Source organism: Lissotriton vulgaris, chromosome 3_1 (genome assembly GCF_964263255.1).
Source record: "Lissotriton vulgaris chromosome 3_1, aLisVul1.2, whole genome shotgun sequence".
Classification (NCBI taxonomy): domain Eukaryota; kingdom Metazoa; phylum Chordata; class Amphibia; order Caudata; family Salamandridae; genus Lissotriton; species Lissotriton vulgaris.
In genome coordinates this window covers 221,826,440-221,898,528 of record NC_141689.1, presented here as the reverse complement: position 1 = coordinate 221,898,528, position 72,089 = coordinate 221,826,440, and positions in this window count along the sequence as shown.

Genomic DNA, 72,089 nt, shown 5'->3' with positions numbered 1-72,089 from the left:
GTGAGGGGGTGACACCATGAGTTACCCGCACCGGGTGACACCAACCCTAGTGACGCCACTGCCATCAAATGCAAAACTTTCGGCAGCTGCAGATGGTGGTGATACCTCACTAACCTCTCCAGTGGCCTGATACAGATGGGTAAATGCTACAAAGAGATATGGCACTCTGCACTCCTGTGTAAGCTATAATCCAAATGTATGCTTATAATCCAAATGTGTACTCTTAATCCAACTGATTATATGGTGCTTTCGCTCAAACTGACTGGCCCTGGTCAGTACAAAACATGCAAAACAAACAGGGACTGTTTGGGAGCGAAGCACTTTTCACTAGCTCCCGTGGGATGCTTTTTTAGAAACACAATTCTTTCCTATATGTTTCTGTTTTTTACAAATTGTACATATATCAAAACAAATCTCAAAACAAATTTTCCATATATCACGTAATTCTTGTCAAGAAACCAAAACGACTCTGATGCTCGTCGATGTCATATATTTTAATGACTGTTTTCTTGCTTTAGATTTCTTCTTTTAGTACATTACATCATGTACAGTGGTTCCTCTTAACATCATTACAGCAGTTCATCCCAATGCATTTCGGTATTATATACCTTCGTCAGGGGAATACTGAAAATTGACATAAAGCAATAATCAAAACTCTACTGAGGGATTTTAAGGACCCCACCTCGTGTACATGCAAACATTCGTTTAGTTTAAATGTCAAGGGTGCCATCTCTGTGCACATGCTGCTGTCTATGTTTCTCCGTGCTCTTAAAACTATGTAACCTGCAACAGTACCATTGTACCCTGTGCTACATCACGACCACATACTGGTCAATAACATGTTAATCGTACCTGCTGCGACGCTCTAGTATCTAACCGATGTGTGTACTAGTTGTTGAGAACTAACGAAAAAACTGTAAAAAACTGTAAAAAAGAAAAAGAAGAAAAAAATAGTGTCATTGGGATGAACTGCTGTAATGATGTTAAGAGGAACCACTGTACATGATGTAATGTACTAAAAGAAGAAATCTAAAGGAAGAAAACAGTCATTAAAATATATGACATCGACGAGCATCAGAGTCGTTTTGGTTTCTTGACAAGAATTACGTGATATATGGACAATTTGTTTTGAGATTTGTTTTGATATATGTACAATTTGTAAAAAACAGAAACATATAGGAAAGAATTGTGTTTCTAAAAAAGCATCCCACGGGAGCTAGTGAAAAGTGCTTCGCTCCCAAACAGTCCCTGATACAGATGGGGCCATTCATATTTATTTTGTGTAATTATTTACAAATATTCTATGCATTGATTTGCAAGAACAATCAGAACAAATGCATGCACCAAGACGTTAGTTTGAGATCACTTGTGCTACAGCTGATGCTAGAGTTAACCCTTAACTCATTGTAAGCATTTTCATGTTTTTAGGAATTATGGTTGCAAGACAGAGATTACAACTGCTTATAGATTCCAACAAGTGGATCCCATCAACCATGTATTCCTCTGCTTTTCCTTTGCCCTCAGGGCATTCCTGTTAGTAAGCAGCAATTTCTCACCAGAACGTGGCCCTAGACGTTGCACATAGCCTGCTGTGCATTGGTCATAGGCAATACACATAGACAGTGGCCAGCAGTGTGCATTCTCTGAGAAGGGAAAATACCCTTCCCAGAATTCCATCTCTGGAGGGTCACTTTGCTCCAACTAGTGGGTCCAGGCTTTAAAACTGCAGAGGAGACTTTGAACTTGTTTGACATTGGGTTGCTGTTTAACTCAGTCGTGGACAAGGTGACCATGTTTTGGTGAGTCTTGGGGAAAATGTTAATATATTTCTGACATTTTCACAATTTGTTGTTGTCATATTTTGTAATATTTGCACAGTTTCTTGAAATTTTGCATTGAACAATTTTTGCCTGCAGGAGACTGCTTTGCGCAGAAAATGTCAGAGCCATATTCTACGTAAACTATTCTTTTGCACTTATTTTGCCAAACTTTTTTTACAGGTGGTATGCCCTCACATGAAATGCTCACAGAAGATAATGGCAAACCACATTTATGTTATTAGAAATGACATTATTGGTGCAGTATTTCCTCATATTCTTGCCTTCTGTTGCTGAACCTATTTTGTTGGCCATAGAAATCATTTTCAAACATGGTAAAATTGGCATACACCTACTGAGTACTGCCCTGGTGTCTCAAGAACCTGGAGAAACACTGAACCTGCTTGCCCTGAACCCAGGACCACAGACATCACCACAAAAGTCAGTTGGCTGACCTCCTGTTTGAGCTAAAGGGAAACAACAAGCTTCCAGAGGCATCTCTCCCGCTAACTGCACAACTGCCCAGTTCCAACTTGACCTGCTTTGAACCCTACCGATGGACTCTGCTGGAGTAAGTCCTAATTCCCAAGTGGTGCCCCCTTGGCTGGTGTTAGAGTATACTTCTCCTGTCCTCACACTGCAAGAAGTGGAACTTAGAAACTCTTTGCCAACTTTCTGCCTGGAGAACCAATGGAAACCAGGATCACCATCACAGCCCAAGCAACTGACATCGATTTACACAGGTTGGCCTCAACTTGCTGGTTTGCCCTGCTGAAAGTACCCCAACTTCCAGAAAATTTCTTAACATATAAGGCTTCATCAGGACTGATGTTGAGCAGCATCTAATCGACGTGGCCTTCCTGGATTTTTTCTTTCTAAACGGATAGTAAGCTGTATCTTTATGGAACTATTTGGTGCTTTAATACATGCTCCCAGAAAAAAAATATATTAAATAAAAAAAAGAAGAAGACACGGGTTTAGGAAATTGCATTTTGCTATTTTTAAGAATGAGGGGCTCTTTGTGGCATTAATGCAGCATCATTTGTAACAAGGGCCTTCTAATTTTTTTATACATTGGGTTCTTTGAACGTGAATTTTAGACCGTACAACAAGAATTATTATGTTAAAAAATAGGATAAGGTTTAAAAGTTAGTAAATTAAGGGCTGGATTATCTTGATGAAGGTCACTTGATACATGTACTTGAGCTGACTAGCAGGTGTACGTGGGTCATTGCACTGTGCTAGTCTCTTAAACTGGGTTTCATTTGACACAGTTTGTGCCAACAGCATACATTATTGTATGTCAATGACCACCTTGTGTTTAGGTCCTATCCCTGTTAGTTAATTTCTGCTGTGCATTATGGTGGTTCTTTTTTTAACCCCTTGGGTGCTCCCATCGGCCATTGACCGAAGGGAGCACTACCTCCCAAGTACTGCCGTCGGCCAATGGCCGACGGAGCCCGCCCACTCTTTAGAACGCCCGCACCGCGTGGAAAAACCGCCTCGGTTAAGGCGTTAAAAGTGACAGCATGCTGTGTGCTCGATAGGTACAACAGGGGACTGACTGCCTCACTGTACGTTTTGTCCCTTTTAAAAGTATGGCCCATCAAAAACCGGCAGCATCATGCCACATTGTCATGGGCAGGGACCATTGCAAGTCCAATGTATGAACTTTCCACAATGCAAGGGTTTCAGCCGGTCTGCCTTAACTATGCTCCACTTACAAATGCTGATGAGCTTCAAACTTGATAATAAAAGGCATTGTACTGGATCTGGACTTTTGAAGGGTCACTAGTAAGCCAGACCAAATGAGGGTAGCTTGATAGATAATGCAATTGTGCTTAGGGAGCTGCATTGTGATTCTATATATTGTATGAACATGGTCCGTACAGGAACAACGCTGTGTGGCATTCTGAGCTACTGTGAGTGAACTGCCAGGTATAGGACAATGGTTCAGATCATTGTTCATGCATACAATATCATAGAATATCTTGCATGCCATTGACTGTTAAGCGCTTAGGGCCTCATTTATGAGGAACTGGCATAGATCAGCACCGATGGCTACTTGCAGCGCTGCCTTGCGCCAATTTAAAAGGGCAGGAATGCCCCACATTTATTAAATACAAATGCACCATATTTATTAAATACGCTGCATTCCTGTCCTTTCCCCCTGCATTGGCACACACTTTGCTGCCTAGTGCCAAAGTAGGGTGCCCTTGCACCATGGAGCAGAGCATTTGAATATACTGTCTTAACAAAAGCGTTTTTTAATTGTGTTTAATCAAAATGAGAAAACATGGATGACAAACTAGGCATACATGTTTTTATAGCATTTGAATATTAAGTTTGATCACAATCAATTTTATGTAGTATTTTTTATCATAACTTGTTATTGCATTTGTTTTCGAAGAAGAAACACTCCTGCACCTCAACTAGTCTCTCCTTGTATTCGTATAATTCGTGTTTAAGTTGCAAGTATTTAAAAATCGGCCTTGATCTGTAACTTATCCAACCCTAATGCCACTTTCAATGTGTGGTATGTCTGAGTCATCTCACACACCCCTGACCCTAGACATTCTTATCTCAGGAAGTAGCTGTCCCGAGATGGGGTTTCTTCTGTGATCCTGTCCTTCCATCCCACTGACACCAAGTTTTGAGACTGGCCGGTCGTTTGGGGGATTTTTCCTATAAATCAATAAATCAGTGCCGTAGAGTCACTCTGTCCAATAGTGCACCTATGCTCTTCCTGAGGGGCGAAGGTCCAGTCATTTATCACTGTCAGATGTGAGGCCCAGTAATATCTCCCGATATAGGAGAATGTGCTCCCCATTAAAAACCCCTTTACGATATTCTTTAATGATACTGGTGGGACCCACCAACTCATTATACTGCGTGCACAGCAGTGTTGGTCTGTACACATTTGGGGAATATTTACAATGATATGTTGCTCCAAAATTGGTAACACTGTGCTCTGACATTTTTTAAACGCAGGGATGTGCCGTATTAAATTAAATACGGCACACCCCTGTGTTTCCTATGAGCTGGTGCTAAAAAAGCTGTCTATTGCCAGCGCAGGCACCCTCATACCATTTTGCAAGGGGGACTGTGTTGCAGGGGTGATTTTGTATGTGCACAATGGGACCCCATCCTACACATAAACAATCTTTAAAGGCGATTTGCTGTTTGAATGTGTGCTGCAGATTGTGTCCTTATGTGTCTGGTACAAAGAAAGGGACATATAGTGGGGCATAAACAAACCTGGGTTGGGCTATCATCTTAGGTTGGGCTATCGTCTTGAAAAGTGCATTTCTGCTTCTTACAATCAAGTGGAATTAAATGTTGAGGCGCCAGTCTAGGACACAGTAACACCACACACTGTGAGCAAGTCAACAAAGATCCCTTGATGACACTTTGAGTGATGTCATTTGGTCCCTGTTTATGATGTCACCTCCTGTGATATCATGGGGTTAAATGCCATGTGATGTCACTACATCTAATATCATGTTCTTACGTTCTCTGTGCTAAAATCTCCATTTAAATATAGCTACACAAAATGCATAGCTCGACATACATCACTAGCTTTGTTGCTGGTACATTTGGCCCTTTAAAGATTACACTGTTGAGTTTATGATGAAAGTCATTTTTTTCCAAATCAATCACAAGCTGAAAATGTGAAATGATAACCTGGTGAGTGAAGGTAAAATGTCCGCAGTAGATAGACTGCCATAAAGAAAATGAAATTCAGGAAGGCCAGCCAGGGCTTAGACCATGACATCATCTAATTGTCTTGTCCAAGTCAATGATAGTCGAAGTGGAACCTGGGAATACTTACCCTAATAGAGTTATTGTATTATTAAGTAGTCAACGCGCACCTGAATTAATCTTTCTCCCATCTAGAGGCCAGGACCTCTCCTTTCAAGAATGATTTAATATGAATAAGCGCTAGTGCACAAGGATAAGAGGACGTAAAGGCAACAGGGGGATGTTAAGTGTTTCAATGTCCCTCATATTTCAGTTTGTAATATATTTGCCTAGTTATCATCATTTACAACAATTTCTTTCCTGTATATTTCCATCATTCTTTCATTTTATTCTGATTATTTTATTTTGGTATTGGTACTTTTATTTATGTTCCATTTTTGTTGATGTCACTTAAAGCATGGCAGACTCATGAGGAGTCAGGTTCCCTGTTTTCGCCATCCATCACACTTTCCACCTTTTTGACATTTCTTTCTGCCTTTTTTCGCTTGTCATTTTCTGAATGGTAATCTAAGCACTTTTGTACTGCCTTTCCACCTGCGTTTAGGAAGGTTTTGCATATGACCGGCCTGTGGTAAACTGAAAAACATGTGACATTCTCTATTTCTGGACTTAGTAAAATAGCGATTCTCCAATTAAAATGCCAAGAGAATCTGAATTTCATTAAAGACATGCAGGCTAACATTATGTATTATTCCTTTCATGCCACCCCACGCAGCACTTGAAAGAACATTGCATCATAAAACAAAAGCAATCTAGAATAGAACATCTGCACAGTATGAGTAGTCCATGCACTGAACAATCTTCCTCTTTAAAATGAAAAACTAGTTCCCTCCTTTTTTGTTAAACGAGTTTTGAGTAAACAGCAATGGTGTAACTTCTGACAGCAACTGTGTAACATATTACAGGAACTGTGCCATTGAGTATTGTTAGATCCGATACCATTGGAGTGAGTCCCCCTTCCATTTTTCACTGATTGCCTCCTCTGTTTTTGATCTGTTCGGCAGGTTAGATGCTTTGGGCACTGTCCCACAGCTATTCAGTGCCACAGTGCAAGTGCTCCCTATGTTAAATAGATGTATTGATTAGTGACTCCATGATTGGGTTATTTGATTTAATTGTCAGACCCTAGTACAGTGCACCATGTGTGCCCAGGGCTTGTAATTGAAATGCTGTTGGTGGGCTTGCATCACTGGTTGTGCCAGCTACAGAAGCAGCTTGTAAAGTGTGTCTCAGGCCTGCCATTGCAGAGGCAGTGTGCAGTCTATTACTGCCATGTTGACGTGGTAAGTGCACCCACTTGCCAGTCCCTGAACCTTCCCTTTTCTTCATATCAGACACCACTAAGGTAGGCCAAAGGGCTGGGTGCATTGTACGTATAAGGTAGGTGTGTGTGGCATGTCCTAATAGTGAATTACATCAATTTTCGTTTTTCACTATTGCAAGGCTATCGATCCCCCATAGGCCAGAATAGGCAGATTGATTATAACATCTTATAATCCTAACTGACCCAGTGAACATGGTAGAAAGTCAAATTTACTATGCCTGAACTCAGAATGATAAAATGCATCTTTTAGTGAAGTTGGTTTTAACGTTCTGTGTTTGAAAATACCACTTTTAGAAAGTAAGTATTTTCTTGCCTAATCATCCAGCCTGCCTCTGCTAGCTTGTGTATTGTGTGTCTAGTTTTGTGAGTGACATGGGCTGGGGGATTCCAGGAGACAGGGTGAGTCAGCACAAGGCTGAATAGACCTATCTGCATGCAGATGGGTGGAGGAGTAGCACCTGGGTCTGAATAGGGCGGTGCCTGCCTTCCACAATGATGGTTCCACCTCCTGTGGTGTGTCTGATGACCCTGGCCTACCCTGCCAAATGAAAGCAGGAGTCATGTAAACAAAGTGCTCCAGGACTGCACAGAACTGGTTTGGACTGGGTACAGGACCCTATGCCTTCAGAGGACAAAGGATTTGCTAGTGTAAATATGGGGAGCCAGACCCCACGACTTTAGATCACTTCTGGAACAACAAGACAAACCTCTGCCAAGGAGAAGAACCAAGGAAGCAGTAGGAGTTGGACTGCCACCCTGCCAGTGTGCTGTGATGTTGGGCTGGCCTACAGTGGTGTGTTCAGTGCCAAGGAGAGGAGAAGGAGCTTTCAAAGAGCTTTCATCATCTTGCAGAATATTACTCCAAGGGCTTGATTTGAGCTTGCCTCTTGACCGAAGTCTCAGAGATACCAGACTTCACAACTTCTGTTTGCCTGCATCTGGAACTTGTTGTTCTAGCTGCTACAGAAGGAATTCTGCAACACCAACGCCGGCGAGCGACGCCATCATCTGCATCGAAGCCGCGAGCGCTGCTCCGACTTGCCACGTGGACCAGACGCCGGCGCCATCGTGACGTCACCTCCTCTCTGGTCAGAACCGACTCCTCCCCTGCCTGCGCAAGCATCCAGGACAACGACGCCTCATCTTCCCCCGAAAGCAAGGAACCAACGCCGCGCCTCCCTGACGCCATAAGCTGCCTTTGTTTTCACGTTTCCCAGGTACTGTTTTCTGTGGGTCGGTTTTGACTCCGGACCCAATGCCGCGCACCTCGTGGTCGGTGCCGTACTTTGGAATTACTTTGACCTTGACGTCGCGATAACTCTGGGGTTATCTGTTGCTAAAGACTGTTTTTAAGTGAATAACCTATTTCTTAACTATTCCTACCATCTTGAAGAATTATATTGATTACAGTACTGTGGATGTTTGTCGTTTGTGGTCTTGTGTTAAGTCTATATAAAGAATACTTATTTTTTATAAAACCTGTGTTGTGTCCATCTGTAGTGTTGTCACTGTATTACTGTATGTGTTCACAAAAGCCTTACACACTACCTCTGAGATAAGCCTCTCTGCTTGTGCCAAGCTACCAAGGAGGTGACCAGGGGTTATCCAGTAGTGTAATCCCCTTTCCCTAACTTAGCAGCAAAAGTACCTATTTGGGCAAAGGTGTATACCATTACCAACTAGAGACCCCCAGTTCTAACAAGCATTAGCAGAAAAGATTAATAATCGTTAAAGTCTCAATCTAAATGAAGCTTCCCATGAAAACTTTAAAATGCAAAGATAATCACTTACTCACGCAAATAAATATATCAATTCCTAAATCTTTATATACCAATTTATTTTTTTTCTGTTTTTTATACATATATATATATCCAAGAAAATAAATCCCACCAGATTGCGATGGGAGGGCGGGATAATGTTAGCCCCTGTGTCTTTAATGAAATTCAAACTCTCTTGGCATTCTATTTGGAGCATCGCTATTTCATTACAAGACTGAAGGCTACCAATATGAATGTTGGTAGCCCTCTAATACCACATCAGACGTCTGTTCAACTGTCATTAGACTAATCTGTTCCATTAATATCTTCTGAACTTTCACCTCTCCAGAACGTTTGAGTTGCCAAAGAGAATGAACATGAACCTTTTGCACATTAACACCAGTCTACTGTATTGAACATTTCACCCATCTTGCAATAGAAACTGTAGTAACTGCTTAAAAAGGTTTCAGAAATTAAATAACAAATTGGTCAATGCCATCAGATCAAAGCTCACTCATTTGAGAATTGTATTCTCTCATGCAAACCGCTACATACAATTTCTTGCATGAATCAACTGTTGGATAGTTTTCCCGAAAGGGTCGTAGCACCTGTTACTTACCTCCAATGCCGAAATATCTAAAGCTCTACCACAAGAGGTTAGACATAGAAAAGCGGCTAGTTTCTTTTTTTTAAATGGTTTTTATTGACAACATGAGAAAGATACAGATCAGCAAATACATATCAGCAGACTGAACAAAATGAAAATGAAATATAATTTTCTGAGACTCATTAGCGAGGAGAAGAGAAAAAATAAATAACTCATTATAATTTCAGCACCAAGTAAATGTCATCAAGACGTTAAATAAATGTATCCCAGATTTTTTCCAGTTTCCGTAATAATTGGATCCCTCTCATTTTAGCTAATGCAGATTCCTTATCGTATGTTTCTCTAACAAGAGCCCACCATTCCAGAACCGATGGTGGACTCTGTGAAATCCAGACCCGCGCTATTGTCAAACTGGCACAAGCTAATAAAATAGTTATTAAATCTTTCTGACAGGTAGTCATAATCTGCCCCCCAGCATTACCTCTAATGCAGTAAATGATATAGATCTCCCTAGTTTCTGAATCAAGACCTGAACGACTCCTCTCCAAAATTCCGTTAGTTCCGGACAAGAAAAAAACATATGCTGCAGATCAGCTGCCACTAGACTGCATTTTGGACACATTTTCCGATCGCTAGTCGAATTATTTGAGGACCATTTTGATATCCTTTCAGGTGGGTAATATAGCAAACATATTGTTCTATATTGCTGTAGTCTCAAGTTTGAAGAACGTACCGATCTATTAATGCTACTAAAAGCAGAAATAGTATTAGCGGTAACATTAGTGCCCATTCTTAAACTCCATCTCTCCACTAATATCGCACAATCATCGAATTTGAATGAATTAAAACTTCTGTATCCAATACTAATCAATGATTTATTCTTGACCGCATAGAAGCAATTCCAAATATCAGAATCCGAGATATCTGTAATATTCATACTACGTACCAAATAATCGAAGATCTGATAATGCTAAACCGCATACCTTCTGTAAGATTATATCAAATCTTCAATGTTTCAAAAGTCATAAATGCACTGTAGTCATATAGGTCCCCAAGGACTTTCAAGACCACCTTGGTTAAATGGGAGCTTTAGCAAAGCGATTGCTCGGCGTGCTTTTTTGTAGTTCCAAATAAAATTGCTGAGAATCCCATCTAAACGTTTAAAAAAAGAATTATCAACACGTAATGGGATGTACTTGAACAAATAAAGAAATTTAGGCAAGATCTTCATTTTTATTAAATTTATCTTACCACTAATACCTAGCGGCACCTTATGCCATTTCCTTTATGAAATAGCAGTTTCTTTTAGCAAAACCTCATAGTTTAATGCCATTATTTCATTTATTTTTGCGGAGACTCTGCCCCTAGATATGTAGCAACATAACAGACTCCCTGTATTGGAACCGGGGATTTAAAATTCAATAATACTTGGGTTTTGTTAGTATTTAGTCTATATCAAGAGATAGCCCCGAATCTCCTTGCCTCCTGAATTATCCCCTTCATAGCCTCAGCCACATATGCTGAATATATAGAATAGAATAGAATAGAATAGAATAGAATAGAATAGAATAGAAAGACAATTTATATAGCGCAGTAGTTACCCTGAGGCGTCCTAGCGCTAACAGACCATGTGAGCAGGTAAAGTGGGCCAGACCTAGGTGGGAATTGAGAAGAGCAGTGTCTTTAGTGATTTTTGAAAGGCCAGCAGGTTGGATTCTGCACGCAGGCTGAGGGGAAGGGAGTTCCACAGCCTGGATGCATTGTACGAGAAGGTACGGCCTCCGCATCTGGCTTTCCTGATCCTAGGGACCATCAGTAGAGATGAGGTCGATGATCTGAGCTGCCGGACAGGAGAATATGGGGATGCCAGGGACCGATTAATGGGAGGGCCAGTTTCCCAGATCGCCCGGTGAATGGTGCACAAAGATTTGAATTCGATTCTTCATCTGACTGGCAGCCAATGTAGGCTCCTTAGTCCATCTCTAACTGATGTTCGGCGAGGGATTTGGAGCAGAGTCCGGGCTGCACAGTTTTGTACGATCTGCAGTGTATTCAGGGTCGACTTGGGGGAGCCCAAATATAAAGCGTTTCCGTAGTCCAGTCTGGACAGGATAAGTCACTGGATCATGATCTTCCTGGCCTCAAATGGTAGCACGGGGAGAATCTTCCGTAGAACCCGTAGCAGGCCAAAGCAGGTTGCTGACAATTTTGAGGCTGGGGCGTAAAAATTGAGAGCTTTGTCGAGCAAGACACCCAGGCTCTTGATTTTGTCTTTGTGCATCGGGGGAGGACCTAAAGAGGAGGGCCAAAGGTATTTAAGGGCTAGGGGGGAGGGGTTGCCCAAGAGCATTAGCTCGGTCTTGTCACTGTTTAGTTTCAAATATGACATAGTCATCCAGTTGGATACCTCCTCCAGGCATGATATCAGATTGACGGGGTTGGACTCCAACTGATTGAGGGACACCACCAGCTGGGTGTCGTCTGCATAAGTGACGATTCGTACTCCAAATGGGCGGACGACACCCGCTAGTGGTTCCATATAAACATTAAACAGTGTCGGGCTTAATGCGGGGCCCTGAGGGACGCCACAGACCAGAGGTTTACTTGGTTAGGTGTAGTCGCCCTCGAATACTAGGAGCGGTCAAAGAGGAAAGATTCTAACCAGGATTTGGCCTTGCCCGACACTCCGATGTTTGTTAGTCGTGATAGTAGTGTGCTGTGGTTGATAGTGTCGAAGGCGGCACTTAGGTCCAGGAGGATTATGGCCGCTGAGCCCCCCCTGTCCATGATCATCCATGCCTCCTCCGTCACTGCCAACAAGGGGGTTTCGGTCCCATGTTTGGGCCAAAAACCTGTTTGAGAGTCATCGAGCAGGTGGTTAGCTTCAATGTACTCCATGAGGACTGAACTGACATGTTTTTCTAACACCTTACTTGCCCAGGGGAGAAGTAAAATTGGATGATAGTTCTTGGGGTTAGTTTGGTCGAGGCTAGGTTTTTTTTAGGAGCGCTTTGACCATCGCCTGTTTCCAGGGAGGAGGCACTGAGCCTGTGGCTATGGAGGTGTTAAGTACGTTCAGTAAAGTAGGAAAGATATTTTCCTTCACCATGTCTATGGTTCGTGGCGGGGCCGGGTCCTTAGGAGAGCCTGATTTTACCAGGGGGGCAATGAGGTTGAGAGTAGCCATATTAATCTGGGGGAAGGACTCTAGGGAGTGGATGGGGTGAGTCTCGGGATTGGATGGAATCCCTCCCTGTGAAGGAGCAGGGTGGTCTGGAAGGAGGAATATATTAGTTGAATTTTTTCAGAGAAATAGTTAGCCAGGTCGTTACATCGGGATTGTGCAGTCTGAGGGTTAGGGACCGGTTCTCGCCTTTTCAGGAGGATCTTAGTGATCATGGAGATTTCTTTAGGTTTAGAGGCGGCCAGATTGATTTCCTCTGCAAAAAAAGGTTGCTTGGGTCGTTTTGATCTATCTTTTGTAGGACTTGATCGATTCCCTGTAGGTGGTTTTGCTAACAGGAGAAAAGACGAGTCTCCACTTTCTTTCAAGACGACTACATTTACTCTTAAGTTCCCGCAGTTTGGGCGAGTACCAGGGAGCAGTTTTAGTGCTCCGCTTTGCCCCTGTCCTCCGAAGAGGGAGTACCCAGTCGAGGGCGCTGGTGATCCAGCTGTTAAGGTCCTCATTTGCTAAAATGGGGTCTGTGTTACCAGAAGGTCTGGTTTTGTCCAGAGTGGATTGCCATTTGTGTACAGGGAGTTTGGGCCAGTTCCTCTGTAAGGGTAAGATGGTATGGTACTGTGGTTGAGAATTGGGTATGGTCCATGTAAAGGGGATTGAGTAGTTGTCAGACCACGGGACGGGCACGGGCCTACACACTTCAAGACTCGAAGAATTACTAAATATCGGGTCGAGAAGGTGGCCCTTGACGTGAGTAGAGCTATCCACTCTATGGGTGAGTTGTAACACCGCTAGTCTAGAGATGAGGTGGAGGGCGGTTAGGCTGGAGACCTCATCCAGGTGGATATTGAGGTCCCCCAGCAGAGAGAAGTTGGCAGGCATGGTTGCAAGGTCAGCAACTAAAGAGGGAAGGACGTTTATAAAGGGCGTTACCGTTCCTGGTGGGCGATATACTAAGATCCCAGACAAAAGTAATAGTAGGGGAAAATTCTATTACAAATGCATACTTTCACAGCTGGCGATGGAGGGGTGGGAGGTCCGGCACTGGTAGGAGTCTTTAAAGATAATGGCAAGTCCCCCTCCCTTCACTGTCTTGCGATTTTCGTGGACAATTTGGTACCCTGGAGGTAGGGATTGGACCACGTCTACTTCTGATTCATCAGTGAGCCAGGTTTCGGTCAGGAAGATGGCATCAAGGTTAAGTTCCTGAATCAAGATATGAATCTCTAGGGGGTGCTTCACTAGGGATCTGCAATTTAATAGGAGCATGTTATACCTGCCCCTAACCGAGTTATCGGTATGGAAAGGCTTGACTTGGAAGTCACATGTGGGACAGACAAAAAGGGGAATGTTCGGGTGGCAAATGTGGTGACATGAAATAGGGGGAGTTTTCCTGAGTACTTTAAGTTCCCTAGCGCTGAAGGTTCTCTTTTCTGGGGCCCGAGTTGTAGGGGTTGTGGCCCCTGGCCCCGTCCGGCTGCGGACGGGCGCAGGCGGGCTTGCCTTAGGTGCGCCTTCAGCGCGCCAGCGGCGCGCCTGCTGCGCGCGTCCGCTGCACAGTCTCGGTGTGGGCTGCGTTTGTAATCCTAGGAGGAGGAGTCAGGGGGCGTGTCTCGCACTCTCCCCGTTCCGCCCTCCACTCAAGCAGCCCTGGGCTGTGGTGGACCTGGGTCAGAGCGGGAGGCGTGCGGCGGGGGGGCTGAGATCTGGAGAGTGATTGGGCTAGAGGATACCAGGTACAAATAAAATTTGAGCTTTACAAGCTTCTATTGTGCAGATAAAAACGTGCTACTGTATTTAAAATAGTAGGAGCAACAGAACAACAAAGTTTCAAGTGAACAATCAAGGAGACACACACACATCAGGGTACGGCCACACAACACGGCGCTCAAGTAATCTGAGGCATGGCGCGAGGCTATGAGCCTAATGTAGGTCAGCTGGATCAGGGGGCATGTCTCCCTCTCTCCCCGTTCCGCCCTCCACTCAAGCAGCCCTGGGCTGTGGTGGACCGGGGTCAGAGCGAGAGGCGTGCAACGGGGGGGCTGAGATCTGGAGGGTTGCGATATCATCTGCATATAATGTGATTTTAAGAGAGTTTGAGCCCAAGACAAAAGGAACTAATCAGGGTTGGTTTTGCAAAACCAAAAGAAATGGCTCCATTGATAATGCAAATAGCAAGTGTGACAGAGGGCACCCTTGCCGAGTGCCGCGAGATATAGAAAATTTTCAGGATTGCATCGCTGCATAGTTAATTTTAGAAGTTGGATAGTCATAAAAGGCTTGTACCCATTGCAAACACTGACCTTTAAAGCCAAATGCTATCATTGTTGCCCAGAGAAAGTACCACCCCACTCCGTCGAAAGCTTTTTCAGCGCCTAATAATATCATACCGAGTGGGGTTGACTTAGTCCCGGCCACGTCAAATGCTGTTACAGCCATATTTACATGGGCCGTAGTATTTCTTTTTATAATAAACCCATGTTGTTGGAGGATACCAGACTAGGCATCAATGGCGCCAGACGGGTCGCCAAAGGTTTAGCAAATATTTTTGCATCATTGTCTATAAGATCCACACTCATCAGCTGGCTTATTTTCTTTAAAAAAAGAAGACAATCTGTGTGGTATTCCATAAATTAGGAGATTTTCTTCCTGCCCCAATAGCACGAATTACCTGCCTGAAGAGTGGGAGGAACTCATCCATACATATCTTACATAGCTCCAGGGGTATTGTATCCATCCCAGCTGCTTTGCCCGATGGCAGAGCAGTAATTGCAAGTTTAATTTCTGCCATCGTTACATACCCTGTTAGCGACCCAGATCTTTCATTCTTCATAGATTTTATTGTGCTAGTATCTAGATATCTATGTATATCGGCCATGTCAGGGCAGTTTTCCGAGGTATAGAGCGATCTGAAATAACTAACAAATTGCTCCATGATCTGCCCAGGATGATTATAGACCAAATTATTAGGTCCCTTAACTGCCTTTATAAGAGTCTTGGCCTTGTCCTTTGCAACTTTATATGTCAGGATCTTGCCTATTTTTCCTCCACCCTCGTACTGAGATAGATGATATTTATTTAGTTTTGCAATACTTTTTTCCTTAAGTGTGTTATTTATAGCAGACTTAAGGGTCACCAAGTTGTAACCCAATTCCTCTGCTTTTGTGGAGCCCTGAAGTAACGCCTCAGCTAATTGATTCTCTATTCACCCGATCAAAAATTGAAGGATCATCTATATTTGAGCCGTATATTTACAGCCTGCCAAAACTATTTGTGCAATAGCCCATCTTCCCCCTTTATCTGAAGCTGTTTTACAAATTTCAGCTCGAAATTGCTTATGTTTAAGAATGGCTACTCCTCGTATTGATGCCCTTAATTCCGTACAGACGACTACATCGTAGCCTAGTTGTTTTAGTAAATTTCGGTCTTTGTATGAAATATGTGTCTCTGATATCATAGCTATTTGTGGATTGTACATTCTTAACTCTTCCAAAACTAATCGCCTCTTGTTTCTACTATTCAGGCCCGCCACATTCCAGGCTAAACATCTCAGCCGATACATCTTTGTAATTTAATACCTCCTTCCTTATTCATTATATCCAAAGTAGTCTTACTATTAACGTTCTTTGTACACATTATTCTCATGTTGGGTTTTTTTGCATTTTTTAGCCCCCCATGTATCCACCCAACCCCTAACCCTCCCCCCCACCCTTCCCCTTATTACATAGAGGGGGATACCCCTCTTTGACCAGCTGCCGCTGTCAGGGCAGCCTTACAGAACAGCAGCTGTGGTGATCTACCCCGCGTCTCTTTGTTCTACCTTACCATTTTTATAGATTATAATTAATATGCCTTGTATATAAAAAATAAGAATAAATGACGATGAGAAAGAAAGAACAAAAATTAAATAATACAAAGAAGATCATTAGTATCCTAGCTTAATTTAGTTAAGCTAACATTGAACAACCATGTCCTGTTGCAAAATGCGTAATTAATACTAATCATATTCTGTATCTTCTCTGCACCTTCGGCATGCTATTTGGCCAGTGATTGTTCAGAAAAAAAAAATATTAGTATCAATGCTTGATTTAGTGAAGCTAACATTGAACAACCATGTCCCTTAGCAATATGCATAATTATTATTAGTCATATTCTATATCTTCTCTGCAGCTTCGGCGTGCCATTTGGCCAGTGATTGTTCAGCTTCTTTAACATCTGTGAAAAAGTATCTGTGACCATTCTTAAATACTTTTAGGTGCGCTGGTTCTTGTAAGAAAACCTGACCACCAAAAGCTTTAATTGGGTCTATGAACTGGCGTAGCTTCAAGCACCTTTCCATTGTAGCTTTACTTAAGATTGACCTTACAAAGAAAGTAACAGATTCTATTGATACAGGAGAGTTAGGTCTGGCCTTCAGCGAGACAGCATGTTGCAATAAGAAGTTTCCCAAATAAATCAGAAAGGGCTGAGGGTATTGACACCCCTTTATTCCTCTGGACTAGCGGCAATCTATGAGCCCTCTGCAGCTGTGAGTCCCAGTCCCAGTCAGAGAGTTTGGGAAATGCTTTCTGGAATAACTGGACTGTGTAAGCCCTTGGATCTGCCCCTTCAGCCCCTTCTGGGACCCGAAAGAGTCTAAGATCTTGTCGCCGTTGGTGATTCTCCATATCCTCCATTTTTGCCTGCTTACTTTTGATCTGAGCCTCATGTTTATTCGCAAGAGCCTCTGTGCGAGCCGACAATTCTTCCATACCCAGAAAGCTTTGTCGCAGCTCTGAAATCTCCTGAGTCAGTCCACAAAGTTTACCTGTCTTCTCCTACAAGGAGTGTTGTATTCTGCTATTATCTTCTTGCAGCTGTGGGTGGTGCTGTTGTGCTATGGCTGAGATACCCGCCACCCCCTCTCAACACAATCCCCAAGGATGGGAAACCGGAAACAGTTCTGAAGTCTTTGGAAGACGGGAGGGAGTGACCCTCCCGGCCGTATTTATTAAAATATGAAACAAAATTAAAACATTAAATAAACAGTTTCATATTAATGTACAATTTCATTACCACATTGCGATGTTTGGCTAACCTTAACATATTCTCTAATACAAAGGTTCTCCTAGCCGAACTAACATCCTACAAAACATTTACTTGACATTTTGAAATTGTACATCCTAACGTTTAAGGGCCAACGGCAAGGTCGTAACCGGTGTCAAGATCCCTAACCCAGAAATATCGCCCTCACTTGTGAGGGGCGGCCCCGAGGCGTACCTCAAGTGCAATTACCAATTTCCCTTGACTTGACGGGGGCCCCAATAAAACTCGACGCCACTTAGAGGTCGTACGAGGACTCGTGTGAGGTATCTAGAAGGTAGCGTAGACCCCCCCCCCAAACCCCACACAACTTACCACATCTGCCGTCGCAGACGTCCTGGCCCCGGGAAATTACCCAGGAGGGGGCTGTAACCCCTCCTACCCAGGAAGGGGCCTTAACCGCCTTTCCTTTTCTTTCGGCGACCCATCCTTAGAAGGGACCGCCTCCCCGTTGAGGGGCCAATGGCCACCTCCCCCGAGCGCTCCCATCCGTGTTGGGTGACGCCCACTCATAGGGATCTTCCAATTAGTGCTCACCGATCATGACCTTACCGCCCGACCAAAATAAATACGACAATGCTAGCTAAATGACTAAACTAAAAAGACAGTGGCAACTACAACTTTATTAAAAGCATGCTTACCAATGAACACTAAAGCAGAATTTCTTTATTCGCAAAACATAAACAAATCGACCATTCTTTATTACATACTCAAAATCATCACGATAATACCACAACCTGTAAACGAAAATCAGAGTTATCCATCAACTTTATTCAAAACCACTTGCTGTCCTCAGGGGCTGGTGGGTGGGTCAAAATTAGCTCTTCGTTCCGTCTCGAGCTCACGTGCAGCGAGGAGGTGCAGCTTCAGAGCACAGGAACAAGAGGATGCCTTCCGGTCTTGCTTCTCCTTTTATCCGTCTTCAGGGCGGGCGTAAACCCGCCCCTGCCTGCCCCAAGGGCGTGGCCAGCCGCGTCAGTGTCTGGGCCAACCCACTCTAGGGCGGGAAAAAGCGCGCCCCGGCTACGCCGCTTCGGGCATACCAGCCGAGACTCGCTTCCCGCCCAAGATGGCTTCCCGGGGGGATCGTGGCACTCCACCATACGTTCGGGGGGACCGAGTGGTCGCCCCTTTCCATATGGCTGAGATACCCGCCACCCCCTCTCAACACAATCCCCAAGGATGGGAAACCGGAAACAGTTCTGAAGTCTTTGGAAGACGGGAGGGAGTGACCCTCCCGGCCGTATTTATTAAAATATGAAACAAAATTAAAACATTAAATAAACAGTTTCATATTAATGTACAATTTCATTACCACATTGCGATGTTTGGCTAACCTTAACATATTCTCTAATACAAAGGTTCTCCTAGCCGAACTAACATCCTACAAAACATTTACTTGACATTTTGAAATTGTACATCCTAACGTTTAAGGGCCAACGGCAAGGTCGTAACCGGTGTCAAGATCCCTAACCCAGAAATATCGCCCTCACTTGTGAGGGGCGGCCCCGAGGCGTACCTCAAGTGCAATTACCAATTTCCCTTGACTTGACGGGGGCCCCAATAAAACTCGACGCCACTTAGAGGTCGTACGAGGACTCGTGTGAGGTATCTAGAAGGTAGCGTAGACCCCCCCCAAACCCCACACAACTTACCACATCTGCCGTCGCAGACGTCCTGGCCCCGGGAAATTACCCAGGAGGGGGCTGTAACCCCTCCTACCCAGGAAGGGGCCTTAACCGCCTTTCCTTTTCTTTCGGCGACCCATCCTTAGAAGGGACCGCCTCCCCGTTGAGGGGCCAATGGCCACCTCCCCCGAGCACTCCCATCCGTGTTGGGTGACGCCCACTCATAGGGATCTTCCAATTAGTGCTCACCGATCATGATCTTACCGCCACAGGCCGGAGAGTTGACCGGCTATCCGGACCCCCCACAAAACTCCTACCTAAAGGTCATGTTATAACGTTTTTAGCCATGCTAGGAAGTCTCCTATGAGTAACTCATTCCCCACCCGAGACAAATGCACACCATCCCCCAAATACATACTGTCATCAGCAATACACCCATGCGAAATAGAATGCAATGTCTTCGAACGGAACAACCTATTCACTTTGTTATTAAGCTTTCTAACAGAATGATTCAAAGCGGGAACAGAAATAGCCCCCCGCCACACTTTTCGTGGGATCATATGTGACCACGCAATCGTGCACCCTGGAACTCTCCTTGCTAACCAACTTACGGTGGAAAGCATCGCCTCAAGGAGAAGTCGTCTACCAGTGGTGACAAAATCATTGCCCCCAAGATGTACTATGACTACAGACGGCGGTGACCTCATCCGCCCTAACAAACCCTCGAAAAATGATTGAAACTGGTCAATACAGAGACCGCCTCTTCCGTAGAAGGACACCCTGTACCCGTATTCCCCAGCTACGTGAATCATGTCACCTGCCTTGAATACGTCCGCGGCACGCCTCACGTATGAGTGGCCCACGACCCACACCTCCTTTTTCACAGCCGGTGATGTCTGACCGCTGGCCCGGTGTTGGGTCGACTGCATAGTCCGCCCCGCCTCGTAGGCTTGCGAAACTGAAAACCAAACAAAAACAAGAAGCGTGAGTACAACGTTACGGCTTCACAACATGTGCAACCGCACATACCTTTTATAACAATTGGAGGACCAACGCCCCACCCGTTTAACTTGTTCCACATTCAGACCCCTGGCTGTAGCTTCTGTAGCAGCCCCTATCCGGAAGGAATGGGTCCCAAACTCGCCCGGGTTCAAGCCCGCAGCGGCAATCGACATCGCAAGCACCTGCTGAAACTGAAACCTTGTCAGTGGGGTGGCGTCAGCGTGTCTCAACAAGGTCCCCCCCCATGATGCCACCCTTCGTGCTAGGTAATCCTCTAAACACTTTACCGGACACATGGAGGACCCGGGAATCCTGCGTATGATTATGCAGTCACCCATCCCACTTTGATCGGTCTTGGACCTGACAAATGAGACAGTCATTGTCTCCCCTCTGATCTGAACGTGCTCTTGGCACAAACCCCCTGTCACATCCTGCTTGTTCCTCGCCACTAGTTCGCTTACACGCATTGCCCCATGAAATGCCAGCGTAAAAGCGGCTCGGAATAACACTGCCTCAAACTGAGATGAACATGTAGCAGGGAGTGTGGATAACAACTGGGCTAACCTATCCAAACCTATCGGGCGCCTATCATCTACTCTGCGACCCTCAAGGCGTTGCCACCCACGTAGCGCCTTTTGCACAACGAAAGACGCTGTCGGGTCTTGGATACCATGAGCCCTAGCGACAAAGGAAATGGCAGCCCGATGCCTCTGGGCCGTGGCAACCGATTTCCCTGCCAGATGTAAAGACATCAGAAAGTTTACTACCCATTCCTCCTGGCCCCAAAGCTCCTCCCTAGCAGTCCCCAAAAAAGGCTAAATAGGATCGGAACGCCCCTTCATATGCCTTCCTTGTCCTGGGTGCTAAACTCTCTCCCACGAGGTTACGAAGTTCGGGGCACCGAGAGACCAAAGAGCTTCGGGAAAGGGTGCCGGCTCCGGGTCCGCTGTGGGAAGAAAACCCCAGAAAGCCTGCATACGAAAACGAGACAGTGCATCAGCTGCCTGGTTCATTACCCCTGGGACATGTCTTGCTCTGAATAACACATTCAATTGCATACACAATAAGACAATTTCCTTGAGCAGTCTCAAAATCCATTTGCATCGTGCTGCCTGGCTATTGATACACTCGACCACGGTCATATTGTCAGACCAGAATACCACAGAGTGATCTTTGAACCCTTCGGGCCAAGTTCTCAGGGCCACTAGAATAGGAAAAAGTTCCAGGAAAGCAATGTTATTTGTCAAACCACTGTCATGCCACCATGTCGGCCACTTTTGTGCAGACCATCTTGTGCCGAAGATGGCACCAAAACCTATGCTCCCTGCCGAATCCGTCCACAGCCCCAGCTCCTCAGAGGACACGGCTGGTGTGTTCCAGACAACTCGACCATTGAAGTCCGCCAGAAATGCCAACCAAATGCGCATGTCCTGGCGGACCTCGGCCGAGAGCCTTGTGCGATGGTGGCCCTCCTTCAGGCCGACCATGGCTTGAGCAATCGAACGAGAAAAGGGGCGGGCCATCGGTATAACCCTCAGGGCAAAATTCAACTGGCCAACCAGCTGCTGTAACTGATGCAGCTTGACCTTCGATCCATTTATACACATTTGCAGGGATGTCCTGAACTTGGACACCTTTTCAGATGGTAAACGAAAACAACCCTCTTCGGAGTCTAACTCGATCCCCAGAAACTCGAGGCAAGTAGAAGGCCCCACAGTCTTACCTGGTGCCAAGGGCACACCAAACTGATTCATTAAAACACAAAATTGAGCCAAAGCCTGCCCACATTCCGGATCCCCAGCTGGTCCCAGGAACAAAAAATCATCAAGGTAATGCATCACATGTTGGAAACCCGTCTTCCTTGTGAAGACCCATTGTAGAAAAGTACTGAATTTCTCGAAATAGGCACAAGATATAGAGCACCCCATCGGCATACCCCTATCCATGAAATAATGACCCTGAAACATGAAACCTAGGAGCCGCTGATCGGCTGGATGTACCGGGAGCAACCGGAACGCTGACTCGATATCAGATTTTGCCATCAGCGCCCCGGGCCCCAGGCGATTCAAAATGGCTACGGCCTCATCGAAGGATGCATACCGCACCGAACACACTTCCGGGTCTATCGCTTCGTTCACGGAAAGACCACGTGGGGCTGATAAATTATGTATCAGCCGAAACTCACCCGGGTCCTTCTTCGGGACCACACCCAGAGGGGAACAAACAAAGTTAAGAACTGGGGGTGCACTAAACGGACCAGCGACTCGACCTCGAGTAACCTCCTTCCGGATTTTATCCTGTACCACGGTCGTATGTTGCAAGACCGATAGCTGATTTTTACATGTCCCTACACCTTGAAAGTCCCCCACTGGGATGCGGAAACCATAAGAAAACCCGTTCCGCAACACCCCAGCAGAAGTACGATCCGGGTATTCACTGAGCCAGGGAATCATTGCCAAGGTATCAATCGGGGTAGGTAAAGGCGCCCCTCGGACTATGTTAGACCTGTTTGGCGCCTCCCCTCCCTCCATCCTCACCCGTTTTGGCTCTGCACCTGGACTCAGGATGGGATGCTTGCCCACACCCACTACATTCGTGTCTAAATTTGCACGATCCCTGGGGCCTAGTACATTTCCCCCTGTTGAAATTCCAACAAACCCCCCTTTTTCCTGTACTGCCGGCAGGCCTCGAGTGATTGTCGGTACCCGCACCTGATCGAAAGGGCGTCCCCGCATACTGGCGGGAAGATTCGCCAACGTTACTCCCTACTAATGGCACATTTAGCATACCAGTCTCCTTCATTTTGGACCATGACACAGAATCATAACAATCCCAAGTTAAGTTTTTATCATGTTCTTTAGCCTTTCTAAACAAATTGTCATAGCAAAACCAATGATTACCCTCATGTGATACCGAGTACCCCATGATTCGTGACTGATAAATCGGCAATTCGTGTAGCAAATCAGGCCTTCGTTCCCCCAAGATCGATGTAAAAACCCCCCACGCTTTGCCCCAATTGCCAATGTTTTCATTAACTTTAAAGGCGGCCATTTTTGCGCGCCAAACACTCGGGTGCATGAGATCCTTCTGGCCCTTAACATGCTCCATCTCATAGTGATCAGTAAGCAACGAGAAGATGTTGATATATTCCCCTGCCCATATTTTCTCTTTTATAGCCAAAGGAACATGCTGACCCACCCTTTCCCTACGGGAAGGTGCTGACTCATCCCTCACAATCGGCAATGGCCGCTTACCTGAACCGGACGGTGTCTCTGCGACTGAACCTGTCCCCTGTGGCTTCTCTACTGCCGCAGCCGGCGTGGACGCCTTCGCTGCTTCCCTTGGTTCACGCAATTGCTTCATCAGCCCCTGCGCGTCGACAGCCGTGGCGCCCTCACTATCCTTACCCAACCACGCTGCTAATTGTGCTGCCAGCTCGGGCGGCATATCGTCCCCGGACACGGGGGTGACCACAACGGGAATCGGATTCCCTTCCTCCGGCACGGGGGTGGGTGCCTCTAGCGGGGTACTGGGACCCGGGATGTCTTCCCCAGCTCTTCCTCTCCTGGGCCTCTTGTTTTTCCCTCCCGGGGCTGCTCCCGCCAAAGGACGTTTCGGTCCCCCTTCCTCATTTTCATCCATTCGCCTCTTTAACTCGGTCATCTCTTTCATGAGAACGCGCAGCATCTGGTCAGTAGTCATGTGCTTTCCCGCCTTCCTCGGCATTCTCCAACAGAGTATCTGGAAAACAAACAAGAACGATTAAAACGCTCAAAATTAGCTCTTCGTTCCGTCTCTAGCTCACGTGCAGCGAGGAGGTGCAGCTTCAGAGCACAGGAACAAGAGGATGCCTTCCGGTCTTGCTTCTCCTTTTATCCGTCTTCAGGGCGGGCGTAAACCCGCCCCTGCCTGCCCCAAGGGTGTGGCCAGCCGCGTCAGTGTCTGGGCCAACCCACTCTAGGGCGGGAAAAAGCGCGCCCCGGCTACGCCGCTTCGGGCATACCAGCCGAGACTCGCTTCCCGCCCAAGATGGCTTCCCGGGGGGATCGTGGCACTCCACCATACGTTCGGGGGGACCGAGTGGTCGCCCCTTTCCATTCTTGTCTCTGCTCATTTAATGTTTGCAATGTCAGACTAAATGATGATGGTGTATCTTCCCTGTCAGTCAAAGTCATAGCCCTGTCTTTTAACTGAGTACCTGCATGAGTCGCATCAGAGCTTTCTATAGTGTGAGCCACTCTGGAGGCTGAAGCTAGAGCTGTTGTTGACTCTGAGAGTGTAGACTGGGTCCCATCTGGGGAACAACTGTCAAGCACAATTATGGGCGTGGGTAAGCCTTCACAAGATCTCCATCCATGGGACTGGTACTTGAGAGCCTCAATGCCATAGTCTTAAAGTCGCCCTTTGCCTGCACTAATTTCTGTAAAGGGCTAATATCAGCAATAGCTTCCCCCACGGCGTTATAGTACTCTTCCTACCAGTTATTTTCTTTATTTTATTTTTAAACTTCCCCCTTCCTTTCTTACTTCCAGTTGATTTGGTTGTATCTATAGGGGTTCGGGATGCAGCTTCTGTTGGCTCTGTTAGAGTGTCCACCATGCTATCTATAGCCACGCAGACCTTTGCCCCCAATTTCGCCACTCTGTCAGTTCTGGAAGAATCAGTAGGAATAACAGTAGGATTTATCCCTAAAGTTAGTGCCTTTGGTGAATTAGATACACCAGAAAAGTCAACGGGGTCAGGTAAACTATTCGGACTTCTATTCGATTTTTCAGATACTTCTTGCAACTAGGCTGCTGCAGAACTAATGGTCTCTGCCGTTTTAGTATCCTTCTGACCCCTTGACTCTAAATTTAGATTTGTAGTTGCCCCATCTGCATCTGAGATTACATCTCTCATCATGTTAGCCCTGGGACCAGCAGCAGCGGCGCTGACAGTCTTGTGATGAATAGCAACTATATTGCCAGGTAAATCTGGTATTGACATCGCTGCTGGAACTTTGTTACCAATAATCTCCTTCCCAGCACTGCCAGCGGGAAACTATGTTACTTTCATGAGCTGCGGCATACGTATAAGCGGCTTACCTAGCATCTGGCTTACTTTCTCCATCGTTGCCGTCTCTGCCATTTCGCCACCTTCAACGATGTTTGTCTCGCCTGTGACTGCATTCTACCAGCACGAGTACTTCTTGGGGGGGTTCTTGGGAGGCGCAATTCTCCGCTGTATCACAGCCTCCGTCCCAGCCTCGTACACCGGAGCCACAGTGGAAGCAATCAATAACAGCGAACTCGACCCTCTGAATACTGACCGGCCCGCCGATCTCCAGGCAGGCAGCCGCGCAGTCTGAAGCAACCACCCGATCAGGCTTCTGAGAGACCGCCACATCCATTTACCCGCTCAAACGTGTACAGGTAACATATTGTCTCTTTCTTTTCTTTCTCCTCAATGTCAATTTCAATTCCAACTTCAGTTTGTTACGTATCCTTGACTAAATCTAGTTTCCGAGAGCAGAACTTAAAAACAATCTCTTCAGTGTCCTGTCATAGATGCGAGGAGACCCTCCATTCTGCTGCTACTCCTTGGCGGCTTCAGTCCGCCATCTTGCTCCTCCCTCTCCTTTGCCACATCCTCATTGATGCGGCTAGTTTCATAGTAAATGTTTAGTAATCTAAATATATCTTATCTGTCCATTTAGTAAATAAGGACAAGAACCAAATTAACATCCCACAGGGTTTCACATCATGATCTAGGAGGTCTTCCTAATCTGATGCTCTTATGGACTCTCTAAACCAAAACATAATACCTTACACTCTTGTCATTAATCAGACTGTGACGCAGAGATACTGCTGTAGTAGATAAAAGCACTACAACCAAAGCCCCTTACAAACTGATCTACCAGGAAGATATCTAATTCAACTGATGGACCTTCCACAGGATTCACAATTCTTATATTCCAGTAACAGGTTCCTGGATCCTGACATCTGGGAAAATCTCCTTATATTTTCAATGTGAGATAGTGCAAAGTCTCTGACTGCACCAGAGGACGTTCCTCTCCATCTACATCTTTCAACAGACGCTCCATAGCAGGAAGAAGAAAATTTGAATTTCACAAGACCTTGTAGCTGCTGCTGCCCCCGCTGCTGCTAACCCTCTGCCCACTGCAATGCTGCTGGACTGCCCTTCTATCTCTATTTTTTCTGTTTTTCTAATCCTTCTGCCTTTTTCTGCTTTTTGCTTTTTCTTGCTTTTTTGCACTGGCTCACATTTGCTCTCTTAACTCCTCTTCCTGTTGCGATCTCCCATGGCACTGCCACCTCCCAGTGACCCTTTCTGCATTTCCCGCCCCCCAGCTGTCCAGCCTTCCCGCACACTACTTGGACCGTACTGAGCACCACAGACCCTGGTTCTCAGACCTTCCACCAATATGAAGCCAACACCCTGCACACCATCACTTCAGGACACCACACCGCTTGCCACCTTGATTCACCAAAGAACACCCAAGGACCCTTCACCTGCCATAACTGCAGCCCCTTGCTAGCCAAACAACCAACAGCACCCTCAACTGGCTCAACTGCATCCTCCTCAACAGGCGCTCCCTCTACAAACACTCCACAGAAATCTGGGAACTCTTTGACACAGTCTCTCCTGACATTGCCCTCTTCAAAGTATTCTTGACCAACCCCAGCTCTGGTCCGGACATTGCCACCGCCATCCCCAACAGCTACAAAATCACCCAAAAGAATAGCTCCAAAAAACCAGGAGGAGGAATCGCCATCATCCACAAGAACACACTCTGCCTGACCACTAACTTAAACAACCCAAAGACAACAATGCAACACCTCCATTTCCAGATCCAGACCTACCCCAAAACCACCCTCCATGGCAACCTCCCGGAACCTGCCTGCCCTTCACAAATGCCATTGTAGACTTTATCGCACCACAGGCTCTCTGATCCACCAATTTATCCTACTCAGTGACGTCAATTTCCACCTGGACAACCCCAGTGACGAGAACACCATATCATTCTGGATAACCTAGCCAACATCGGACACAAACAGCTAGTCACCGTCCCGACCCACACAGCCAGGCACATGCTTAACCCCATCTTCTCTGCCAGTGGGAACATCACTGTGAGGAAGAACTCACCGCTGTAGCTCCATGGGCAATTACGTCTCCTAATTCGTCCACGGACTTATCGGACACTCCCAAATCTGAAACTCCATGCCGTCTTTCCGTATTCCTACAGAGAGCCAACGATAGTCAGGACCCGGAAGAGGTTGGACCTGACCCCGGAGGTGCACCTAGTGAACCAATGAAAAGGCGAGTTGACAGGGACGAAGGCGCGTTGGGTTGGAAGAGGAAAACCGCGGAGGAGACGCCAGCCGAGGAGACGCCAGGAGAAGAAACGCCAGTGGAGAAGACGGACCCTTTGCAACGGAACCGAACCAGCGGATCAAGACTCCGGAACGACGACGTCGCAGAAGAGGAAGCAGACGAACCGTGGTGTGAGGACTGGTGGAGTCCCCCGGAGGATGCTGGAGAGCGGCCGTGACTCTGGAGAGTTACGGCAGGGCCGGTGAGTGGGGTGTGACAAGGGACTGAGGGTAGAGTGTGGAAACAGTGATGTTAAACTGATTCTTTGACTTAGCAAATGCCTACTCAGTTATCCTGACATAACGTGGTAATTTCTTGGTGAAACGTAGAAGTGTCGTGTAATTTTGTTGAACCGGGAGTTGATACTGAGAAAAGTATCAACTCACACTATACATTTCCGTGATTGTTGACGGTTACGCATCCCAATAGGCTGTGGTGACCGAGGGTACCTGTTTATTTTCTTGAAGTGACAATAGGAACGCTATGCCTCAGTTTCGTTCAACCGTAGCTTAGTTTAAACCTCGTTTCGTTTTTCTTGTTACTTGGACCTGTTTGTTTAATTCTACACGGAAAGTACTAGAGACAGGACACGTGGTGTGGTGACGGTATCCTGCTAAACTAACTATATAGAACAAGTAGTCTGACGGCCCCTTTCTTTTTCCGCTTCTTTTATGAGCCTCCGGGAAAACCCTGAAGACTCCGAAGATGAGGAGCCGGGAAACATCTATAACATCGCCCCTCTACCAGCGGAAGAAACGGACGAGGACATTCACGTTGATTCACGAACCTTTACCCATCCATCTGTTATTAATAAACAACCAATTCGAAACTATCTTTTGCCTCCACGCCTGTTTATCCGACCTGCGCTCCCACAAGTGGTGTCAGAAGTGGGATCGCAAGGCGTGATGGAGGCCGCACTCGCCAAGATGGCCGAAAATCAAGAACACCTGGGAAAGGTGATGGAACGGTTCTTGACTGTAGTGGAAGAAGACCGAGCGAAAATACAACAAGTTATAACCGGTCAAGGGCAAACGCAAGAGACAGCATTGGGCAAACTGACAGAGGCATTGGGACAACAGAGAGGTCCTACAACGTTGCCCTCCGTTGTATTACAGCGATATGTAAGTGGGGAAGACCCCGATTTTTTCTTTACTAACTTTGAAAGAATGGCGACCGCAGCATCATGGCCTGCAGATAAATGGGGACAGTACCTAGGACCACTACTTTCAGGTGATTTACAAGCAGCTTATCAAGCGGCAACGGTACAAGGAGGTGTCGCATACACAGATATAAAAAAATGTATCATGGAACGTTTAGGAATTGACGATGAATCATACAGACAAAAGTTTCGTCAAATGAAAGAGGGTCCCCAGGAGACGCCTCGAGCCCTATATTTCCGAGTAAAAGACATGGCCGACAGATGGTTGAAACCTGCAACCACCGACAAAAACGGCATTATGGCAAAGATTTATTTAGAGCAATATTTGACCTCTCTTTATCCTCCTATACAAAAGTGGGTTCGACAACAAGCTAATCTAACGCTTGAGACAGCAGTAGAGATTGCGAGTGCTTACAGTAGGGCTCAAGAACTCCAAAAAGGTAATGAATTTTCCGGGAAAACAAGTGGACCTGTACCCCACCGACCCTCTCGCCCACTTCCACCGAAAAAACCTGAAGCTATAGCCATTGTACCCGGAACACCCATGATTCGGGCCCCAATGGGACCACAGTGTTACCAATGTGGAGGTATGGGCCACATAGCACGATTTTGTCCACAAAAAGAGAAGGAAGAACCCATGGAAATAGGGGTGGTGCGTAATTATTATTGTTCGTCCTCAGAAAGAACACAACCCCCATATCATTGCACTGTGTCTGTGAACGGACAGAAAGTAACCGCCTTAGCCGACACGGGTTGTCGACATAGTGTAGTACGGCCTCAGGATTTGGGTGCCCACATAGGTCCCGTGGATGGAGCAGTAGCCATCAGGTGTGTTCACGGGGACACAAAACCCTATCCAACTGCACAAGTAAGAATAAGACACCCGAAGGATGAAGGTACCACTCTGACTGTGGGATTGATTCCTCAGTTACCCGAACAAGCAATCCTTGGAACGGACTATCCCAAGTTAGATCAATTGTTACAGGATAAGTCCTCTCAAGAAGAGGAGTGGTTATCAACTGCCCCGTTTTCGCAAGACGAAGAGAAGGAATGGCCGGAAGCGAAAACACGAAAAAGCAAAAGGCAAAGACAGGCTGAGAAAAACAAAAATCCAGTAGCCCTAACTATCACTGTGGACGAAAATCCCTGGGAGACAGATAGGAGTTTCCATGCAGCTCAACAGGAAGATCCGGCATTGCAGGGAGCATGGAATCAAGCACTCAATGATGAGGATCCCCAACATGTATGTCCTTATTTTTTCAAGAAACAGGGTTTGTTCTATAGAAAAGGAAATCCAACACAAAAAGCTCAACTACTAGTTCCTGAGCCATTTAGAGAAAAAGTATTATATTTGGCTCATAGCCATCTACTTGGAGGACATTTTGGGGCTGAGAAAACGGAAAAACAGATCAAAGAGTTATTTTATTGGCCTGGGATATATCAGCAAGTGAAATGATATTGTAAAGAATGTCCCATTTGCCAGCGTAACAGCAGATACCACCCACCCAGAGCCCCCTTACAGCCTCTCCCCATAATTAGCGAACCTTTCTGTAGAGTTGGTATGGACATCATAGGCCCTTTGTTACCCTCACGTAGTGGGTGTCGTTATGTCCTAGTGATCGTAGATTATGCCACTCGATTTCCCGAGGCTTTACCCCTGCGGAAGCCCGATACCACGAATGTGGCAAAGGCCATGATCAATGTCTTTTCACGAGTAGGGTTTCCAAAAGAAGTCATAACAGACCAGGGAACCCCGTTTGTATCCCGTCTTATGAAAGAGGTGTGTTTGCAGCTAGGAATCAAGCAGATACGTACATCAGCCTATCATCCCCAAACGGATGGCCTGGTTGAAAGATATAACTCCACCATCAAAACGACTTTGAAAAAACTCTTAGGCTTAGAAACTAGAAGGTGGGAGGATATGCTGCCTTTGGCTTTATTTGCCATTCGTTGCAAAGAGCAGAAGAGTACGGGTTATTCTCCCTTTGAGTTATTGTATGGCCACAAACCCAGAACCCTACTCGAGATGGCACAGGAGAGGTGGGAGACCGAACCACACAATTCGAAACCCATCACTGAATATGTGTCAAATCTCCGAACTCATTTGAGTCAGATAAGGACCATTGTTAGAAACAATTTGGAGGAGGCGCAAACAGCACAAAAACGCCAGTACGATAAAGGTGCTAAAGCCAGATCTCTCCAGGTAGGAGATCCTGTATTATTGATGATGTCGTCATCTGACCACAAATTATTGGGACAGTGGCAGGGACCCTATATGGTAATAGAGAAAGTAACCCCAGTGACCTATCGCATCGAGCTAGATTCCATTCGACATGTGACCCAAGTGTATCATATCAATTTATTGAAAAAATGGGAAGGGCCCCTACCTGATATGGTGAACCTAGCAGAAACAGAAACCACTTCTTTTGATCAGTGCATAGATCCAGAGTTGAATGTGATGTTACGAGAGAAGTTGACACAGGTATTACAACCGTTACAGGAGACATTTTCCACCACCCCGGGTAGGACAAGCTTTATAGAACATGCCATCAGAACGCCGCCTGGGAAACGGGTTCGGTTACGACCTTATAGAATTCCTGAAGCCCGTAGACAGACTATAAGGGAGGAAATACAGAAAATGCTCCAAATGGACATTATCGAACCATCCATGAGTGAATGGAATTCACCTATAGTCCTCGTTCCCAAACCTGATGGGTCAGTGCGCTTTTGTATTGACTTTAGAGAGGTGAACAAAATATCCGAGTTCGATACTTATCCCTTACCAAGAGTCGACGAGATGGTGGAAAGAATCGGCCAAGCAAAATATATCAGTACTCTTGACCTTTGTAAGGGATACTGGCAAATTCCACTTCGCAGAGAAGACCGTGAAAAAACGGCTTTTTCTACACCCGATGGGTTGTATCAGTTCAAAGTTCTACCCTTTGGTTTACATGGAGCACCAGCTACTTTCCAGAGGGCCATGAATGTAATACTACGACCCCATGAACGGTATGCTGGCGCTTATATAGATGATATAATCATCTACAGTGACACATGGGAACAACATTTGAGTCATCTTTGCAATGTGGTTCAGTCTCTAGGAAAATATGGGTTACGGATCAATCCTGCAAAAAGCCATCTTGCATCCCAAACAGTAAGATATTTAGGATACTTGTTAGGTGAGGGAGTAATCAGACCCCAAACTTCCAAACTCACAGCGATTTCTCAAGTACCTTTACCTCAGACAAAGAAAGACTTAAGAGCCTTTGTGGGACTGTTGGGATACTATCGGCGATTCATTCCTCAGTTTTCACAGAGGGCAGCCCCTTTGACCAACTTGTTACAAAAAAATTGTAAAACTGAGGAAATCCTCCGACATCCCTCTTTTGAGATTAGACAAGCGTTTGAGTCTCTGAAAAACACTTTGACCTCAGAATCTGTGTTAATCAGTCCGAACTATTCCCTCCCTTTTATCCTACAGACGGATGCTTCCGACTTAGGTATAGGAGCAGTCTTATCGCAAGATACCTCACAAGGCGAAAAACCCATATTATACATAAGTCGTAAATTGTTTCCGAGGGAACAGAATTATGCCACCATGGAGAAAGAAGCCTTGGCGATTAAGTGGGCCATAGAGTCGCTGCAATACTATTTAGAAGGTAGGGAGTTCACCCTGTTTACAGACCACGCACCATTGGAATGGTTGGCTAGGAACAAGGGACATAATGAGAGAGTACTCAGATGGTTTCTGGCTCTTCAACCTTTTCGATTTTGCACCAAACACAGGAAAGGTAGGAATCAAGGCAATGCAGACTTTTTGTCTCGTTTCCCTCAGGAATTATCCCCAAGTAGTAGGACAGCAAGGGAAAGGGGATGTGAGGAAGAACTCACCGCTGTAGCTCCATGGGCAATTACGTCTCCTAATTCGTCCACGGACTTATCGGACACTCCCAAATCTGAAACTCCATGCCGTCTTTCCGTATTCCTACAGAGAGCCAACGATAGTCAGGACCCGGAAGAGGTTGGACCTGACCCCGGAGGTGCACCTAGTGAACCAATGAAAAGGCGAGTTGACAGGGACGAAGGCGCGTTGGGTTGGAAGAGGAAAACCGCGGAGGAGACGCTAGCCGAGGAGACGCCAGGAGAAGAGACGCCAGTGGAGAAGACGGACCCTTTGCAACGGAACCGAACCAGCGGATCAAGACCCCGGAACGACGACGTCGCAGAAGAGGAAGCAGACGAACCGTGGTGTGAGGACTGGTGGAGTCCCCCGGAGGATGCTGGAGAGCGGCCGTGACTCTGGAGAGTTACGGCAGGGCCGGTGAGTGGGGTGTGACAAGGGACTGAGGGTAGAGTGTGGAAACAGTGATGTTAAACTGATTCTTTGACGTAGCAAATGCCTACTCAGTTATCCTGACATAACGTGGTAATTTCTTGGTGAAACGTAGAAGTGTCGTGTAATTTTGTTGAACCGGGAGTTGATACTGAGAAAAGTATCAACTCACACTATACATTTCCGTGATTGTTGACGGTTACGCATCCCAATAGGCTGTGGTGACCGAGGGTACCTGTTTATTTTCTTGAAGTGACAATAGGAACGCTATGCCTCAGTTTCGTTCAACCGTAGCTTAGTTTAAACCTTGTTTCGTTTTTCTTGTTACTTGGACCTGTTTGTTTAATTCTACACGGAAAGTACTAGAGACAGGACACGTGGTGTGGTGACGGTATCCTGCTAAACTAACTATATAGAACAAGTAGTCTGACGGCCCCTTTCTTTTTCCGCTTCTTTTATGAGCCTCTGGGAAAACCCTGAAGACTCCGAAGACGAGGAGCCGGGAAACATCTATAACATCGCCCCTCTACCAGCGGAAGAAACGGACGAGGACATTCACGTTGATTCACGAACCTTTACCCATCCATCTGTTATTAATAAACAACCAATTCGAAACTATCTTTTGCCTCCACGCCTGTTTATCCGACCTGCGCTCCCACAATCACCTACATCCACACCACCAAACTCCTCTGGACCAACCACCACTGAGTGCAATTCACCTTATCCACCCCCACTATTCACCACCACCTTCACTACCCCCGTCGTAGCTAGAGCAAGGCCACTTTCTTCAGCACTACCACGTCGCCAACATCAACAGATGCCAACACCTCAGCAGGCAACCTCCACCAATTGATCTCCAACAGTGCTACACTCTGGCACCCTTCAAGAAGACGGCAGGCAAGCAACACTCCAAGAAATCCAGCAGGGTTACTCCCACCCTCCACGAGTCCAGACGCACCTGCAGACAACTCGATAAGAGATGGAGGAACAACAAAACCCCGGACACCCACGCAACCCTGAAAACTGATATCAACAATAACCACCTCAAAGAAAAAGGCCCTCCAAGGCAAAATCAATGCCAGCGCACAACAGCAAAGAGCACTTCACCATAATCAAGTAGTTTGCCAGGCCCAACAGTGAAACTACAGATGTGCCATCCTCCCAAGACCTCTGCAAAAAACTCGGCACCTCCTTCCACCACAATTTCAGTCAAATCTATGACATCTTTGAGAGCCAAGACCCTGCCACAGCGCCCATCAGCACTGCATGCAACCGTGCTGCACCCTAACAGACCCTGCTCAACTGGACGCCACTTACCACAGACAACATACTTAAGACCAGGAGGAGCATCCACTCTGGAGCCCCATCAGGCCCATGCCCATATCAAATCTTCCACAGAGAAGCCAACTCCTTTTCCCCATGCTTTGCAACATCATCAACTACTCCATCAAAACCACCAACTTCCCCGATGACTCAAAACACTCCAAGATCAATCCCCTACTGAAGAAGCCATCCACCGACCCAACAGACCTCAAGAACTTCAGACCAATCTCCTGCCTCTCATTCCCAGCCAAGGTCATACAGAAGGCCAGCAATGCCCAACTCTCTGAGTTAATCGAAAAGAACCACAACCTGGACATCTCTCCATCCGGCTTCCGAAGAACCCACAGCACTGATACCATGCTCCCTCCTCAACCAAAGCAAAACCACAGCCCTCATCCCACTGGGCCTCTTGGCTGCCTTCGATAACATTCCCCACTGCACCCTAATCACAAGACTCCACGATGCGACCAGGCCCTGGACTGGATCCACTCCATCAGACTACCTCTGTTCCTCTCAGAGCCCACAGAGATCAAATGTGGAGTGCCCCAGGGATCCTTCCTGAGCACCACCCTCTTCAACATCTACATGGCCCCCCTTGTGTCCATTTCAGGAACCATTGACTCAAAATTATATTCTACACTGCTTCTCTCCCTCATCAATGAACCCACAACCACCTGAATCAACTTGGACAACAGAATGAAGGCTGTGTCCACCTGGATGAAAGATAGCTGCCTCCAGTTCAAGTTAGAAAAGTACCTATCCTGGGAACCATCCTCTCAGCCTAGGATGACTCCTGGTGACCCACTTCATTGGTAAGCACTCTCGCCCACACGGACTGCGCATGCAACCTCAGCATCATACTGGACTCCTCACTCACAATGAACCGTCAGATCAATGCTCTATCCTCATCCTTCTTTCACATGCTCCGCCCCTTCCAAAAATATTCTGATGGATTCCAATAGAATCCAAAAAGACAGACACCCACGCACTTACCACCAGCGGACTCGATTATGGCAATGCTCTCTATGCCAGTGTCGACCAGAAACAGCTCAGGAAACGACAGAACATTCAAAATGCCACAGCCAGACTGAACCTTAACAAACTATTTGTAGCCACATAACTTAACACCTCCGACAACTCCACTGGCTCCCAGTCAACAAGAGGATCACCTTCAAGCTCCTCTCCAACACCTGCAGAGATTTCCACAACGCAGGACTACCTTATCTGAACCACCACCTCCTATTCCCCGTACTTGCCAGACAACTCTGCCCCACCCAACTTGCCATGGCCACCATCCCACAGATTCACAGTCCAGAACCGGAGGCAGATCCATCTCCTACCTTGCCACAAGGATCTGGAACACCTTGCCCCTCCACCTAAGGCAATCTCCATCAGTGACCCAATTCAGGCGGAATCTCAAGACCTAGCTCTTTGACTGAACCTACATGCCCAGACAGATCAGCAGTCCCCCTCCCCCAGCATCTTGAGACTCTCTCCAGTAAGTAGCTACACTTTACAAACTCCTGATTAATTGATTGACAAGTGAGTCCCAAAATCATTGGAAACCAAGTTTGAGAAGTCCAAAACGGGGTTAGCAGTATAAATGAGCATTCTCTTTCTGAATTTCTCTCCGAAGTATTGCGAAAGGTGGAAACATATAACCATTCCTTCCCTTTCAACTGTGAATGAATACATTCATCACTAGGGCTCCTGGACCTGGATCTGGCATCCAACTGTAACACTGGTTCAGTTGAAATGTCAGTCTGCTTGCAAAAAGGCTCTACTTTCAGATGACCTTGTTCAGTACAGAAAAGCTGTCATCCCTTGCAAATCTTGAATTCCTGTCTGCAGATACATTTGACTTTCCAGGCAATTACTCTGCCACAAACTGATTTTGAGTTGTAAGACAAACAATCCAAGGTTTCTTGGCTATATCTGAAAGTTTCAAGGATTATCAGCCTCATAAGCAATTTTTATAAGCCACCTCAACAACAAAGACTATTCACAATCAATAATACTACTCAGCTTTGTAAACAATGTCAGAAACTCACTGGGAGGATAAAGACCTGCTGTTAATTCCAAATAATTTAAATGATGCTATCATTCTGAGTTTGACTATTATCCTCCAGTTTTCTGTACACCCATTGTGTGGACCCCAATCTTCCTGTACATAAACAAACCAAGGCATTTAGCTTTTTCCATGTGTGCTTCACAAGGCAGCATATATGGAAAAAGCAAAAATGAGGAGAAATAATGCATTTCTCCTCGTTTTGCCAACTTAGGGCGGTAAGTGGCTTAACGCTGTCTTGTACATAAGGCACAGCCCCTATCGCCACCACAACGTCGGTAAAAGAGATGTTGTGGCGGCGAGAGGGGCTTATACATATGCCCTATAATCTCTATACCATAAACTTCCCTGAAGGACCCTTTCCTTATCATTTGAAAAGCACTATAGTGTAATGGACCCCAAAATATTGCCTGAATTGAAGAGGATATTAGATCTAGAGCCTCACAAACTCTCAAAGAGTTGTAACCTGAAGCAGAACCATGTTGACCTTACCAATTGTGAACCCTCAACACCTCTAGAGTGTGTGAAAGGATGAGGATCGACTTCGCTGTGTTCACTATGAACCCCAGATTTACCGGAAGGCTTTCTTATAATATTTGAGATTGACACTGGGACATAAACAGAATATTGTCCAATTAAGGAATACCATGTGTATGCCCCTTTCTCTCCCTCATAACGTCGGAGAAGCCCCATGGTGCTGAAGGAAGGGCAAATAGAAGTGAACAAAATTGAAAAAGTCCATTCCACCTAGTGAACTGAAAATGAGGTTGGTAAAAACGTTGTCATGGCGATAATAAATATATAATGCGCCAAGACCTGGAACACCCTCCCCACCCACATACGGCAGACCCAAGACCTTCTCACCTTCAGAAGACTCTTCAAGACCTGGCTCTTCGAGCAGTAGCAGCACCCTCTCCCCTCAGCGCCTTGAGACCCTCACGGGTAAGTAGCGTGCTCTACAAGTACTCTGATTGATTGATTGTTTGATTGATTGATTGATCAATATAGGCATCCTTCAGATCCTACTTAGCAACTAACTGTCTCTTCAGCAACATGCCTCTTTAAAAATGGATCCCTTCCATCTTGTAATGTCTGAACACAAGGAATCAGTTCAAATCCCTTTGGTTTAAATCAAATCTCCTGTCATTTTTCTCTACTTGGAAGACTACTTACAAAAGCTCTTCTTTCTTTTTACACTTCTGTTAGTCCTACCATTATTGGCGTGGGTTTTCTCTGTATTTTTGGCTTCGCTTCCCTTTTTTTTTATGTGTGTGTTGGACTTCTTATTGCTGTTCTAGATGCTATGGGCAATTTGCAACTGCTGTTTAGTGCCAAAGTGCCAGTGATCCCTTTGTAAATTGTTGTTATGCATTGGTGTTTCCATGATTGGTCTATTTGGTTTACTGTTAAGTCCCTAGTACAGTGCACTGTGTGGGCCCAGGACCTGTAAACCAAATGCCTCTAGTAGGCTTGCAGCACTGATTGTGTCACCTACACAAACAGCCTTGCAAAAAGGTATCACACCTACCATTGTGGTGCCTGTGTGCAGCCTATACTACACAATGTAAATTATTCAATGATGCTCCTGTGTGCAGAATTTCTTAAAATGGTGATTCGCTGCTTTATTCCATGTGCTTCCCTATCATTGCGCCGTGTCCACAGGTGCTACGTGAACTGAACATACAAGAGTGTCAGGAGAGGGAAAACCCTGTCCGAATGACGGTGATCTTATTGAAGAAAACTGAGTTGTTTTCTATTTTTCTTCTTTTTTTCCCTTTCTGACGTTTTTCCACATTTAAGTCAAATTATAGACACTAGTCCATCATTAAATTTTTAATATGAGATTTTTTTTTTGCCATTTTTCCAATAGTTCCTTGGTAGCAATGGTATTAGTTATCCACGTACCGATAGAACCCAATGCATTTTGGGTCAATGCTGGCCCTTCATCAGGGGTGTCAACAGTAAATTCTAAACATGAAAACAAGAGACCATTTCAATCCATCCATCGAATGTATACTAAGTAAAACAAGACGTTTTAAATTACTTAAAGATTGTAAGCTGTGTACATTGTTTGTTAAACCAAATCATGTTCTTGGCTTCACAATGAAAAACGTGTGTGACATGTCATGCTGTGATTGTTCTGATACTCCTTAGATCGTGCACGGTTAAATACATTGTGGTGCACCAGGTCTATGCTCTTAATGACGTTAAAAGATAGTTAAAAAAAACTGAAAAATGCATGTAACTTGAATAAACTGTGATAAATTAATTCTGTGCTCTTAACTCCGTAAATACTAGAGGTTTGAAAAACGTTTGTGCAAAGTAACCAATGTGTACATGCTGTGTTAATCAAAGCATGCTCGGTTTCAGAAACAGAGCTAAGATGGCTGAAATGGCGAGGTAAACATAAAAAAAACTTTAGCTCACCACTGTACTCACTGTAACTGATTGAAAGTATCACATTAATTGCTTACCGAACCAACCTTCAAAAAACTGCTAGTTGAAATAGGAAGTTTTACTTGCTCTGCAAGTTCTTCCGTGATTAAATAACGTGTCCCGGCGTGTTAAAGGGATAGTGGCATGCTTTACGTTTTGTTACCGTGCTCAGTTAATAAAGTAAAAAATTGTTGAATACGCAAAAGACCGTGCAATGAAGAGACGTGTTTTCCTTCAATGGCTGTGTACTGCTAGCATGAACGATCAAATATAATGAAAGTGTCACATATAATAAAAGTGTGATGTCCCTTAAACTAAGAGGTAATAAACCAGTATATTTCTATTTAGCGATGTGGTATGGTAAAAGAAGTTGATGCAACATAGTAAGGTGAATACTACAATGTTTAACCAATGAATTGGAGACAATGCATAACATATGCGGTATGTAAATCGCAAGTCATCTGGAATAAACCAAAACGAGATGAAATAGAATTACTGGGTATAAAAAGCAATTAATTTCAAGCCTTTTGTTCATCCCATTCGGTTGCACGGCATGTAATTTCTTTATCCAAAAGAATTCTGATCTGGCTAATGCCTTATGCTGATCAATGTCCATTCTAGGTTTAGGAACCTTAGCATAGTGAATCGCAATTGTGGAATGTTGTGTTTTGCTTCTTTCCAATTAGTTTCTACAGTGGATTTCATATTTTGATTTCTAATGTTGCTTTTGTGTTCTGTGATACGCACTTTTATTTTGTGTTCTGGTTTTCCTACGTAGATTTTTCCTCAGGGACATTTTAGTGCGTATATTACAATTAATGTGTCACAAGTGCTAGAATGCAATAACTTAATGGGTTTTCCTTGTATAGGGTGTATAAAGTGATCGCCCATGATCACGTTGCTATAGTGTTCACAATTCATGCACTTTTGCATTCCTTTGTACATTTAAGAATCTTATTTTTTCTTTTTTGATAACAGTTCTTTGAAATTATTAGAACATTGGAAAGGGATTGTGGGGAGTTGATCAAAAAGATGTTGTAAGTCTGGCTCCGTTCTAATGATAGACCAATGTTTGAAGATGATCGACTTTATTTGATTTGATTTTGTCAAGTGTTTAAAGAAGCAGAAAATTCAGTCTTTAAGTTTGGATTTTTTTTTTGGAGCAACAATTGTATGTCGAAACTGGAGACTTTTTTTTATTAAAGTCTCTATAGTTTCTCTCGGATATCCACTTTGCCTGTATTTAATGGCAAATTGGTGAATGGTGTCATTTGCTTCCTCTGGATCAGATGTGATACGTTTCAGCCTCAGAAATTGAGAGTAAAGTAAGTGTGCTTAAGGGAGTCTTGATGAAAGCTCTTGAAGTCCAAAGCATTGTTTCTGTCAGTTTCTTTTGTGTATACTGTAGTCTTGATACCCTGAGTGTCTATTTTAATCAGTTCATGTAGAAATGCAATTACATTTTTGTCAATTTGGTGGGTAAATTTGATGTGATCAAGAACTTGATTAAGTTTCAGTATATTGCTCTTCAAGGACAATGAATCCCCTTTCTATATTATAAAGATATCAACGATGTATCTTTTGTATAGTACCAAATTATCTATCCAATCAGTGTTCAGAAGACTATGCTCATGCTCCTGTTTAGACATAAAGATATTAGCCTATGATGGGGTTCTGGTAAAGCCCATCAAAGTTCCATTACATTGAGCATAGAAAGTTCCTTTGCACTCAAAATAGCTGTAGTATAATGTAAACTGTAGTAGTTCTAGCAGCACTTTTTTATTGGCTCCTATGTCTCCTAGGTTTAAAAGAGCCCATTAGATGGCTTCAATCCCATCTTGATGGGGGATGGAGGTATAAAGAGCAGTTACATCTATGGTGCATAGCCACCAATTCTCAATTCCATCTGCATCGAGTATTAACAGCATATTTAAAAATGCTGTGGTGTCTTTTATATGTGTTTCCCTATGTTGAACTATAGGTTGTAAAAAATAATCCAAATATTTTCCAATAGGTTTGGAAATTGACCTGTAAGATGATTTGATATGTCTGAAGGGCGGGTTTATTGCGTTTTTGTGGATTTTTGGTAACATATCAACTTTGGGTTGTTGTGGAAAATCTGTATATAAATATGTTATCATTAATCCAATCCATGTTTAAAGCTTTGGACAATATTTGACGGAGAATGCCTTGGTAAGCTTTTGTGAGGTCTACATCAAGCTTTATGTATGTGTTAGTGTCTTGTATAAGTTTCGTTACTTTGTTTTCATAGAATTCCGTGTCCATTAGTACTAGGGCTCATCCTTTGTCTGCTCTTTGAAAAGTCAATTGCAAAGTTTTAGCTAAAGAGGCTAGAGGGCTCCATTCTTCAGCATAAACTCAATTGTTGAACAAAGGAACCTCATTTGTTCCAGTGTATGTTAGGTTTGAATATCCCATTCCTGCTATGCACTCGTTTTCATGTTATATTAGGTTAGCAGTGTGTGACTATATAGTCGGCACTTTTATTCACGTTATGCAACCCACTGAGTTATCCCCATAATGTGTAAGCTTTAGTTAGCGAGTGTGACTCCATTTTGTTTTTCGTAATACCTCCTAGGCTGCTTAGGCTGTGCCTGTGCTAGGCCTCATCACCCCTATTGCTTGCCTCAGCAGAACACTGTATTTCGTTATTATTTTCTCTTCTGTTCAAAGCTGCTCCTCGACTTACTAATGAATAGGCCGCTCTGCCCTCGCATACTTATCCAAGTGTGTAGTTTTGCTCCCTTGTTAGGAGACGCTGAGACTCAGCACGGGAACCTTGAGTTATAGTGGTAGCTCATCCTTCTGTGCATTCTTTGTTCATGTACATCCAGGGCCGGTAACTTTCCCCTGTGGGAGTGGTTGGAGGCTCTTGGGAAGAATCATATTGTGTTCCAGCCGGTTGGGGTGTCAGTCCCTCCGCAGACATCTTAGGGTGCAGGTCAGATTGGACTCCTCTGCTGAGTATTGCTAATAAAAGCTTGGTTGTACTATTATCTACTGTATAACCGACTCTTCATTCTTGGGAAGGCATTGCAGGTGGTTGTAAGTAACCAGAGTGGCCCCAGAGGGACACTTCCTTCATGTACCACAGCAATGCCGCAAAAATTGAGATAGCCTTATTCAAATTTCTAAGGATCCTACATCTCAATTTTTTTTCAGCACTTTTGAACCTACAGTCGCTGCCACACAAGAATCAGAGTACATGGAATTTAAAGCTAAGAGTTCTTGTTGTTCCCCCCTATCACAGAGATAGATTTATACGTTTGAAAGATTAGTTAAATCAGACAATATTTTAAGATCAATTTTCGACAAACTACCCAAACTAATCTGACTTCTAAAGAATTGGACACTCTAGCTTCTTTAGCGAAAAATGAGCAACTGACTTTTCAAAGAGCCGACCAAGGGGGAGAAGCGAAACACAACGTTGCGCAATTGCGATTATCTATTCTAGAGATTCTTAAACCTAGAATGGACATTCATCAGCATAAGGCATTAGCCAGATCAGAATTTTTTGGGATAAATAAATGAAATGCAATGCAACCGAATGGGATGAACGATAAGCTTGAATTTAATTGCTTTTTATAACCATTAATTGCATTTCAGATCTATTTGGTTTATTCCAGATGATTTGCGATTTACATTCTGCATACATTATGCATTGTTTCCGATTTGTTGGTTAAAAGTTTTGGTATTCACCTTACTATGTTGCATCAAATTTTTTTACCATACCACATCGCTATATAGAAATAAACCTGTTTATTATCTCTTATTTTAAGGGATAACACACTTTCATTATATTTAACACTTTCATTATATTTGATTGTTGCATGGTAACAAAACGTAAAGCATCCCACTATCCCTTTAGCATGCGGGACACGCTATTTAATCATGGAAGAACTTGCAGAGCAAGTAACACTTCCTGTTTTCTAAATCTCCGGCTCGGTAAGCAATTAAAGTGATACTTTCAATCAGTCATGTGAGTACAGTGGTGATCTAAAGTGTTTTTATATGTTTACCTCACAACTTCAGCCATCTTAGCTCAGTTTATGAAGCTGAGCATGGTTTGATTAACATAGCATGTGCACATTGGTTACTTCTAGTTTTCACGGAATTAAGAGCACAGACTTGGTTCATCACAGTTTATTCAAGATACATGCGTTTTTTGTTTTTTTTTAACTACCTATTAACATATTAAGAGCACAGACCTGGTGCACCACAATGAATTTAACCGCGCACTGTCTAAGGAGCATGTGAACAATTACCGCATGACATGTCACACACGTTTTTCATGGTGGAGCAAAGAGCATGATTTGGTTTAACAAACAATGTACTCAGCTTACAATCTTTGAGTTCTTTAAAACCTCTTGTTTTACTTATTATACATTTGATGGACAGTACTGAAATAGTCTCTTGTTTTCATGTTTAGAATTCATTGTTGAGACCCCTGATGAAGGGCCAGCATTGACCCAAAATGCATTGGGTTCCATAAGGACATGGATAACTCATACCAATGCTACAAAGGAACTATTGGAAGAATGGCAAACAATAAATCTGTTAATGAATACATACTTATGGACTAGTGTCTATCATTTGACTTAAATGTGGAAAAACGCCAGAAAGTGAAAAAAAAGAAAACAACTCAGTTTTCTTCAATAGGTGATCCTGTCAGTCAGACAGGGGGTTCCCTCTCCTGACACACTTGTATGTGCAGTCTAGTACTGCCATAATGACTTGGCAAGTGTACCCACTTAACCAGGCCCTAACCTTCCCTTTTCTTACATGTTATTCACCCCTAAGGTAGGCCCAAGGTACCACTGTGGGCATGGTGCAGTGTATGTGAAGGATAGGGCATGCCCTGGTGTGGGTGGGATGCCCTGATAGTGAAATACTGCCAATTTTGTTTTTCACTGTTGTAAGGCTACCTGTCCCCATAGGATAGAATGGGGAGTTTGCTCACAACATGCATTACTTCCCATGGGAACAAGATGGGAAAATAAAGTTTGATACACCTGAACTCAGAACTTAAGATGGATCTTTTAGTGAGGGTGGTTTTTACATTAAAGTTTTGGCAATACCACTTTTACGAAGTAGGTTTTTTCTTCCTGAACCATCAAGTGTGCCTCTGCTACGTTGTGTATTGACGTCTGGCTTTGGAGTGACAGAGGCGGGGGATATCCATTCTATTCCAACACCCACTTGAGGGGTTGAAGAATGTCCTGCCTTTCCAGAGTGAGTCAGGGCTAGGCTGATTGGACCTGGGCTGCATTCAGAGTAGGAGGAAGAGATTTCTTTTGCACTTGAATGGACTTGGTCTGCCAAGGACAATGTTGTCTCCACCTCCTGCCAGAAAGCACCAGAGAGGACATAACTGGTTTCAGCTGGGCAAAGAGCATCTCTGCACAAGAGAACAGAGATATTTACTGTATAAAAAGAGGGGCCTAGAACCCAGACTTTTAGGTCACTCTAGGAATCAAGAGGAACCTTTGCCAAGGAGAGGAGCCGGAGAAGCTGAGGAGCAATACTGCCCTTGTGCTGTTTGCAGTCTGGGGTTGGCATGCAAGCAAAGGAGAAGGACTTTTCTGTTTCCAGTGTCCCGTGCTTGAGGAAGATCTCCAAGGGCTTAAAAATGAGCTTGCCTCCTGTTCTGAAGTCTCAGGGACACAAAGACTTCACCCCCAGTAACCCCTGAACTCCTTTGCTTGGAGTTCTGAGGTGCCTGCCAGTGTTCTGGACCTCTGGAGGTTGTTTTGGGACTGGAAACTGCAAGAACTGTGAAAATCGACATATCCTTGTTTCCAACATATCGTGGCGGTGCAAGAAGAACCAATGCATCAAGTGGACGTGGCTAAAATCATCACAGTACATCCCAGGTCTTCACGTATCTCATCGTACTAGATCGTCACGCTTTGCATCAAAGAGTCAAGTCTGTTGCATCGTTGGGGCGTAGTCAGAACCCAACGCATCACCTCCCCACACAGTAAAAAACAAACGCATCACCTGTAAAAGTTTTGCATCTCACATCTTCTTTGAACAGAACTATTTTTTTATTTTAAAAATTATATTTTGATTACTGTATTGTGGATGTTTGTAGTTTTTCTCTTTTTTGGTTAAGATAAAGATTACTTATTTTTATAAACTGGTGTGGTGTCCATTTGTAGAGTTTTCACTGTATCACTGTATGTGTTCACAAATGCTTACACACTGCCTCTGAGATTAGCATGTCTGCTTGTGCCAAGCTATCAAGGGGGTGAGCAAGGCTTATGTTAGAAGTGTATCCCCTTTACTCTAACTAGGAAGAAGGGTGCCTACTTGGGTAATGGTACCTACCTCTTCCAACTAGAGACCACCATTTCTAGAAACTTCTTAAATCGCTCCCTTTAAAAACATAGATGTTACCTCCTTGTGTGCTACTTTTTCTTTATCTGCATTCAAAACCAACTTCCTTGGATGAGTGTACTGAAAAAGGGGGGTTTCTGAGAGGTTCTATGTGTCTCTTTCTCCCTTAAATCTCCTAACTTGGGGTTTATTTTTTATAAAGCTGCCTTACACTTTTGACCTTTAGTCCTATGTTAGCTTTACCTAAGTGAACCATAGCACACAGGCACCAACCTCCAGCCTCCAAGTCTAATGGAAGCCCCTAAAATATGCCTCTTCCGACATATCAATGATCCTTGTTGTAAGGCTGACACCATCAAGGAGGTGATTGTGCGATTTGTTGAAGAATCTCTCAAGACACTTCCTGGGGTCCCTGCCAACTGGGAGATAGGCATACTTGTCATGGATTACAGGCCTAGAAGTTTCAGCCTTGAGGACATTCTTCCCTTCTTTCCCTAGTGGAAATCCGATCCACCTCTCAATGATTTTGCTGCATGTTCAACTGGCCACCTCTCAGTGCTTCTGGGATGTTTAATACTGTGTAGCAAGAACATATACCCTCCTATTGTGTTCCTGAAGTCATCTCTGGAGGTAGAAGGGGCTTGACCCTCACTGAAGAGGTCATCCTCATTGACATCCACTAGGAGGTCGAGTACATTCTCCTCATAAAGCTCATCATCATCTCTCTTGAGATCCCCCTCTCCATATTCAATTTCTTGAGCGTCCATGTCTTGTGTGTCACTCAGGACATCCATCATCATTGTATCTATGTCTTGCTTGTCGCTCAGAGCACCCATCTCCATTGTGACGCTTCGAACACCTTTCTTTTCCATGCAGCATAGGACACAATTCCTCAATTGGGCCACATCGGACACTTCTCTTTTTCGTGTCACATAGGACACCATTCCTACATTGTGCATCAGACACCACTCTTTTGTGCAGCGTAGTACACAATTCCCTTTTGAGGTACGTGGGCCTCCCTTTTTTGGAAGTAGACCCTTTCTCAATATGATTAGTCTTATTTCTTTCATGCTTCCTTTATTCCCACAATTGGAGACTCCCTCCGAAATAGACCATCATTCACTGTCAGAACAACTCTTAGCTTTCTTCTTGAGCATTAATTGCCAATTATCTTGCTTACACAGATAAGCTTCTCATGTTGGAAAAATGAGTTAAAGATCTTCTCACTAACTATCCCCTCTGGAATTTCATTAGATGTCCTGTGCTTCTCGGGCATACTGTAAATAGGGCATAGGCTTATAGGCCGTCCTTCTCTGGCATAATGTAAATAAGGTGCATGTTTATAAAAAATAGGTGCAAGTTATAGGATTATGGTAGACCTAAATGGATAAACTCTCAAACATAGAAAGGGGCTTTAACTAAAAGCTTAAAAGGTATAAGCATATTAATTGCCTTTGATTATTTTCTATTCACCATATCTAATCACCAATATATTCCATGAAAGTAAAAAGAGATTTTTACCCTACTGAAGCAAAGTTGCAGGATGTCAGCTGCAAGGCTGCCCAATGATTATCTGCTTTCCGAGATAGCTGAAAGTTATGATTTGATTGAACGTTTTTGTTTATGTCAAGCTTTTCATGTAAAACGTATAGATATGCTATAGGAAAGTCACATTTATATGTCTATAGGAGTAATTACACAAGGAACCATTTCACTAGCACTTACTAGTAAGTAATTATTACCATCTAAAGGAACCATTTTAGCAACCTGAGAGTAAAGAAAGATTAAGGGAAAACAGTACGTTTCTACTGCTAAGCCTTATAGTTTGCATGCAGCTATTTCTTGATGGTTCATAACTCACTGAGCTATACTAGAAGAAATATTATTCATGTGCAGGTAGTACACGAACATCTGCAGCAAAAGTTGCAGGACGTGGAGCTGTCTATATAAAATACAAATCTTTGAACTGCATGTTGCATGTTTGTGTTTTGTAACAGGGTCATTAATGCTTAATACAATTTTATGTATCACCAAATCTACTGGGAATAAACGGGAAGATGTTTCCATAGATTGGAAGCCAAAGTAACGTAAAACAAACTAAGTTATTAGCAATAACAATATGATTCTTTTTTTTAGATAAAGAAGTATTTATGTGAGTGGGGAGCAGCATTTAAAAGAGGAGGATTGTTCACTGCATGGATTGCACATACTGTGTGCATGTTTTATTCTAGTTTACATTTGCTTTATGATGCAATGTTCTTTCAGGTGGTGCCTGGAGTGGCATTAAAGGAATATTTCATAATGGTAGACTCTGATCTTGTAATAAAATAGATACTTTTTAAAATGTATGTTGGACATTTTAACCCTGCTACTTTAAACATGGATGTATCTGGTGTGTATAATAACGTATATTTAGCAAGGACCCCCTGAAAACGTAGATACTATAGTTCCTAGGTCAGGGAAAACAGAGCAGTTGACAAAAAACAACCTAGGCAACTGATATTTAGGGCAGGAAACAATATAAAAGGACAATTGGCTACAACTTACTACAAAACTGGGTATTTTATTAATGGTTTAAAAATAGAAAGATCAATGACATATTACAGTTTTAAAATGACGACGAAATGGCAAAATTAAAATCCTGCATAATACATTACCAATGAAAAATACATTCAAAAGACTTTACATAAATACAAGTTAAAAAATGGCAAATAAGTGGCACAATGAGTCTCTACGCGCGTTTCGGCGACCAGCGCCTTCTTCTGGAGCAGCCACGTAAATTCTATAAAGTAAAAGTACATACAAAAAATCCATAATTATACACTGGTAATACAACACATTATACAAGTAAGAACATAATGTCACTAGTTTTAGTTTAGTAGCCAAATAGTACCTTTTCTAATCACTGTGATCACAAACAACATTGATTCAATTATTTATCATTTTCATTTCCTTGCAGTATCTAGCTATTATGCTTAGGGCAAAGGGTCTAGGGGGGTAAGGGGACTGACAAACGATGGATCAATCTGTGGCAGCCAAGAGATTTCGACTAGGCTTACGAATTTTTATATTCAAGGAGGGGAGAGGGAAGAAGTGGCAAACGGAACGCACAGAAAATGGAGAGTGGGGCAAATAGGCCCAGGATTGAAGGATATTATTATTACTGGTACATTCAACTCTCGCTCTTCTAGATTAATAGGCTCTATTCTTTTATTTTAGTTTGTGTGCAATCAATACTTACAAGTAGCAATGACAGTGAAACTACTGTAGTATAGTTTCAGTTTCTTGCTTAAGTTCTCCTTCTGATGGTCAAATGTTACAGGAGCTTAAAAAAGAGAGATGATAAACCTTGTTCCTGCACCCAATATTTGAACTATATGAAACTGAACAAAAACTTTAAGGTATTATATTAGTTGGCTTCCAGAAGTGTCAGTTTTTAGGTTTCAGAGCAATAAATATATATGGATGGGTAATTGTCAGCATGTTTCGAATATTCCGAAGGCCAGAATACCAGAAGTCAAGACCAAAAACCAGGGATTGACCACTGGTAAAATATGTATGCTCACAGAGCACCTTACACTCATTGCCTTTTTATGCAAACAACATTTCACCACAATCAAATTCAAGGTATAACTCGAATATTGCCCATCTAACAACCAACACATCAGTGCAAATGAAAGCCACTGTGTAAATCTTTGTTCATCAGAAGAGTGGATATCTCGGGAAACTTCTATACCTATTGGTAAATCTGTCTCACTAGAAGTATTGACTGACACACATACATTGTAGAATAGAGAAATATGTACCTTTCTTTCAAGAATCAATATATAATACTTTTAAAGTATGAGATATTTGTATTTATCCTTATTTATTCATATTTCCTATGTGACTAATATATGGCCACAGTTAATTAGCAATACATGCACACTCACACATGGATGGATGCCTAAAGGTTTTATAAGTATATGCAGTTAATTATAATGCAATACTGAGTCTAAACAAACTATTAGTATTATGGTAAAAACACACATACTAATTCACAGCTATTTAAGGTTATTACTTCCTTTTTAATTACCCATGAAATCAACCTGTACAGACATTTTCCACCTTGAAGTGCATTATACAACGGAAATGAATTTAAAAGGAGGGCAATTTTCTATAGTTTTCCCTTTAAAAAAAAATGAAACTGGAAAAGAAAATGTTGGCATGTAGTCGAATTTTGAAAAGAGGAAGAACGGAAAATTGAGAACATCATTGACATAAACAGGACACACTACTCTCATGTATGAACCAACACACTAAGGATTTGTGCTATTGAAAGGGATTTCCAGTATATATTGGAAAGGCTGAAATATTCTTATAAAATATAGAAAGTAGATATTTACTTAACCATCAAATTGTAGTGTAGTTTCTATATTCCCAATAGGCTCTGTGCATTGGAATAACATAAACAATAGTTAAGATGTAGGACTGAAGTCGACTAGGTCTCTATTGAATATGTTAGACTTAATTTGTGAATGCCAGCTAGCTCAGAGGTCACTAGAAACTTTCTCGAATACACAAGAAAGGATTTGTTTCTGACAACCATATAACATGACAACTTTGTTCCCCAAGAATAAGGAATGTATCTCCAGAGTCGCGGAAACAATAGATGGCTATTTCACTCAGTCAATCGTGCATGCTTAGTTTCACCAGAAGTGCAGAGAAATAGAGAGACAGGCGTTTACAATAAAAAGGTTATTTATTGAGCAGTCTTCTCTCTCATGCAAGAGAAGTGAATTGCTACAATCGCAATACTTGTCAAAAAGTAAAGTGTGTACAGTAAAAATAGTATTATGCAATAATACTGTAAAAGCATTTATATGGTTTCTAAGCCATAAGATACTTAAAATGGATAAAATACATACAATGATAAAAGATGACTAAACGTACTCAACTGGTGCTTCTAAGATACGCCTACCCCGGTGTACCTAACCTAAGCCTAGTACATGGGAAGGAGTAAGTGAGATGTAGCTTGAGTTAAATAGTTTCTGCCAAGAATCTATCCAAGAATTCTCTAACTGTCTAATCAGCTCCCTACCTTGTTTATAGAATGTAGGAGGTCTTGTATCTCTCTCTCAGGACTCGATCTCCCAGTAACCCGCAAGGTTAGCTGGGAAACACCGGAGCTGGATTTCTCTGCAAGAGAAAAGACAGCGTCTCTCTCAGTGCTTCAGCTGGAGGGTCGGCTTCCTTTGGCACTCGCTACAGCAGGGCGTTGGGCAAGTAGTTAGTCGATCTGATCTAAACCATTGTGTGTTTTGCTAGGGCAGATGCTGGAATATTTATACCTGGAAGGTGCCGAGTTCAACGTAAGGTTGGACATAATACATCACCAAGAACTCATAGGTCTTTTAGGACTCCAGGAGTTCTAGGAACAATCAATACAGAAGCAGGGGAAAGTCCCGGACTGCTGTAGGTTTGGTCTCTCCAAGAACTTGTTGTATTTTCTAGGAATCTGTGGAAGTAGCCATGCCGTATTTGGACTGCATTGGCTGTGTCTAAATATGGTTATGATTCTGATGCCTATATTAGGATATGATGAGTTATACCTATATAAGGGCATGAATCGGGAAAATTACACTAGAGCCCGAGATTCGTCTAAACACCCACTCCACGTATAACATATCTAAGCATGTGTTTACAATCCCACCCAAAAATACATAAAATGCATTTGAAATGGTTTGCACGCGAAAAATGAGTATTGTACTGTACTGTACGTTTTCTAAGCAGTGGTATCATTCAAACATTGCATATAGTTTACATTTGAAATGCTGACTGAATGAATCACGAAAAGGTACATTCATGAAATGGCTCTTAATACAGAAGAGAAGGTCGAGACCATTTCATCACATATTTATACAAGACTGTACATGTGCTAGAGGATGAGTTCAAATATTGTCTCTAGATTTTTCTCCTTAAAAATAGAAATCTTGTTCTCTAAGAATAGTTCTACTTTAAGCAGATTACTCTGCTGCCAACAAAAGTTAATATTTTGGGAATGAGAAAAAAGAATTTTGTTTGAGGAAAAAAATAGTTCCAAAGTTTTAGAAGTTCTGTTTATCAAAACTGAAGGCCGAATTCAAACTTCAGGGAACGCTGTTTGCTCGTGTTTTCAAAAGTTATTCTCGTTGTTAGGAGAGAACATTAACTCGGATAGGCTGGCAAAGAATTCATCCACAACAGTAGGTGAAAGTTGGACCATGTCGAAAAAGTAGAAATAGTGCATATGTGAGATGCATTGCCGTCATCATTGTCTAGATCAACAATGGTCAAGGAATGTTGTACCTGTGTGCCGCTTTCATCTCCTACCTCACTGCCAGCATGTTGCTGTGAGCTCTCAACGAATGCCGTCATCAGAATTGGTAGCCGCTGGGGACAACACGTTGATGAGCCGTTACCGAACCAAGCAAAGTATCGACATCCATAGGTACTGCTGATGGGAGTGTGAGACAGACGTCTAACACACATTCTTCTCCACAGGGCAGGCATCGTAGAACAGGTAGGATGCAATCTTGCCAGATTGGTCTGAATGAAAGAAACCATGTGGTATTCAGATCTCTTAGCCGAGCCAATCCGAGGACTTTTGTAATCCTATCTCTGTACCGTATTGCCAGGATCGTTTGTTCCATGGTAACCAGGGTATTGCTTGTGACTGGACCTCCCATATCGGAGCAGAAGGAACAAAAATAGAATTCCTGCTATGAGTCCCAAGATGAAAGGCAGGCCGCCGAACACAAAGTGCACGAAATTCGGGAAGCTGCTCAGGAATGCTTCAAAGGGTGATAATAGTCCCGAAAAAATTGTCTTAAATACATGTGCGATGCCGCTGTTATCAGACATTTTTAAGATTTGACATAACATTTCTACGAAATGCACGGGGCAATTTGTTAATAATAATGCATGTATCTCTGCTGACGTCCTTGGGACTTGTAGATCATACGTCTCTCTGGATGAGGTCAAAGACACAGTTTTTTGTAAAAGAATGGCTTTTATTTTGCTTAAAGTATCAATTTGAATAGAAGAGATATTCAATGAAGGCCATATCGTTGCCTCCTTGTCTGGTTTGCTGTTTGGAAACAATACTTGCATACAGCAAGTGACCCTGGATGTAACACTAACGAGATAGGCCGTTCCTGGCAACATGCCACAACAGCTGTGGTCAATTAGCATAACGTAACTGCCATTGGAAAGTTGTCTGAAAAAAGGCTCTATTTGTGTGGCTGGGGTGCCTTGCAGGTGGCAAGAAAGGACATTTATGAACCCTCGCAGGCTCCATGCAAGCTAATTCCTTGACACAGAAGTGTACCACTTAGTGAGTTTTTACAATCGTTACCACTAAGAAATAACTATTTTCCCCCCACTCCAACATCTATGTGTTTAAGGTAAATTCCAGGTTGACTTGATGTACCGTTTACCCAACTTTTCATACAGGCCCGCTGGTAAGTGCTTTACGCAATATTGAAACTGAAATGTCGTTATTGGTATTGTAATGGTTCCATGTATTATCCATTCAATGACAGGCTTTTCAGAAACTGTTAATGGTAATATTTCTAGTTTTTCAATGCTCAGCACCGTATAGCCTGCTCCTCTTTGTGCCAAAGAGATTTGTTTATCTGTAAGGTTAAAGATAGAAAATAATGACGTTGTGTTGATTAGACACCAGGGCACGTAGCCTGAACGGAGATCTAGTAACGTTAAGCCTAACTGTACAATAGAACGTAATTGGGACTGGCCATGTTGTAACATTAGCATATCCTGTTCTATTACATCAATAGCAGATGATACAATGCTGTCCAAAGAATAAATTCTGGAGAATAGAGTGGTTAACCCATTGTCCACTACAGACAGTATTTTTTCCAAATTAATACGATCAATTTCTCGTATTTTTTCAGCAGTTTCAATTTGCATTACTTTCCAAGCTTCGTTGTAAGCAGCATATATACCAGCGTATATGAAACGTTTGTGACGCTGTTTGCGAGGTCCCAATAAGAAATCTCACAAGTCAACACCTTCTTTAGGTAAGGACAAGTGTTGCTTAAAATTCAGGTAGTGTGGATTTCTGTAGCCATTCGAGGCATAGTTTTCCTACACTGTATGTTGTTATTATCCCTGGATGCTGTCTCTGGGAATATCTTGGGTCTAGCCTGTTCTGTGTGAACCCCTGTGTTTCATTCAGGAATCTATCTTGAGAGTTGTTAGTGTCTGTGGGCCAGATCAACCATTTTCTCCAATCAGGATTAGTTCTATTTTGGTGTAAATATGGGATACGTCTATCTCCTCATCTGTAGTGCTATTACTATCAGGTATGTGCTTTGGAATAGACGGTTTGTTTAAATCCTTTATCTTGGCTAGGCCAAGACAGGTTGTTTGTTGAATGGTGTCATTCAGGAACATTATTTGTTCTGGGATCATGCAGACTTGTACCTGCCAGTCTTTTGTACCCCAGACCGTTTTTGTCTCAATGTTGTTTTTCCAAAATTCAAAACCAAATATAGACAACTGTGCATAAAATTTCGCAGAAGAAATTAGCTTAGTATTTGTCAACATGTTTTTCATTCCTGTCTTATTCATAATTTTGAAATAAAACGTTTCTGGATCTTTGGTATTAAACCATGAGAAGTATGGGAATTTTTCATAAAATGTTTTTGAGCTGCCTTTTGGCGGTGTTGGACAATGTTCCCATTGATTATAAGTGAAAACATTTCTAGGATTCGCAGATTTATGCAAATAGTGGTGCCCATAATGATAAAAGCAAAACATGTGTTCATAATCTGATGAACCTTCTAAATAATCATGGTCTGTAAATGTTGCTGACATTTCTAAATCTGACATCATGTTATTAATAGTTTCAAAGTCCCAATCATCAGAGAAAGTGCTTGGTGAGACAAAGTCACTTAAAGAAACCTTGAACTGGTGTGGATACTTCAAGAGTTCAACCGGGCCATAGATGTCGTAATCAGTAGCGTCCCATGCTACACCACCAGTGATAGGAATGGCCGTGATGTTTACTGATGATAGTTCTCTTTTTTCAATGTGAGAAGATTTTTGAGGCTTTAGAACCAAGTTGATTTTCTGACTTGCTGTGTCCATTGTACTGCATTTTCCATCAATCATTCTTCCCAAGCTTAAAACGAAAATGAGCCAAGCAGGAGGAAAAGTACACCTAACACAATCCACAATTCAATCCATGGTGAAATCAGATAATTTTCTCCAAGTTGATGAAAGAGTTCTGTTATTTTTTCTTTGGAAGTTTTGTTTGCTGGCTTTTCTTCATGTTTACTAGGATCTTCAGAAAAGTCATCGAAATTGATAAAATAGCCAGAGGCAGTTCTGTCAATTGTTGGAATTGCATCATGATTGTTATTCATCTTTGTAGTTGCTTCTTCCTTTGTCATATTAGTATAGTCAGAGGTTACATCATTGTAGACGGGTGTTTCTTGATGGACTGTTGCAATTTGGGTTTCAAGAGGCACTAGTTCCATGGCTTTTTTGAATAGTCCTTCTTTATTCACTGCAGGTTTATAAAATATGATTAGTCTCTCAGTTTGAACCTCTTGAATTGTAGCAAGGATTGGTCTTCTGCTACATCTTGGGAGTCCACTGGGCCTACTACTTATTATTGGCCACATGGATGTGGTTTTACCAGGTCGATTGATACAACTCTGTACTCCTTTTTACCAGCAAGGGGCGGTAGTACTACTGATCTTGTTCCGTGGATTGGTAAGACAGGTACTGTTTTTCTGTAAGAAGGCCCAAATTCCTTCTTCACCACGATCTTTTCTCTGACCAGATCCCCAATCTTTGGAATCCAGACAGGTCTCGCTGGGACAGGTGGTTTTTCTTCAATGGCCGTTGGCATTTGCTTTGTGTTACTTATACTTCTTCTTGTTTCATCTAAGTCCTGTAAAACAGCCAAACGATCCTTGACATCAAGGGTTTTTTGTTCAACCAATGAAGTCTGACGATCGAGGTCTTCGATAAACATTCTAGTACCAAACAAAAGTTTGTACGGAGAGATTCCACCCAGAGAATGTCTTGGCAGATTATTAAGACTACGTTGGACACTTATTAGATGTTTGACCCACCCATCACCCTAACCCTCGCTGTTATAGATTGCTTTATGTCACGATTTTTTCTCTCCACTACTGCATTACCCTCAGGATGGAAGGGACTAGAATACCGCAATGCAACGCCCAAGCTGTCCATGACCTCTTTGTAAGTTTGAGAGCTAAACGCAGAACCCTGGTCAGAATGTAGCATGCCAATTGCGTATGTGCCGATAAAGACTTGCAGATCTTTAATAACAGTTTTCGCGTCAGCTGAGCGCTGGCGCCACATCCAAATAAATCTCGTGCAGGAATCCACTGCGACCATGATATATTTATAGTTGCCATCCCTTTGTAAGGGATCACAGTGGTCCAGGAAAACACATGCTAATGGTTTATCTTAGATTAGAAGGGGCGTCTGCGCAGGTCGTTTCACTGTTGATACCTTCATTTTTTGGCATATTTCACAGTCTAGAACATAGTTTCTAGTCTGTTTCCTCATGCGCGGCCACCAATATATATGTTTTAGTAACAATACTGTGACGGAAACACTTGCATGTTTAGAGGCGAACCCTTCATGTGCCGCTAAGATTATTCCTAACCTATGTTCCATGTTTGGAATTGTCCTATCCACCACTCCAGGGATTACGGCAAAGGGAACATTATTTGCATCAGTTTTGTATGAGTATTTAACTTCTGATCTTTACTAGGACTCCGGTTCCTTAACTTAGAACCTGAGGAGTCCGTCCACTTTGTTTCTACTCAATGCAGGTTGGCCATTATTAAAGTTTTTTGTAAAGGCACAACCTCTGCATTTTTTAATACACTTACACATTCACGTTTAGTCGCCTCCTAATTTGGGCACTGTTGCACTCACCACATCCTGCTCCGCTGTAACCAGGCGTCGTAGCACGCTGGGGAGACATTCGGTCACCCCAGCGGGGACCCAATGATGAAGCATGTCACCAACTAGTGGTGAGTGAGGGTCCTTCTAATAAGCAAGGTTCTTTCCCTCTTTTTAACACTGGGTGACTACTAAGCCCATCAGGTTTCATCCTCAGAGGAGGACCCAATGGGCGTGCATTGGGTGACAGAGAGATTTCGCTGTGTGCTGGCACGTGTGTGAGCATTGATCACATTTGCAGCACATAGCGAAATAACATTACACCTTATTTTGATAGCACTTTTATCACAGTCACTCCTTTGTTGTTAATATACATTTGATTGGGGTACAGGAGTGCCTACTCATGCCCTTCCTCTCTTGTTGGTATTGACTACTATTTTACTGGAAAGCCTTTCGGGAGTGTCATACCACAGTTTTTTATTGAAGCAGTGACAGCTTGCATTATCTCGCTGTCTATTTTTGTTTTTGACCGTGTGATAGCAGATACGGAAGCCGTTTGCACAGCTGCCTTCGCGGCTTCATCAGCCAATGAATTCCCTGCAACGTGATTGCCATCATGTTGATGACTCTGAGTTTTTGTAGTTCTTTCCGCAAAAGAACTACTTGTTCCCAAAGCTTTTTATGCTTAATTGTGCCACATTTTGTATCTTTGAAACCGTTTTGAACCCAGTTCTGCAAGTATTCATTGTAAGACTGGAGCAGTAATACGAATCGCACACTATTGGTGTGGGGAATTCGCAATCGGTTTTCTCAAGTGCCATCTTGAAGGCCTGTAGTACAGCTCGCTGAGCTGTACAGTCTCCAAGTGATTGAGTTTTAGTGACCATAGGTCTGAATTTACTTTCGTGCCAGCGACCTTTAACAATCGCGCACGCAGCACTATAAGCTTGTTTACCTCCAACTGCGGGCTGTGCTGATCCGTCTGTATATATTGTACAGCCGTAATGTTCGAGAGGCAGAATTTCGGTCGGCAGAGGACATTCATAATCATATTGAAGAAATTCTTCTGTTTTCAAGTTAGGATCAAATTCGTAAATTACGTTTGATGCAGCAAGAGAATTAACCCATTGTATCCATCTCAGATGTAAAGCTTTAGCATTTGGAATGCTTGCTCTAGTCACTGCCTCTAGGTGTAATGATTATTATACGTTTATCCTGTGCAAGGGCTCTTTCTTTTGCTACAGCAGTTTGAACCGCTGTCAGAATTTTCTCAGTAGAAGTGAATTTTATTTCAGCTTGTGTGTACAAGTGTGATTTGTAAGCTATTGGTACCGTTTCCCCTTCATTATAGGTCAGGTACGTGAATCCGCATCTTCCTGGGATGACTCTGATTACCAGGTTGCGTACGCTTACACGTGTTTGCAGCTTTGTTTTAGCTTACATGTCTGTATTGAACTAAAATTTCTGTTTGTTTCTGTGTCTAATCAGTTGGTTTGAAATCAGGTTTAATTAATTCGTAAAGAGGTTTAACCCTCTCTGCGTAATTCAGAACATAAGTTCTTCCAAAATTCAAGAAACCTAAAATTGATTGTAAGTTTTTCAGCATTTTTGGAGCTTGGAGCAGCGCACATTTCTCTAAGAAATTTAGCTGCCAGGCTTTTGCCTTCATTTGATAACTCATATCCTAGAAATAGGACAGTGCAATCCGCGATATTTTAAAGTTGAATTTGTACCCTTCTAATGCGAACCAATGTACAATGGTGTTCACTCTTTCCAAGTGCCCGTCCAAATCATCGTCTTTTAGATAGATATCATCGACATAAGATAATGCCTCATCATCATACATTTGTAGTAACTTGGTTACTCTCGCTGAAAACAACCCTGGGCTATCCTTGAATCCCTGGGGGAGACGGCAAAATTGCCTCTGGGCCCCCATCCTGGAGAAAGCGGTCAAATACCTGCTTTCTGGGGCAATGTTTTGACAGAAGAAATCATTTGAAATATCTAATGTTGTTTTATATTTTTTGCACACGATGTTATTCATTAGTGCTGCACTGTGTGAATTTTGTACTGGAAATGTTTTGCAACAAGTGTTTAAGTGTCTGTAGCCCAATACTAGACGATATGAATAGTCTGGTTTGGAGACAGGAAACAAAGGATTGTTCATTTGTGAGGTGCATGTTTCAATCACCCCCTGGTATTCAAGTTGATCTAAGATCTCCCTGAATTGTTTTTTAGCTTCTTGATTAACAGGATACTGCCTTTGTGCAATAGGTTGATTTTTTAACTGGATTTTATGGTCAGGGGATTCCTCATCCCATCCTACATGATTTTTATATAATGCAGGGGCTTGGGCCACTGCCCATTTTTGAGCATATGTGTATTTTTTATGAATTGGAATGTGATTTGAGATGGCAGGCATAATCATTTCTTCGCCATGTGGGCACTCCCTAACAAATTCTGGTGGCCAGTCTTTCTCAGCTAGAAGGATATCATAGCCTTTAGATAGTTTCTCCCAAAAGAGACCTCTTATTTTCCTAGTTTTGTGCCCTTCTATATGTAATGTTATTTCATATAATTTATGGGGTACACTAACTCTTGTGTCTGCAGTTTCCACCTGAATGTACTCATTCATGTCCACTGTCTCCAGGAGATTCATCAGGATCTTGCGAGCTATGGTCACTTCTGCTGCACTGTCTAGCATTGTCTGGGCCCATTCTCCGTTCTTGAGTTGTGTCCTTATTATCCTCGGCATGTTTTATCTTTATGCTAGCTACCTTCTTTTTAGAAAATTGTGATTTTTTACTTTGATGAGCAGGTTCCTTGTCTTTCAACTTGACGCGCTCTTTTTTATGTTCTGACCATCCTCTTCTTTCTGATTTCTGTGAGGAAGTCTGAAAAGATCGAGAGGGACGTGTATCATTATCTTGATATCTGTCAGGTTTTCTCAAATTATCCCTATTTCTGAGGTTATATCTCTTTTCAGAGGGCTCCCCTCAGGGAGACTTGTCTCTCTGTTGAGGAGATCTTCCTCTGGGTTGAGAATATTTTTCTCTAGGAAGAGTTTGTTTATTACTCTCCCATTTCTTTTTTGGAGTAGTGAGATTATTCTTAATAAAAGTTTTTTCAGGATTTTCCGTTAGTTGTGGTTTTAGTGGTTTCCCACCCAAACTATCTATACCTAATTCTTCACACACTTTTCAATTATTCTGGCAAGTTCAAAAAGCTGGTCTGCTATTTCTGTTTCCTTTACTTTTTGGCGGCAGGTTGTACCGTCAATTGTCAATTAAACTAATTGTCTATATGCTTTTGTTAATTGTTTTAGTTGAGCTAAAAGTTCTCTGTCTGACATTTCTTCAATGTCAGGATGTGGTGTATAGCTGGCTAGAATCAGCCATGTAGCTCCTGGTCTACCTAGTGGACCGAGCCTGGTAATGTGAATTTGATGTTTTAGCGCGCCATTAAACCAGAGCTGATGCTCCTGGTAAGTTAGTGGAATTTCAACGTCCTCGAAAGGAACGTATTCCATTGGAGGTTCCTCTGTTTTGCAGTGGTGGAAATCGTGTGTCACAGCATTTGCTGCTGGAAAAGTTATCCATGAAGAGAATACCTCTGTCTGCCGATACTCATGTGCCTCTATCACAAATATAACTTTACCACCTCTCGATGATACCCAATTTTCTATAAGTTTTATAGTTATGGCTTTCCTTTATTTGCCGGGATGGATATATCATCAGGGTCATTTTGTTGGAGAGCTGTGCCATTTAAGACTGCTTGAGCTGCTATTCTAGCTCTCTCCCTTTCGTCGTCACTCTCCGTCATTTTACTACCTGGAAGTTTGCAGAGTAAGTTTCAAGGAAACAAAGATTAGGTGCACAATATTTTGGAACACTGTATCCTTCAATGCTGACTAAACTAAAAACTAATACATAGGATTCTCCTCCTACTAAGTTTTGGCGGATATTAACCTTTCACCCACTCCAGACGTCTATTGGAGTTTTTACGGGAAAGGGGTCAGTGTGAAAAGCACAACTGAGTTACTCTAGTATCTAGTGTTAAATTATCGCCTTACCAAACGTTGGGCGCCATGAAGTGTAGTTCCTATATTCCCAATAGGCTCTGCACATTGGAATAACAATAAAGATAGTTTAGACGTAGGACTGAAGTCGACTAGGTCTCTATTGAATATGTTAGACTTAATTTGTGATTGCCAGCTAGCACAGAGTTCACTAGAAACTTTCTCGAATACACAAGAAGGGATTAGTTTCTGAGAACCATATAACATGACAACTTTGTTCCCCAAGAATAAGGAATGTATCTCCAGAGTCGTGGAAACAATAGATGGCTATTTCACTCAGTCAATCTTGCATGCTTAGTTTCACCAGAAGTGCAGAGAAATAGAGAGTAAGGCGTTTTCAATAAAAAGCTTATTTATTTAGCAGTCTTCTTTCTCATGCAAGAGAAGTGAATTGCTACAATCACAATACTTGTCATAAAGTAAAGTGCGTACAGTAAAAAGAGTATTATGATATGGTTTTTAAGCCATAAGATACTTAAAATGGATAAACTACAATGATAAAAGATGACTAAACGTACTCAACTCGTGCTTTTAAGATACGCCTACCCCAGTGTACCTGACCTAAGCCTAGTATATGGGAAGGAGTAAGTGAGATGTAGCTTGAGTTAAATAGTTTCTGCCAACAATCTATCCAAGAATTCTCTAAGGGTCTAATCAGCTCCCTACCTTGTTTATAGAATGTAGGAGGTCTTGTATCTCTCTCCCAGGACTCGATCTCCCTGTAACCCACAAGGGTAGCCGGAAACACCGGAGCTGGTTTTCTCGGCAAGAGAAAAGACAGCGGCTCTCTCAGTGCGTCAGCTGCAGGGTCGGCTTCCTTCGGCCCTCGCTACAGCAGGGCGTCGGGCAAGTAGTTAGTCGATCTGCTCCAAACCACCGTGTGTTTTTCTAGGGCAGATGCTGGTATATTTATACCTGGAAGGTGCCGAGTTTGACGTAACGTTGGACATAATACGTCACTAAGAACTCGCAGTTCTTTTAGGACTCCAAGAGTTCTAGAACAAATCAATACAGAAGCAGGGGAAAGTCCCGAACTGCTGTAGGTTTGGTCTCTCCAAGAACTCGTTGTGATTTCTAGGAATCTGTGGAAGTAGCCATGCCGTATTTGGACTGCATTGGCTGTGTCTAAATATGGTTATGATTATGATGCCAATATAAGGATATGATGACGTATACCTATATATGGGCATGAATAGGGAAAATTACACCAGAGCCCTAGATTCGTCTACAACAAAATGTTTCTAATATACATTTTGATACAGCTGTTATTATTCTAATATCCTGATTTAGAAGAAATGACTACTTGTGCGTGCAATTACTCACTAATTAACTTTTCTCTATTTGTATCGGCAAGTCACAGCTTGCTCTCACCTCTCAACCCACGCCTGTCAGAAGCATTGTGTGGACCAAGTCAAAATGTCATGTGAGTCCCCCAACCAGTGCACACTTTTCCTGTTTCCTTTCTTGTTCTCAACTTATTGTTCCACCAGTAGAAGGCAAATGCCTTGAACGATTCATGGAAATATTTGGCTTTAGGTCCTATGGTTCAATACTATGCAGGTTGAATCTTTCCATGCAAACGCACTAGTTGCTTTGCATGTCTGGACTTAAATCTGAAACTGTGCATGCCACATAAGGATAATGCATTCAGCAAGGCAGGCAGGGCCCTATGTGTGAGACCTAGGTCTAGCTGGAGCAGATGTCCTATTGCCAACATCTATGTGAATAGCAAGGAAAAAGAAACCACTGCATCACATTGAAAGTTGTCCCAGGGTTCGATGCCCTCTTGGAAAAGAATTGCTATGAGAAGATTCCTCAGATTTCATCACTGGTCATTGAAACTGTGAACGGTAGGGCTACATTAAGGGTTTCAAGGTGGGTAGGGGTAAAGGGTGGTTTGGATAATTTTAGGATTTAGAAGTGGGTAGTCGTAAAGGGTGGTAAAGGTAATATTAGGGTTTAGGGGTGAATAATTGACAGAGTGATAAGAGTAATTTTACGGTTTAGGTGTGGGTAGTGGTATAGGGTAGCCGAGTTAATATAAAAAGGGGGGTTTGGAAATCCCCACCAGTAAAGAAAAACATTAAATTAAAAACTAATTTAAATGGAAATGTGTATATTTATATATGTGTGAGTTTTACTTACCATGGGCCAGATGTAGGTGGCCATTTACCGACCGGTAAATGGTCATTTGTGATGTAGGGGCCCTATTTTACCGATTCAGTAAATTTACTGAATCGGTAAATTTAATGCAGCACACATATGAGTTGCAAAATGTAATACTTTTTTTGATTGTTTATGTGCAGGAAGGGTCATCTTCCCGCACAAAAACAATCAATAGCAATTTGCTGTTTCTTTGTAAGCTGCCCAAGGCAGCATACATGGAAACAGCATAAACGAGGAGAAATAAAGCATTTCTCCTCATTTCACCTGTTTAAGACCAGGTTTTCCCTGGTATTTATTTTGGCACTGCCTCCTATTTACGCCACCCTTGTAAGTAGGGGGCAACATCAAAATCAATGGCTGTTGTGGTGGAATGCCCACCTCAACACCTATTGCCCTCCCCTTTCACACTAAGTATAGCGTGGAAGGGTGCCTTATTTACAACTCTGAAAATAAGGCGAAGCCCCTTTCGCCATCACAATGTGACTGAAAGTGAAGTTTTGGTGGCGATAGGGGCATGTAAATATGCCCCTAAAGGCAGAGCCCTAATCAGGACCTTTCTCTATCCCATCACTTCACATCCCCTCTCTATTTCTTTCCTTTGTCTACCTCACATCTCCTTCATTACTTCCCCTCTCTCTACCCTAATCTCACTCTCCCATTACCTAACCTCTAAATTTACCTCACCATGAATTTACTACCTCACCTCTCCACCTCCCTTTCCTTTCGCTCATCTCTCTTCCTATCCTTTCGTCTTTCCAAATGTCTTACTTCTAACAGGTAAACTCTAGTTCGTGACCTGTATCTCTTTTTTCTCTAACATCAACATCTGTCTCTTCTCTAATATGAAAACATTTCTTTCTGAACCAACTTCTGTATTCAACGTGTCCCCTCCAACTCATCTAACTCTCTTAACCTCCTACTTTACAGCTGTGTCTTCCGCACCATTGCTTTCTCTCACAACTCGTTCTCTGCACGTAAACGTCACCTTTTATTTTCTATAGTATGTATGTGTCTAAACTTTTTTGAGGGGCTTTACACCATATTGTTCAGTCTAATCTTCACCTTTCTCTTTCTCTCTCCCCTACTAGTCTTTACCTAACTGAATATCATTAATTTTCCTAATGTCTCTGTCTACCTCTCTTGTGCTACCTTTACTTGTCTGCAATTGACCTAATTTTCACATTATTACCTCTCATTGTCTATATCTTTATCTTTCTCTACTGCACTGTAAAACTTACATATTTCTCTACCTCTCTTTTTCTACTTACATCATCCTCTTTCTACTTCTCGTTATCCTTCTTTCTAACTACCTCACCCTTCTCCATTTCTTTCTCTATCATCTCTGTCTCCACCACCTTCTCCTTCTACTTCATGGGTCTCACAGTACTCTTATTTTACATATAATTTAGTTTTACCTCCTTCTTAAACTTTGCTAAGAACTTCCTCTCTGTCCTACTTACTCCACTCCCTGCCCCACTGTCAACAACAGCCACTTTCACACCCTTTTCTGTCTCACTGAAACAGAGCATTCGCTCTCTCAGATTCTCCACATCCTCTTGTTTTTCCTTTCTTGCACACCATACACTCCCTCACACTCAACCTTCTCTCAATGTTATCTTCCTCTTTCTTACCCCCTATTTCCTGCAAACTCCTTCACTTTTTAGCTCTCTCATTTACATAGGTGCATCAATTGGTACCAATTTCATAAATATACTTTTGCCAGTATTAGGTGTGATATTTATTGTTATGTTATGCATCGGATACATAAATATTTTGTCTGATTTTCTATTTATGGAGTGCAGAAATAGCACTCATTACATGTTTTCTTTCAGTGAATAGGGAATAGCATGCAGGTGATGCCTACCACATTAACTCTACATATCCTGGTACTTACAGGGAACGTTTTTATCCCACAAATACCAGCAGGTTTGATCAGCCAATACTATCAAAAGAATCATGATTCAGATATGGGTGGTAATATAAATGCATTAGCAGTGGACACTTACTTAACACATACAGACACAAACACTCGCACACCCTTCTACACAAACACAAACAAACACACAGCACTAACAAAAGCAGATCAAAACAAATTTTACATGAAACTCTTAAAATCTGTGTCACTCTCAAGACACTTAACATGGCAAAAAACAATAGGTTTGTCTCTTTTTGTGTGTGTTGGCACATTACAGTTAGACCTGTTAGCTGTGTAGATGGGATGTATGACGTTACGACTCGTACGTTGACAACGAGTACCGTTACAATGCTACTTTTACAATGCAAGTCATTACAACGACTTGCGTTGGGGGGCGCTGGATAGTAAATAGTTTTATTTACTATTCCAACTCCAGTCCCCGTGGACTCTAGGGAAGGAGTTGGATAGTAAATTAAACTATTTACTATCCTGGAGCGCCCCCCAGCGCAAGTCGTTGTAACGACTTGCGTTGTAAAAGTAGCGTGGTAACAGTACCGCGTTGTTAAAGTTTCGTCATAAAGGATGATCCCCGTGTAGATGCATATCCACCCTTGCAGGCGCAAAAGCAAAGTTGTGTTCCTCAATTTGGCATTATTGATTAGCGATCATGCTATTGATGAAGAGAAAAACTCAGTGCAAAACTGCCAACGTAAATCAATGTAGGGATGATTTTACGATGAAATATTCATATTTGTGATGAAGAAGCAAAATAATGTTTTTGGGCAGATATTAGTCATGTTTTATTTATTTTATTTTATTTTATGTTGGAAGTCTTCTATAGCGCTGGCCAGACCCGAGGGTATCGGAGCGCTTTACAACATGATGAGGAAGAGACAAAAATACAGGGTAAAGGCAAGGAAGGAGAGATACAGAAAAAGTTCAAAGGGAAGCATTACAGAGGTCAACTGAGGGTAAGGGGTAGGCTGATTGAGGGAGAAAATGTTCAAAAGGAGTCTTTACAGTTCTCTTGGGACTTCGCGGTGCGCCGATTGAGGTAGAGGGGTCGAGGGAGCCTCAAGCGCGGCATAGAGGAGGAGGGGTCAGGAGGTAGTGTCACTTCTTTATTTACATCCCAGAAGTCTGAATTTCATCACAAAATTTTTGCCAGAGACAAAAGTGTCCCTATGGTCAGGTCTTGTCAGTTCAGTTCATAAATACCTTTTTGTAGACTATCGGCCACATGCATCAAAGTTAGCATTTGCGATTTCTTAATTGCGAAAATTAAGGAATCGCAATTAAGAAATCGCAAATTGCTATGCACCAAAAAATCGCAGTTTTATTTAAGATTTCTAAAAATTCCTTAATTGCAATTCACAATTTGCGAATCGCAATTAAGGAATCCCTTCCCATTGATTCCTGTGGGCCAAGAGGTCCATAGGAATCAATGGGAAGGCATTCCCAAATTGCGAATAGCATTTTGCGAATTGCAATTTGTGAATGCATTTTCAAGGGTGCAGAGGGGGTTCCAAAGGACCCCCGACCTGCACCCCTGAAATGTAACTTTAAGTGCAAGTTTCACACACACATGTACCAAGGACATGTGTGTGTGTGTAACATGAAACTTTCAAAATTGCATTTTTGTGCATTTTTGAAAGTTTTCGCAAATTAGCATGAAAGTCAACTTCATGCTAATTTACCCCTTCCTATTTGCGAATTCGCAAATTCAAAATGTTCATGCATTGCATTCAAGAAATCTCTAATTGTGATTTGTTAAATGCAATCGCAATTTTAGAAATCGCAACATGGTTGCGATTCCTAAAATAGCAAAAAGCATGATGCATCCCAAATTTGAGAATTGCATTCGCAAACGGCCGATAATTGCGATTCGCACTATTTGCGAAAGCAATTCTCAATGATGCATGTGGGCAAAAATCCCTCAAACCATCAATCTCAAATCATTAAACATTGTATTGTAATACACTGTAAAAGTAAATAGATCACAGATGTTAGAAATGGGGGTCTCTAGTTGGCAAGAATATGCACCTTTATCCAAGTAAGGCCCTCTTCCTAGTCAGGGTAAGGGAGTTACAATCCTAAAATAACCTCTGCTCACCCCCTTGGTAGCTTAGCATGAGCAGTCAGGCTTATCTCATAGGCAGTGCGTAAAGCATTTGCACATAACCAACAGTAATGCAGTGAACACACTACAAAAGGACTACACACCAGTTTAGAGAAATATCCAATATTTTTATAAACGCAAAAGAAGACCAAAGTTATAAAAATCCAACATACAGTACTTTTAAAAAATATGATTTGCAAAATATCCTTAAAATTGCAGAAATACCTCACAAACACAGGTCGTACGAGTCGGTAGCTCCATCCGGGGCCACCTCGATGCGGAAAACAACAGAGTCTAATAGTTACAGCTGACTGCGTTGGTAGGGGATACCGAAAGCGTGGACAAACTTGGTAACATTACCTTTCTCGCTGCTGCTGGCACATTCGCGCGAGCCGGTCATGGCAACCATCGTGGTTGCGTTGCAAAATGGAAGTGGTGCAGGGTGCGGTGCCCTCTCTATGTGATGCAGGCAACGGCATGGTGACAATAGTCCAGACGGCGTCAGTGAAACCAAGGCTTTTAGTGCAGGGTGAGTGGGAGCTCGATGCGGTGCTGGCAGGTTGCTGTGCAAGCGACAGAGCTGGTTAGTGCGAGCTGGCGGCAGTTGGCCCAGACTGCTGCGGGGGATGAGGTGGTGCATCTAGAAACCTACGAGCAGTGTCCCCAGCCATCATGCGGTCACGGATGTCGAAGCCAGCAACAGCATCAGCATCAGTGAGACCAGGATGGCGAAGTGAAGTGAGGCGGTGTGGGTTGCGGTACCCACAGGTCATGGTACAAGCAGTGGCTTGGTGGCGGCGGCAGCGGTCGTCGGTGAGACAAGGGTTGCGGTGCGAGATGCGGACGGTGCCTTCTGCGGTGCCGTCAGGACACAAAGCCAGCGATGGAGTCAGTTGCGTTTCCCTTCTCTGTGACAACAGAAACAGTGGTTCCAGAAGCGGTACCCAGAGGTTGATGAAGTCTGCAGTCCCTGAGCCTTCATAACAGGGGGCAAGCTCTACTTCAAACCCTTAGAGATACTCAGCAAAAGTCAAGAAAGTTCAGTCCAGTCCTTTTAAGGAAGATTAGGGCCTGCAAGTGGGTACACTTACCAGGTCTACATGGCAGTTGCAAAATGCCTGTGGAACTGTAGACCCTGCAGTGGCAGTGGCAGTGGCACGTCTGTGATAACTTTTCAGGGCTACTCATGTGGGAGGCACAATCAATGCTGTAGGCCCACTAGTAGCATTTGATTTACAGGCCCTGGCACACTCAGTGCACATTACTCGGGGCTTATACAACAGGGGCACTTGACCTTTAACACTGAACAGCAGTGAGAAGGTGCAGCAGAGATGCTAAACCAACAAAAGCAGAGTCAAAACCGAGAGTTGAGAAAATAAAAAGACTGGGGAAACATGCCAGAAGATAGCAAGTTTAACAACGGACATAAAATCTATTAACGGCATTAAAAATCTAGCCAATGCACAGGTTACATCCACATATTGCATGCAAAACAAACAATGCATTGCTGCTAATCTTGCTCCTATTTTTAAACAGACAGGTTTTAAATATTTTTCCTACAAATATTAAAAAATAGAGACATTCCATACAACATGCAAGCTCTTGTCACCGTACTCCGCATACTTCCAAAACATGGGGTATGGGTTTTGCCGCTGACTCTGTGTAGTTTCAGTTATAAAGACCGGGTTTAATTAAAAACCCTACTGTGAGTGCACTGTTCTTCCATTTTCTTTCCTACATTATTTCAAAACACTACCACACGATGCGTTGCTGCTCAGAGCTTGTATCTCCATGCAGAATTAACGGACCAGTGATCGGGAAAAGATTGTAATGCTCTTGTCAAAACATTTATTAGAGCCAATAGTCTGTCATGAAATTTGTGTGATTTAAAGAGCGCTATGCATTCAATGTTCAATTCACTGTTGTGCATAAATCGTAAAATGCACTCCTTAAATTCATCCAGCAGAATGGAGTCACAGTTGAAGTGATAATACATGGCATTTTATAAATTGAACTGTGTCCAACACATACCGGCTGTAAAAATGATATACTAGTTATATTTTGATGAGCTGATAATCCCTTAGGCGTCTGGTCCCTCCCATCCTGGGTTTGTTTAGTTGTTTTTCATACTTCTATACTTTTTACAAGATCTCTCTTTTGATTTAGTCTTTTAATTATTTAGAAATCGCAAGGCAGTGATGCTTTATATTGTCATAACATTGCTAGGATAATACAATAAACACAATCAATTGTAAAAAATAAAATATTTGGTGATAAAAGAACTATTGGAAAATAAATTAGAGAAGCAAATGAAATTTACTCCTCCACCTAAAGGAATATATACAGCAGTAAAATTAGTTATGCAGTAGGAAAGTGCACACAGTTATCACACACATAAGTACATCTGACATACTGACATGACTTTCATAAATTCTGGCATAGGACTCTCGAGATTTTAAATGTAAGCTGAGAAAATTAAGGATCTATATTTTGAAGCTGAAATAAACGTGTAGCTGTGCAGTTTTAGTATTATCCCTATGTATCAATTTTAACCTGTTTAATAATTAACATCATTTTAAATTTGTGTTACCGTCGCATTGTCTTCCTACTTTTCGCCATTGACTAACTGAGTTGAGACAGGCACTGTGGTGCCCACAAAGCAACGTTCAGGATAGCCTGAGGCCTCATGTAGACCTCGTCACTTATATTGGGTTGGTAATAAAATCAATCACCCTGGAGCAACACCTCCCTATAAAACCTCTTGCAAATGGGTCTACTGTTTTTATTAAAATTTCCTACAAGCTTGGTCCTAGACATGTGCTGATGTCCGGCCGCTTTGCACTCTCCAGTTGCAGGAGAACTAGGCTTTCTAGCTAGCTGAATGGCACAAACCATGCAATCATACTGACTAAAGAAGGTGAATGTGGTAGTGCTCTGGGTTTCATATTTGATATCATTTATACTATTGACAGGTGCCTTTATGCAGGGACTGCTACACTGTTGAACTGGTCTTCTTGAGGTCTGTAAAAACAAAAAAATACAATACCCACATTAATACCAATATCTATAACACATACGACATAAAATACAAAAGCAAATTAGTGTTAAATCATTTGAGACAAAACTAAGGTGACAGACTCACATAACCCTTATTCATACATGAATATATTTACATTACATCACAAAGCAGACTGCATTACAGATAGCACAAAAGATTATAACACAAACGGGCTATGCTGTGCTGACCTGCTGACAAAGCCCTCTTGCCTGGGTTAGGAGGACTTAACCTATATCTCTTGAACCCACTCAGAGCGACTACAAGGACTCGCTGGCTGACCTCTTGATCTGAAGCCTCAGGGACACACCAGGCTTCCAACAACACTGCACTTGCTAATTGGTGCCACCCAGTCCTGGACATATGGAAGTGGGCCTAAGATGCTTACCAGCAGAACAGATGCATCTCTTCTGCTGAGCGGCTCACCCTCGAGTAGAACCGACGTATCGCTGCTGCTGCGTGGATTGGACCCAGCAGAAAAAGTTTGCCTCGCCGTTTGCCGTCCTCAGAACCAATATCTTCAAAGGAGTAGTGCCTCCCCGAATCTGATCTTTGCATCCTTCGTTGATGGCACCTTGATGTTGACTCTGGGCCCCACATTGCTGCCTAGCAGCTCCTCGGAACCGACTCATCGCCTCAACTGTGCACTTCAAAATTGGACTTCAAAACACAAGCCCTATCCACGGGATCCTCGACAATGAAGCACAGGACCTGGCACCGCAGCGCAGCCACACCGAATCTCGGCACCTCAATTGTGTCTCGGTTCTTTGCCTTGCATCCACGTAACACTCCGCAACCAGGATTTAAGGTACTTTGTTCAGAGGGCCTAACTTGGTCCCTGTAGCGAGCCCACGCTCCATTGCAGTCGGCCTGAACTTGTGACTTTGTCCCAGTCTGATGCAGCCAGATATACCTTTTTGGCACTTTGGGTTTTTTGGTGATATTTTTCCTTAAAACTCAGAAATTGAATACCTCCGGATTCCCTGATTGAATATTTGTTGTTGAGTTCCTGTTTTCTTTAATAAAATCTACTATATTTTTCTGAACCTGGTGTGGGATCTTTTTGTGTTGTGTTTTCACTATTTTTACTGTTTAACCCCTTCGCTGCTCATGACAGAGCCGTTCTGTCATGAGCACAGCCCCTGGAGGGAGCACTGGCGCTCTCCCCCTTGGGAATCGATTTTGCCCCCACAAACAAGAATGGCAATGAAATAGATTCCGCTGCCACCCCAAAGCCCCCACGCTTCCCCATGACGTCAGCGCTCGCCTACGTCATCAGTAAGCGCTGGACGCGCTGGAAACCACTTGTAGGTAAGCTCTTGTGGGGGGGGGGAGGAGGGGATAATGAGCGATCCAGGACTATGGATTTGTCTGTGTTCATTTTGAAGCCTGAAACCTGGGAGAAGGCATCTAGATCTGCCATACATGCCGGCAGAGCCGTCTCAGGGGTGCCTAGGGAGATTAGAACGTCATCTGCATAGAGGCTAATTTTGTGAATGTAACCCCCAAATTTAATCCCTGCGATCATCCGATTTTGTAGTATTTTCCATGTATAAGGCGAATAGAAGGGGCGATAGAGGGCACCGTTGCCGTGTGTCCCTTTCGATGGTAAAACTGTCTGAACTGTAACCATTCACCCTGACCACAGCAGTAGCGAACCTGTAACAATTAAATATAAAGGTACAGAATGTTTCCCGGATGCCCACCCTCTCCAGGACTTGATTTAGGTAAGGCCAGTGGACACAGTTGAAGGCCTTTTCGGCATCTATCGCCAGCATCATATACTCCCCGGGTAGTCGAGTGGCTTTCTCTATCAGGTGAAGGATGCGTTTGCTGTTACCTGTTGTCTGGCGTTCAGGGATGAAACCTGCCTGATCCGGATCTATAAGTCCGGGTAAGTGAGGGGCCAGCCGGGCTGCCGGGATCCCGGTGTATAGTTTAAGGTCAACATTCAAGAGAGAGATCGGGTAGTAGGCCCCACATTTAGGGCCAGATGTAGGAAGCAAATACCGGTCGGTAACGGCCGATTTCGGCCGGTACCGACCGGTATTTGCAGATGGAGATGTAGGGGCCTGAAAATGTAACAAATCGGTATATTTACTGAATCTGTAAATTTACTGATTCGGTAAAATACCGAATCGGTATATTTACCGAATCGGAAAATCTGCATGTTGGTGGCACTGTAATCAGTGCCACAGGCCCTAACTGATTCGTTACTTACCACCAAATACTATTTGGTTGTAAATTCACACAAGCCAGAATCAGGGGTGCAACAGGGTGTCAAAATGACACCCTGTCCCCCTTGCAAATTCGGTATTTTTACCGAATCAGTATTTACCGATTCAGTAATTGTCATTGATTCATGTGGGCGTCAAGGCCCATGGGAATCAATGACAATTACCGAATCGGTAAATACCGATTAGGTAATTACAAAATCCTACAGAATCGGTGAAAAATACCGAATTTTTAACTACATGTCATTTACCGAATCTAGAATATTGAATCGGTAAAATTCAGTATTTTGGAGTCTTGTCCTTCCCGGGTTTCTGGATTACCTCAATAGAGACCCCTAGGAGGTCAGACGGTATCGCTCCCTGTTCCGCAAATG